Raw genomic sequence first — 72,089 nt, 5'->3', positions numbered from 1 at the left:
CGACGCGCGAGATGGCGGTGCTCAGAGTGATCTCTAGATTGACGCACGAATGGATGCATGGACGGACAGACAGACAGACTGGCAGACAGACGGACAGGTAGACGAACGCGTAAAAGAGGGTATGTGCCACAGGGTATGCGAGATGCGAGATGGCGGGACATTAAGTGTTCTCTAGATGGACGCACGGACGGACAGACAGACAGACTGGCAGACAGATGGACAGGTAGACGGACGTGTAAAGAGGCTATGTGCCACAGGGTATGCGAGATGGGGGTACTTTGAGTGTTTTCTAGATGGACGCACGGATGGATGCATGGACGAACAGACAGACAGACTGGAAGGCAGACGGACAGTAGACGAACGTGTAAAGCGGCTATGTGCCACAGGGTATGCGACGCGCGAGATGGCGGTGCTCAGAGTGATCTCTAGATTGACGCACGAATGGATGCATGGACGGACAGACAGACAGACTGGCAGACAGACGGACAGGTAGACGAACGCGTAAAAGAGGGTATGTGCCACAGGGTATGCGAGATGCGAGATGGCGGGACATTAAGTGTTCTCTAGATGGACGCACGGACGGACAGACAGACAGACTGGCAGACAGATGGACAGGTAGACGGACGTGTAAAGAGGCTATGTGCCACAGGGTATGCGAGATGGGGGTACTTTGAGTGTTTTCTAGATGGACGCACGGATGGATGCATGGACGAACAGACAGACAGACTGGAAGGCAGACGGACAGTAGACGAACGTGTAAAGCGGCTATGTGCCACAGGGTATGCGACGCGCGAGATGGCGGTGCTCAGAGTGATCTCTAGATTGACGCACGAATGGATGCACGGACGGACAGACAGACAGACTGGCAGACAGATGGACAGGTAGACGGACGTGTAAAGAGGCTATGTGCCACAGGGTATGCGAGATGGGGGTACTTTGAGTGTTTTCTAGATGAACGCACGGATGGATGCATGGACGAACAGACGCACATACAGACTGACTAGCAGACGGATAGACAGGTAGATGGACGCGTAAAGCGGTATTTGCCACAGGGTATACGAGGTGCGAGATGGCGGTACTCTAAGTGTTTTCTAGACGGACGCACGGACGGACGCTCGGACGCGCAGACAGACAGACTGGAAGGCAGACGGACAGTAGACGAACGTGTAAAGCGGCTATGTGCCACAGGGTATGCGAGATGGCGGTACTTTGAGTGTTCTCTAGATTGACGCACGAACAGACGGACAGACACACTGGCAGACAGATGGACAGGTAGACGGACGCGTAAAGCGGGTATGCGCCACAAGGTATGCGAGATGGCGGTACTATGAGTGTTCTCTAGATGGACGCACGGACGGACGCATGGACAGACAGACGACAGACTGGCAGACAGACGGACAGGTAGATGCACGTGTAAAGCGGCTATGTGCCACAGGGTATGCGAGATGGCGGTACTTTCAGGGTTCGCTGGATGGACGCACGGACGGACGCACGGACGGACAGACAGACAGACTGGCAGACAGGCAAACAGTTAGACGGACGTGTAAAGCGGCTATGTGCCAAAGGGTATGCGAGATGCCGGTACTTTGAGTTTTCTCTAGATTGACGCACGGACGGACGCACGGACGGACAGGCAGACAGACTAGCAGACAGACGGACAGTTAGACGGACGCGTAAAGATGGTATGAACCACAGGTTATACGACGCGCGAGATGGCGGTGCTCAGAGTGTTCTCTAGATTGACGCACAAATGGACGCATGGACGGATAGACAGACAGACTGGCAGAGAGACGGACAGGTAGACGGACCTGTAAAGAGGGTATGTGCCACAGGGTATGCGAGATGGCGGTACTTTGAGTGTTCTCTAGATGGACGCACGGACGGACAGATAGACTGGCAGACAGACGGACAAGTAGGCGGACGTGTAAAGCTGCTATGTGCCACAGGGTGTGCGAGATGGCGGTACTTTGAGTGGTCTCTAAATGGACGCACGGACGGACGCATGGACGGACAGACAGACAGACTGGCAGATAGACAGACAGGTAGACGGACGCGCAAAGCGGGTATGTGCCACAGCGTATACGACGCACGAGATGGCGGTACTCAGATTGTTCTCTAGATTGATGCACGAATGGACGCATGGACGAACAGACATACAGACTGGCAGACAGACGGCCATTAGACGTGCGCGTAAAGCGGGTAGGTGCCACAGGGTATGCGAGATGGCGGTACTTTGGGTGTTCTCTAGATGGACACACGGATAGACGCATGGACAAACAGACACACATACAGACTGACTAGCAGACGGATAGACAGGTAGATGGACGCTTAAAGCGGTATTTGCCACAGGGTATACGACGCGCGAGCTGGCGGTACTCAGAGTGTTCTCTAGATTGACGCACGAATGGACGCATGGACGGACAGACAGACTGGCAGACAGACGGACAGGTAGACGGACGCGTAAAGAGGGTATGTGCCACAGGGTATGCGAAAAGGCGGTACTTTGAGTGTTCTCTAGATGGACACAGGGACGGATGCACGGACGGACAGACAGACAGATTAGCAGACGGACGGACAGGTAGACGGACGCGTAAAGCGGTATTTGCCACAGGGTATACAAGTTGCGAGATGGCGGTGCATTAATTGTTTCCTAGATAGACGCACGGATGGACACATGGACGGACAGACAGACAGACTGGCAGACAGACGGACAAGTAGGCTGATGTGTAAAGCTGCTATGTGCCACAGGGTGTGCGAGATGGCGGTACTTTGAGTGGTCTCTAAATGAACGCACGGACGGACGCATGGACGGACAGACAGACAGACTGGAAGACAGGCGGACAGGTAGACGGACGCGCAAAGCGGGTATGTGCCACAGGGTATACGACGCGCGAGATGGCGGTACTCAGAGTGTTCTCTAGATTGATGCACGAATGGACGCATGGACGGACAGACAGACAGGCTGGCAGACAGACGGACAGATAGACGGACGTGTACAGCGGCTATGTGCCACAGGGTATGCGAGATGGCGGTATTTTGAGTGTGCTGTAGATTGACACGCGGACGGATGCACGGACGGACAGACAGACAGACTAGCAGACGGACGGACAGGTAGACAAACGCGTAAAGCGGTGTAGTGCCCGCGACTCAAAGGTTTCGTCTGCGTCGCAGCGTGTGGTACCCTCCGGCCCGAAAGTCTTCACTGACCGGGACCTAACTTCCCCGACTACGTCTCCTACAACATCTCGTCCGGCCGCTATCAACGCGAGTCCCGCGTACGAATGCCCATCCGACGAGGTTCAGAACATTCGTGCTGCACGCGAGCAGTCAGCCACGAAATCCGACGAGCTTCTTCAATACGTTCCTGTAGCCAACGACCGGGTCGCCACGAGGGACATTTTTCGAAGTCCTCGGCCGATTGTCCCTCGGGCACTCTCGCCACCCGCATGTCTTCTCCGGCCTACACAGACCACGATTTCTCAGACATGTCAGACTCCACGACGGCTTCATCGCCGCATGCCCCGGAGTCTGCCAAGACTACGGATATCCTCACGCTCACTATTCGCCCCTTGGTCGCGGAGACTTCAGCGTCGACGATGTCCGAAGGCGCCTCCTCACCCACCTCGACGCTTTCTGCCTCCTGCCTGCAGCGACCATCTTCAGCCCCGCAGTCTCCCGCAGCCGAAGTTAAAGTCATAAGCCGTCAACCACAGCCAAACTTCCGAGAGGCTGCGACTATGACTGACACAGCTGAGGACGACGTACCTGGCGCGCCTATGGCACTGCAGACTACTTATGCCACACATGCTGTAGAGGTTGTCATCGATCATGCAGACCTGCACACCAACCCTCATGCGCGGAGAACCGATGGTCTCTCAGGTGTGCCACCTGATCCTCCATCAAAGCTCACGTCTTCTGAGCTTCACAACTATTCCCCAGAGCATTTGGCGCCGGATGCAGTCCGCCACACAGGCTCGTTGGTAACAACAGCGACGACGTGCGGTCCAACTGCATATCTGCCGCCCTTGATAGTATGCCAACGAAATCATCACGTTCGGCATAATACAGAGAGGCCCTTTTCCAAGCCTCTTGCTAAACAGTCATGTGTTGCAGCCTTGGCCTTCAAGACGGCGCAAACACCTACGAGGTTTTCCCGACGCAAGGGCCAACCACTTGCCGTGCACATGACTAGCCTCAATGCACGGCGTTTCCGCATCCGTCGACTCGGCCACACGCCCCGGCATGCCGGTCGCAGTGCTACATGGAGGCCGGTGTTTCATCGGCAGAGACGTCCGCACCAGCACGACCACGACGCTGCTCCTTGTCGACAGCATGCTCGGCACCCTGTGCGCTGTCCGAGACCCCGCTGTGGCCGTGAAACTTCAGTGCTCGGTCATCATGGGTGCGTTCCGATCCTTCACACTATTTCGCCCACATTGCCGGCGCGAGCTCTTCAGCACCTGTCCACAGTTCCAGCTGTGGGCACGTTTGTCAGCCGCGTCTTCTCGAAACGGCGGGTGCACATTCGAATGGTCCCGCCGCGTAATTGTGGGATGGACGTGTCTATGAATACAGCGACCCGGCACTTCCTTCTTCGTCCCTTGCGGTTCTCCCAGAGTCGCCCACCGGAGACACACCGCCTACTGATGGCCCATAAACGTTGACAACCTCGACTTGCCAAATGAACACTTTATGGATTGCCGTTCATGTATATAGCATTTGTCGCTCTCTTTCTTTTTCATAAGCCTTCAAATCGCGCAAAGCGCTAGGGGGGAGCCCTGTAGTGCCATCATCACCATCATCATTTCTCAATCACCGCGCCACGCATCTCGCGCAGCTGATGCTAGCTCGAGCTGCGCGAGGATTAGAACGAGCTCACGCACCTGGCACGTCGGACGTGGAGAGCCACCGCGGCTCCGCTTCAGGCGTGGAATAAAGTGGCGAGATCAGCCCGGCCCCATCTGCCGCCTTCGACACCGTCTCACGTCTCTCTTCTCATCGCCGCTACAGCGGTATTTGCCACAGGGTATACGAGATGCGAGATGGCGGTACATTAAGTGTTCTCTAGATAGACGCATGGACGGACGCATGAAGGAACAGACAGACAGACTGGCAAACAGACAGACAGTAAACAGACGCGTAAAGCGAGTATGTGCCACAAGGTATACGACGCGGGAGATGGCGGGGCTTAGAGTGTTCTCTAGATGGACGCACGAACGGACGCATGGAAGGACAGACAGACAGACTGGCAAACAGGCGGACAAATAGACGGACGTGTAAAGCGGCTATGTGCCACAGGGTGTGCGAGATGGCGGTACTTTGAGTGTTCTCTAGATGGCCGCACGGACGGACGCATGGACGGACAGACAGACAGACTGGAAGACAGACAAACAGGTAGACGGACGTGTAAAGCGGCTATGTGCCACCGAAATGCGAGATGTCGGTACTTTGAGTATTCTCTAGATTGAAGCACGGACGGACGCATGGACGGACAGACAGACAGACTGGCAGACAGACTAACAGGTAGACGGACGTGTAAAGTGGCTATGTGCCACAGGGTATGCGAGATGCCGATACTTTGAGTTTTCTCTGGATTGACGCACGGACGGACAGGCAGACAGACTGGCAGACAGACGGACGCGTAAAGCGGTATTTGCCACAGGGTATACGAGATGCGAGATGGCGGTACTTTAAGTTTTCTGTATATAGACGCACGGACGGACGCACGGGTGGACAGACAGACAGACTGGCAAACAGATGGACAGGTAGACGGACGTGTAAAGCGGCTATGTGCCGCAGGTTATGCGAGTAGGCAGTACTTTAGGTGTTCTCTAGATGGACGCACGGACGGACGCACGGACGGACAGACAGGCAGACTGGAAGACAGACGGACAGGTAGACGAAAGTGTAAAGCAGGTATGTCCCACAGGGTATGCGAGATGGCGGTACTTTGAGTGTGCTGTAGATGGACACCGGGACGGGTGCACGGACGGACAGACAGACAGAATAACAGACGGACGGACAGGTAGACGGACGCGTAAAGCGGTATTTGCCACAGGGTATACGAGTTGCGAGATGGCGGTGCAATAGGTGTTTCCTGGATAGACGCACGGATGGACACATGGACAGACAGACAGACAGACTGGCAGACAGACAGACAGGTAGACGGACGCGTATAGCGGGTATGTGCCACTGGGTATACGACGCGCGAGATGGCGGTGCTCAGTGTTCTCTAGATTGACGCACGAATGGATGCATGGACGGAAAGACAGACAGACAGACTGGCAGACAGACGGACAGGTAGACGAACGCATAAAGAGGGTATGTGCCACAGGGTATGCGAGATGGCGGTACTTTGAGTGTTCTCTAGATGGACGCACGGACGGACGCACCGACGGACAGATGACACACTGGCAGACAGACGGACAGGTAGACGGACGCGTAAAGCGGTATTGCCACAGGGTATACGAGATGCGAGATGGCGGGACAATAGGTGTTCTCTAGATGGACGCACGGACGGACAGACAGACAGACTGGCAGACAGATGGACAGGTAGACAGGCGTATAAAGCGGCTATGTGCTACAGAGTATGCGTGATGACGGTACTTTGGGGGTTCTCTAGATGGACGCACGGATGGACGCATTGACGAACAGACATACAGACTGGCAGACAGACGGACATTAGACGTGCGCGTAAAGCGGGTAGGTGCCACAGGGTATGCGAGATGGGGGTACTTCGAGTGTTCTCTAGATGGACGCATGGACGAACAGACACACATACAGACTGACTAGCAGACGGATAGACAGGTAGATGGACGCGTGAAGCGGTATTTGCCACAGGGTATACGAGATGCGAGATGGTGGTACTTTAAGTGTTCCCTAGATGGACACACGCACGGACGCTCGGACGGACAGACAGACTGGCAGACAGATGGACAGGTAGACGGACGCGTAAAGCGGGTATGTGCCACAGGGTATACGACGCGCGAGATGGCGGTACTCAGATTGTTCTCTAGATTGACGCACGAACGGACGCATGGACGCACATACAGACAGACGGGGAGGCAGACGGACAGTAGACGAACGTGTAAAGCAGCTATGTGCCACAGGGTATGCGAGATGGCGGTACTTTGAGTGTTCTCTAGATGGACGCACGAACAGACAGACAGACACACTGGCAGAAAGATGGACAGGTAGACGGACGCGTAAAGCGGGTATGCGCCACAGGGTATGCGAGATGGCGGTACTTTGAGTGTTCTTTAGATGGACGCACGGACGGATGCATGGACGGACAGACGACAGACTGGCAGACAGACGGACAGGTAGATGCACGTGTAAAGCGGCTATGTGCCACAGGGTATGCGAGATGGCAGTACTTTAAGGGTTCGCTGGATGGACGCACGGACGGACGCATGGATGAACGGACAAACAGACTGGGAGACAGACGGACAGGCAGACGGACGCGTAAAGTGAGTAGTTGCCACATGGTATACGACGCGGGAGAAGGTGGTACACAGAGTGTTCTCTAGATTGACGCACGATTGGACGCATGGGTGGACGGACAGACAGACAGACTGGCAGACAGATGGACAGGTAGACGGACGTGTAAAGGGGCTATGTGCCACAGGGTATGCGAGATGGCGGTACTTTGAGTGTTCTCTAGATGGACGCACTGACGGACGCACGGACGGACAGATGACACACTGGCAGACGGACGGACAGGTAGACGGACGCATAAAGCGGCATTGCCACAGGATATACGAGATGCGAGAAGGCGGGACATTAAGTGTTCTCTAGATGGACGCACGGACGGACAGACAGACAGAATGGCAGACAGACGGACAGGTAGACAGACGTATAAAGCGGCTATGGGCCACAGGGTATGCGAGACGACGGTACTTTGGGGGTTCTCTAGATGGACGCACGGATGGACGCATGGACGACCAGACACACATACAGACTGACTTGCAGACGGATGGACAGGTAGATGGACGCGTAAAGCGGTATTTGCCACAGGGTATACGAGATTCGAGATGGCGGTACTAAAAGTGTTCTCTATATAGACGCACGGACGGATGCACGGATGGACAGACAACCAGACTGGCACACAGACGGACAGTTGACGGACGTGTAAGGCGGCTATGTGCCACAGGGTGTGCGAGATGGCGGTACTTTTAGTGTTCTCTAGATGAACGCACAGACGGACACATCGACGGACAGACAAACAGACTGGCAGACAAACAGGTAGACGGACGTGTAAAGCGGCTATGTGTCACAGGGTATGCGAGATGTTGTACTTTGAGTGTTCTCTAGATTGACGCACGGACGGACGCACGGACGGACAGGCACACAGACTGGCAGACAGACGGACGGGTAGACGGACGCGCAAAGCGGGTATGTGCCACAGGGTATACGACGCGCGAGATGGCGGTACTCAGAGTGTTCTCTAGATTGACGCACGAATGGACGCATGGACGGACAGACAGACAGACTGGCAGACAGACGGACAGGTAGACGGACGCGTGAAGCGGCTGTGCCACAAGGTATACGACGCGCAAGATGGCAGTACTCAGAGTGTTCTCTAGATTGATGCACGAACAGACGCATGGACGGACAGACAGACAGGCTGGCAGACAGACGGACAGGTAGACGGACGCGTAAAGCGGGTATGCGCCACAGGGTATGCGAGATGGCGGTACTTTAGTGTTCTCTAGATGGACGCACGGACGGACGCATGGACGGACAGACGACAGACTGGCAGACAGACAGACAGGTAGACGGACGTGCAAAGCGGCTATGTGCCACAGGGTATGCCAGATGGCGGTACTTTGAGGGTTCGCTAGATGGACGCACGGACGGACGCATGGACGAACCGACAAACAGACTGGCAGACAGACGGACTGGCAGACGGACGCGTAAAGCGAGTAGTTGCCACATGGTATACGACGCGCGAGATGGCGGTACTTTTAGTGTTCTCTAGATGAACGCACTGACGGACGCATGGACGGACAGACAGACAGACTGGCAGACAGACAATCAGGTAGAAGGACGTGTAAAGCGGCTATGTACCCTAGGGTATGCGAGATACCGGTACTTTGAGTTTTCTCTGGATTGACGCACGGATGGATGCACGGACGGACAGGCAGACAGACTGGCAGACAGATGGACGGGTAGACGGACGCGCAAAGCGGGTATGTGCCACAGGGTATACGACGCGCGAGATGGCGGTACTCAGAGTGTTCTCTAGATTGACGCACGATTAGACGCATGGGCGGACTGACAGACAGACAGACTGGCAGACAGACGGACAGGTAGACGGACGCGTAAAGCGGCTGTGCCACAAGGTATACGACGCGCGAGATGGCGGTACTTTTAGTGTTCTCTAGATGAACGCGCGGACGGACGCATGGACGGACAGACAGACAGACTGGCAGAAAATCGGTAGACGGACGTGTAAAGCGGCTATGTGCCTCAGGGTATGCGAGATGTCAGTACTTTGAGTGTTCTCTAGATTGACGCACGGACGGACGCACGGACGGACAGACAGAGAGACAGGCAGACAGACGGACAGGTAGACGGACGCATAAAGCGAGTATAAGCCACAGGGTATACGACGCGTGAGATGGCGGTGCTCAGAGTGTTCTCTAGATTGACGCACGAATGAACGCATGGATGGAGCAGACAGACACACAGGCAGACAGACGGACAGTTAGACGGACGCGTAAAGCGGCTGTGCCACAGGGTATACGACGCGCGAGTCGGCAGTACTCGGAGTGTTCTCTATATTGACGCACGAACGGACACATGGACAGACAGACAGACAGACAGACAGACTGGCAGACAGACAGACAGGTAGACGGACGCGTAAAGCGGGTATGTGCCACAAGGTATACGACGCGCGAGATGGCGGTGCTCAGAGTGATCTCTAGATTGACGCACGAATGGATGCATGGACGGACAGACAGACAGACTGGCAGACAGACGGACAGGTAGACGAACGCGTAAAAGAGGGTATGTGCCACAGGGTATGCGAGATGCGAGATGGCGGGACATTAAGTGTTCTCTAGATGGACGCACGGACGGACAGACAGACAGACTGGCAGACAGATGGACAGGTAGACGGACGTGTAAAGAGGCTATGTGCCACAGGGTATGCGAGATGGGGGTACTTTGAGTGTTTTCTAGATGGACGCACGGATGGATGCATGGACGAACAGACAGACAGACTGGAAGGCAGACGGACAGTAGACGAACGTGTAAAGCGGCTATGTGCCACAGGGTATGCGACGCGCGAGATGGCGGTGCTCAGAGTGATCTCTAGATTGACGCACGAATGGATGCACGGACGGACAGACAGACAGACTGGCAGACAGATGGACAGGTAGACGGACGTGTAAAGAGGCTATGTGCCACAGGGTATGCGAGATGGGGGTACTTTGAGTGTTTTCTAGATGAACGCACGGATGGATGCATGGACGAACAGACGCACATACAGACTGACTAGCAGACGGATAGACAGGTAGATGGACGCGTAAAGCGGTATTTGCCACAGGGTATACGAGGTGCGAGATGGCGGTACTCTAAGTGTTTTCTAGACGGACGCACGGACGGACGCTCGGACGCGCAGACAGACAGACTGGAAGGCAGACGGACAGTAGACGAACGTGTAAAGCGGCTATGTGCCACAGGGTATGCGAGATGGCGGTACTTTGAGTGTTCTCTAGATTGACGCACGAACAGACGGACAGACACACTGGCAGACAGATGGACAGGTAGACGGACGCGTAAAGCGGGTATGCGCCACAAGGTATGCGAGATGGCGGTACTATGAGTGTTCTCTAGATGGACGCACGGACGGACGCATGGACAGACAGACGACAGACTGGCAGACAGACGGACAGGTAGATGCACGTGTAAAGCGGCTATGTGCCACAGGGTATGCGAGATGGCGGTACTTTCAGGGTTCGCTGGATGGACGCACGGACGGACGCACGGACGGACAGACAGACAGACTGGCAGACAGGCAAACAGTTAGACGGACGTGTAAAGCGGCTATGTGCCAAAGGGTATGCGAGATGCCGGTACTTTGAGTTTTCTCTAGATTGACGCACGGACGGACGCACGGACGGACAGGCAGACAGACTAGCAGACAGACGGACAGGTAGACGGATGCGTAAAGATGGTATGAACCACAGGTTATACGACGCGCGAGATGGCGGTGCTCAGAGTGTTCTCTAGATTGACGCACAAATGGACGCATGGACGGATACACAGACAGACTGGCAGAGAGACGGACAGGTAGACGGACCTGTAAAGAGGGTATGTGCCACAGGGTATGCGAGATGGCGGTACTTTGAGTGTTCTCTAGATGGACGCACGGACGGACAGATAGACTGGCAGACAGACGGACAAGTAGGCGGACGTGTAAAGCTGCTATGTGCCACAGGGTGTGCGAGATGGCGGTACTTTGAGTGGTCTCTAAATGGACGCACGGACGGACGCATGGACGGACAGACAGACAGACTGGCAGATAGACAGACAGGTAGACGGACGCGCAAAGCGGGTATGTGCCACAGCGTATACGACGCACGAGATGGCGGTACTCAGATTGTTCTCTAGATTGATGCACGAATGGACGCATGGACGAACAGACATACAGACTGGCAGACAGACGGCCATTAGACGTGCGCGTAAAGCGGGTAGGTGCCACAGGGTATGCGAGATGGCGGTACTTTGGGTGTTCTCTAGATGGACACACGGATAGACGCATGGACAAACAGACACACATACAGACTGACTAGCAGACGGATAGACAGGTAGATGGACGCTTAAAGCGGTATTTGCCACAGGGTATACGACGCGCGAGCTGGCGGTACTCAGAGTGTTCTCTAGATTGACGCACGAATGGACGCATGGACGGACAGACAGACTGGCAGACAGACGGACAGGTAGACGGACGCGTAAAGAGGGTATGTGCCACAGGGTATGCGAAAAGGCGGTACTTTGAGTGTTCTCTAGATGGACACAGGGACGGATGCACGGACGGACAGACAGACAGATTAGCAGACGGACGGACAGGTAGACGGACGCGTAAAGCGGTATTTGCCACAGGGTATACAAGTTGCGAGATGGCGGTGCATTAATTGTTTCCTAGATAGACGCACGGATGGACACATGGACGGACAGACAGACAGACTGGCAGACAGACGGACAAGTAGGCTGATGTGTAAAGCTGCTATGTGCCACAGGGTGTGCGAGATGGCGGTACTTTGAGTGGTCTCTAAATGAACGCACGGACGGACGCATGGACGGACAGACAGACAGACTGGAAGACAGGCGGACAGGTAGACGGACGCGCAAAGCGGGTATGTGCCACAGGGTATACGACGCGCGAGATGGCGGTACTCAGAGTGTTCTCTAGATTGATGCACGAATGGACGCATGGACGGACAGACAGACAGGCTGGCAGACAGACGGACAGATAGACGGACGTGTACAGCGGCTATGTGCCACAGGGTATGCGAGATGGCGGTATTTTGAGTGTGCTGTAGATTGACACGCGGACGGATGCACGGACGGACAGACAGACAGACTAGCAGACGGACGGACAGGTAGACAAACGCGTAAAGCGGTGTAGTGCCCGCGACTCAAAGGTTTCGTCTGCGTCGCAGCGTGTGGTACCCTCCGGCCCGAAAGTCTTCACTGACCGGGACCTAACTTCCCCGACTACGTCTCCTACAACATCTCGTCCGGCCGCTATCAACGCGAGTCCCGCGTACGAATGCCCATCCGACGAGGTTCAGAACATTCGTGCTGCACGCGAGCAGTCAGCCACGAAATCCGACGAGCTTCTTCAATACGTTCCTGTAGCCAACGACCGGGTCGCCACGAGGGACATTTTTCGAAGTCCTCGGCCGATTGTCCCTCGGGCACTCTCGCCACCCGCATGTCTTCTCCGGCCTACACAGACCACGATTTCTCAGACATGTCAGACTCCACGACGGCTTCATCGCCGCATGCCCCGGAGTCTGCCAAGACTACGGATATCCTCACGCTCACTATTCGCCCCTTGGTCGCGGAGACTTCAGCGTCGACGATGTCCGAAGGCGCCTCCTCACCCACCTCGACGCTTTCTGCCTCCTGCCTGCAGCGACCATCTTCAGCCCCGCAGTCTCCCGCAGCCGAAGTTAAAGTCATAAGCCGTCAACCACAGCCAAACTTCCGAGAGGCTGCGACTATGACTGACACAGCTGAGGACGACGTACCTGGCGCGCCTATGGCACTGCAGACTACTTATGCCACACATGCTGTAGAGGTTGTCATCGATCATGCAGACCTGCACACCAACCCTCATGCGCGGAGAACCGATGGTCTCTCAGGTGTGCCACCTGATCCTCCATCAAAGCTCACGTCTTCTGAGCTTCACAACTATTCCCCAGAGCATTTGGCGCCGGATGCAGTCCGCCACACAGGCTCGTTGGTAACAACAGCGACGACGTGCGGTCCAACTGCATATCTGCCGCCCTTGATAGTATGCCAACGAAATCATCACGTTCGGCATAATACAGAGAGGCCCTTTTCCAAGCCTCTTGCTAAACAGTCATGTGTTGCAGCCTTGGCCTTCAAGACGGCGCAAACACCTACGAGGTTTTCCCGACGCAAGGGCCAACCACTTGCCGTGCACATGACTAGCCTCAATGCACGGCGTTTCCGCATCCGTCGACTCGGCCACACGCCCCGGCATGCCGGTCGCAGTGCTACATGGAGGCCGGTGTTTCATCGGCAGAGACGTCCGCACCAGCACGACCACGACGCTGCTCCTTGTCGACAGCATGCTCGGCACCCTGTGCGCTGTCCGAGACCCCGCTGTGGCCGTGAAACTTCAGTGCTCGGTCATCATGGGTGCGTTCCGATCCTTCACACTATTTCGCCCACATTGCCGGCGCGAGCTCTTCAGCACCTGTCCACAGTTCCAGCTGTGGGCACGTTTGTCAGCCGCGTCTTCTCGAAACGGCGGGTGCACATTCGAATGGTCCCGCCGCGTAATTGTGGGATGGACGTGTCTATGAATACAGCGACCCGGCACTTCCTTCTTCGTCCCTTGCGGTTCTCCCAGAGTCGCCCACCGGAGACACACCGCCTACTGATGGCCCATAAACGTTGACAACCTCGACTTGCCAAATGAACACTTTATGGATTGCCGTTCATGTATATAGCATTTGTCGCTCTCTTTCTTTTTCATAAGCCTTCAAATCGCGCAAAGCGCTAGGGGGGAGCCCTGTAGTGCCATCATCACCATCATCATTTCTCAATCACCGCGCCACGCATCTCGCGCAGCTGATGCTAGCTCGAGCTGCGCGAGGATTAGAACGAGCTCACGCACCTGGCACGTCGGACGTGGAGAGCCACCGCGGCTCCGCTTCAGGCGTGGAATAAAGTGGCGAGATCAGCCCGGCCCCATCTGCCGCCTTCGACACCGTCTCACGTCTCTCTTCTCATCGCCGCTACAGCGGTATTTGCCACAGGGTATACGAGATGCGAGATGGCGGTACATTAAGTGTTCTCTAGATAGACGCATGGACGGACGCATGAAGGAACAGACAGACAGACTGGCAAACAGACAGACAGTAAACAGACGCGTAAAGCGAGTATGTGCCACAAGGTATACGACGCGGGAGATGGCGGGGCTTAGAGTGTTCTCTAGATGGACGCACGAACGGACGCATGGAAGGACAGACAGACAGACTGGCAAACAGGCGGACAAATAGACGGACGTGTAAAGCGGCTATGTGCCACAGGGTGTGCGAGATGGCGGTACTTTGAGTGTTCTCTAGATGGCCGCACGGACGGACGCATGGACGGACAGACAGACAGACTGGAAGACAGACAAACAGGTAGACGGACGTGTAAAGCGGCTATGTGCCACCGAAATGCGAGATGTCGGTACTTTGAGTATTCTCTAGATTGAAGCACGGACGGACGCATGGACGGACAGACAGACAGACTGGCAGACAGACTAACAGGTAGACGGACGTGTAAAGTGGCTATGTGCCACAGGGTATGCGAGATGCCGATACTTTGAGTTTTCTCTGGATTGACGCACGGACGGACAGGCAGACAGACTGGCAGACAGACGGACGCGTAAAGCGGTATTTGCCACAGGGTATACGAGATGCGAGATGGCGGTACTTTAAGTTTTCTGTATATAGACGCACGGACGGACGCACGGGTGGACAGACAGACAGACTGGCAAACAGATGGACAGGTAGACGGACGTGTAAAGCGGCTATGTGCCGCAGGTTATGCGAGTAGGCAGTACTTTAGGTGTTCTCTAGATGGACGCACGGACGGACGCACGGACGGACAGACAGGCAGACTGGAAGACAGACGGACAGGTAGACGAAAGTGTAAAGCAGGTATGTCCCACAGGGTATGCGAGATGGCGGTACTTTGAGTGTGCTGTAGATGGACACCGGGACGGGTGCACGGACGGACAGACAGACAGAATAACAGACGGACGGACAGGTAGACGGACGCGTAAAGCGGTATTTGCCACAGGGTATACGAGTTGCGAGATGGCGGTGCATTAGGTGTTTCCTGGATAGACGCACGGATGGACACATGGACAGACAGACAGACAGACTGGCAGACAGACAGACAGGTAGACGGACGCGTATAGCGGGTATGTGCCACTGGGTATACGACGCGCGAGATGGCGGTGCTCAGTGTTCTCTAGATTGACGCACGAATGGATGCATGGACGGAAAGACAGACAGACAGACTGGCAGACAGACGGACAGGTAGACGAACGCATAAAGAGGGTATGTGCCACAGGGTATGCGAGATGGCGGTACTTTGAGTGTTCTCTAGATGGACGCACGGACGGACGCACCGACGGACAGATGACACACTGGCAGACAGACGGACAGGTAGACGGACGCGTAAAGCGGTATTGCCACAGGGTATACGAGATGCGAGATGGCGGGACAATAGGTGTTCTCTAGATGGACGCACGGACGGACAGACAGACAGACTGGCAGACAGATGGACAGGTAGACAGGCGTATAAAGCGGCTATGTGCTACAGAGTATGCGTGATGACGGTACTTTGGGGGTTCTCTAGATGGACGCACGGATGGACGCATTGACGAACAGACATACAGACTGGCAGACAGACGGACATTAGACGTGCGCGTAAAGCGGGTAGGTGCCACAGGGTATGCGAGATGGGGGTACTTCGAGTGTTCTCTAGATGGACGCACGGATGGACGCATGGACGAACAGACACACATACAGACTGACTAGCAGACGGATAGACAGGTAGATGGACGCGTGAAGCGGTATTTGCCACAGGGTATACGAGATGCGAGATGGTGGTACTTTAAGTGTTCCCTAGATGGACACACGCACGGACGCTCGGACGGACAGACAGACTGGCAGACAGATGGACAGGTAGACGGACGCGTAAAGCGGGTATGTGCCACAGGGTATACGACGCGCGAGATGGCGGTACTCAGATTGTTCTCTAGATTGACGCACGAACGGACGCATGGACGCACATACAGACAGACGGGGAGGCAGACGGACAGTAGACGAACGTGTAAAGCAGCTATGTGCCACAGGGTATGCGAGATGGCGGTACTTTGAGTGTTCTCTAGATGGACGCACGAACAGACAGACAGACACACTGGCAGAAAGATGGACAGGTAGACGGACGCGTAAAGCGGGTATGCGCCACAGGGTATGCGAGATGGCGGTACTTTGAGTGTTCTTTAGATGGACGCACGGACGGATGCATGGACGGACAGACGACAGACTGGCAGACAGACGGACAGGTAGATGCACGTGTAAAGCGGCTATGTGCCACAGGGTATGCGAGATGGCAGTACTTTAAGGGTTCGCTGGATGGACGCACAGACGGACGCATGGATGAACGGACAAACAGACTGGGAGACAGACGGACAGGCAGACGGACGCGTAAAGTGAGTAGTTGCCACATGGTATACGACGCGGGAGAAGGTGGTACACAGAGTGTTCTCTAGATTGACGCACGATTGGACGCATGGGTGGACGGACAGACAGACAGACTGGCAGACAGATGGACAGGTAGACGGACGTGTAAAGGGGCTATGTGCCACAGGGTATGCGAGATGGCGGTACTTTGAGTGTTCTCTAGATGGACGCACGGATGGACGCATGGACGAACAGACACACATACAGACTGACTAGCATACGGGTGGACAGGTAGACGGACGTGTAAAGCGGCTATGTGCCACAGGGTATGCGAGATGGCGGTACTTTGAGTGTTCTCTAGATTGACGCACGGACGGACGCACGGACGGACAGACAGACCGACTGGCAGACAGGCAAACAGTTAGACGGACGTGTAAAGCGCCTATGTGCAAAAGGGTATGCGAGATGCCGGTACTTTGAGTTTTCTCTAGATTGACGCACGGACGGACGCACAGACGGACAGGCAGACAGACTGGCAGACAGACGGACAGGTAGACGGACGCGTAAAGATGGTATGTACCACAGGTTATATTGCCACGACATAGTGCCCGCATTCAAACAACGCGCCCATCACCACGCGCACAGAGACATACATGGGCGCCGTCTAGTGTTGCGCAGAGACGATGATGATAGCACGAGAACCCAGCTGGCCCCTGCTAATGTGTGCCACGCGCTTGGGACTCTTCTTGAAGAAGTAGAAGAAGAAGACATCTTGCCAATCTGCCGTAACGTGCTACGACCATAGTCCCTTGAGTTGTGGGCACAGGTTCACCCTTTAATAAATACGTTTTGTTATACCCCGAGTCCTTCAACATCGTTACATTACTGGTGGAGGTTCTGGGTAATGAATCAAAGCCCTACGAACGCAAGACAGCGTAGCCCCGACCACCAGCCAGTTGATACTGTGGAGCCGACACCTGTGCATCAGAGGACCAGTCGCCGTCTTCGAGGTGATTCACCAGAATTCAGCCCACTCCAATTTACGCCAAGGGGAACTCAGTCAATGGACGCCGCCACCATGACAAGTCATGTAACACCAGCCCAAGTGGTGATAAATCAGCCTCACCAGCCACCAGTATTTCATGGCGACTCGTATGAAGACGTAGAAGATTGGCTGAACCTCTTTGAGAGAGTGGCACGTTTGAACGGTTGGGACGAGAGAGAGAAGCTCCGCCGCGTATACTTTGCTTTGGAGGACTTCGCAAAGACGTGGTATGAAAACCATGAAACCTCCTTTACGACCTGGGATGAATTTCGGCGACAAGCTCTGGCGATTTATGCCAGCGCGGATCGCAAAGAAAAGGCGCAGGCTGCGCTCGAATCCAGGAACCAACTCACCAACGAAAGTGTCGCAATGTATATCGAGGACATGATCCGCCTGTTCAAGCGCGCAGATACCCATATGCCCGAAGACAAGAAGCTACGCCACCTCATGCGTGGGGTGAAGCAAGAGCTATTCGCTGTTCTCGTCCGCAACCCACCACGAACAGTTGCGGAGTTTCATACGGAAGCGACCGCCATAGAGAAAACGCTAGAACAGCGGGCTCGACAGTACAATCGAGACATAAACTATGCACCTGCCAATGTCTTCTCTGGACGCCAGCGAAGTGACATGGACGCTCTGCGAGAACTCATCAGGTCGGTGATCAGGGAAGAGCTCAGCAAGTTGCAAGCACCTCACACTACAGCAACACTGTCTGTAGTCGACGTAGTACGAGATGAACTGAGGCAGATGATACGTGAGCCGGAGCGTGTGCCACAGCCGATCCAACGCATACCAACGTACTCTGAAGTACTCAGACAACCCGCGGCGCACACCAATGCAGCAGTTACGATGGACTCTCCTTGCCCACAAACGGTACGCAGCGCACCTCGTTCACTGGAACCGACGGCTACCTACCTGCCACGAGCCCGTGGTGTAGCTCGCTACGTGGATCAAAGGCCCCGGAAAAGTGACATCTGGCGTGACCATGAGCGCAGGCCTTTGTGTTTCCATTGTGGGGAAGCAGGTCTCCTGTATAGGTTCTGCCCTTAGCGACAGGCAGGATTAAGGGGCTTTCCGTTGTACGCACCATGCCCTCGAAACGGTGAACGGCCAACCGAGATCGAAGAGTACTTGTCCGCGCGCCAGAGCCCACTCACTCCACGCCAACATCAGCCAAGATCGCCGTCGCCCAGGCGTTACCGATCACCCAGCCCACGACGTGCTTCTTCCGCACGGTCTGGGCACCGTTCTACAAGCCCACACCAGGAAAACTGAAGCAAGCGACCTGTGGAGGTGAGGCCGCTGATAACGACAGTTGCGAAGATCCTCCATTGCGGTTTCAAGGTGACGATGCTATGTTTACAGAGGATAAGCGCAGCAGTGCGAATATTACTTCAGATTTGCGGTTGAAAATAGACGGATACGAGCTGAATGCTTTAGTTGACACCGGCGCTGATTATTCGGTAATGAGTCACAAATTGGCAAAGAAACTGAAAAAGCTTGTAACAAAATGGAGTGGGGCACAGATACGCACGGCAGGTGGCCACACTATTACACCACTCGGCAGATGAACCTCAAGGCTCGAAATAAGAGGCTTTACTTACGTTGCTGACTTCATCATGCTGCCGGACTGTTCAAGGGAGCCTATACTAGGAATAGATTTTCTGCAAGCCAATGGAGCCATAATTAATCTGCGCAGATCCAGTGTAACGTTTTCGACAGAACAAGCTATGTCGGTGGAGGAATCGGAAAAGCGACGTCTTACTGCTCAGCGCGTTGTTGATGATGACGTCACAGTGCCACCTCGCTGTAGTGTAATGGTGCTTGTTGAAAATAAGGCATTTTGTGACCACGAAGGAATAGCGGATGGAAACGTAGAGCTATTTTTAAACAAAGGAATTTGCGTGGCAAGGGGTGTTGTTCACTTAACGAATGGCCGCTCAGTTGTCCGCCTTACGAATTTTGGGAATGAATGTCAGCACATCGCGCAAGGTATGGCTATCGCCTATTTCCACGAGTTCTGCATGGCGACTGAACTATGCAGTTTAGCGACAACGCCAACCACTCCACAAGAGACCTGCAACGTCGACGCATCAGTTAACGTCAACCATAGGCTCCCAGATTATCAAAAGAAACGATCGTTTGCCCTTATAAAAGAGTTTACGGACTGCTTTTCAACGTCCTCTAAGGTGCGACGAACGGCTATTGCAAAACACAGGATTATAACAGAAGAAGCCACGAGACCGATTTACCAACACCCATATCGAGTATCGCAAAAGGAAAGAGACGTCATCAAGAAACAAGTGGAGGAGATGCTTTCAGATGACGTGATCCAGCCTTCCAGCAGTCCATGGGCGTCTCCCGTAGTGCTTGTTAAAAAGAAAGATAACAGCCTTCGATTCTGCGTCGACTATCGCAAACTGAACAGCGTAACGAAACGGGATGTATACCCTCTGCCGCGTATCGATGATACACTCGATCGACTACGGAGTGCGAAATACTTCTCCTCCCTTGATCTCAAGAGCGGATATTGGCAAATTGAGGTGGATGAGCGCGACCGTGAAAAGACGGCATTCATAACCCCAGTGTCACAGAACGAGCGCTAAACAAGAGCGCGCCGCCAAATCCTTGCGACAACGGGCGGCAGAAACGCCGCGGGGTAAAAAGAAAAAAAAAAAGAAAGCAAACATCCAGGGCTCCCGGGCGCGCGCTCTCCCCGCAGAAGCACGGCTTCGCAGACGATCCTCCTCACCCCACATCGGCGGCCCAGCAAGACCGCGATTTTTCTCGAACGAACGGGGCGGGGTCAGACCGAGCTGAGTCATCCGACGCGGAGGGCAGACAAACCGTCTCGCCTCTCCCCAGCCTTCGCTGCGTATCGCGCCGACGAAATGACGAGAAAGATCTGGAAAGTCGCGCGCAAGGTATTTAACCGAGCAGCCGAGACGAGAAATCAGGAGGTGACGGAAGTTAACGCCAGAGCGCGTAGGAATTCCGCCGTGTAGTCGGCGAAGGTTCTGCCCGTAGTGACAGAACAGGAGGAGACGGAAGTGAGCGCCAGAGTGCGTAGAGAGTCCGCCGTGTAGTCGGCGAGGTTTGTGGTCCGTAGGGACGGCTCGAGCTACAGGCAAGAGCGTGGGTTTTCCGCTATCGAGCGAAGACGCGGGCAACAGCTGCGTGTGTGAAGCCGACGGATTTTCGGCGAAGAAGTTTGAAGTCTGAAGAGTGGCCTATTGAAGACGGGAGTTTTCCTGGAAGAGAAACTCCGGCGAGGTTTCCTGAAAGAGAACTTCGAGAGCTGCGGAACGACAACAACGCTGGACTTTGAGTGAGTGATTCTCGGAAGAGTATCATTCAGACTTTTGTTCCAAGGACTTTGGACTGAATAGGTCTTATATCTCTTTAGTCTTTAAGTGTCTTGGTTGTTCAATGCATGTGACTGCATTGTAGTGCGTATTGTTGTCTGTGTCCGTTGTTTCAAGTGTGGTTGATTGTACTGTGTAGTACGTTGTCTGATTGGTGACGTATTGTATGTAACTATTGTGGAGTGTGCATTTTTGTGTATTGTTTTCGATCTGCCATTTTTGAGAATATAATATTTGTTTTGTTTATCGACTCTCGACTCTGTCTTGTCTTTGGGCCACAGCCGGCGTCCGCTGGCGCACCAATAAGGACCACTTCTAAATTGTCCACGCTTTCGTGGTGCGGTTCGGGGGGCCGATACTTCGGCTCTTGGAATTAGCCCGGCGATCGCCTCCCTAATAAACGGGACAGGTGTGACAATTAATCTGGCGTCCGCGAGACAGGACTTTTTGGTGCACAGTGTGTCCAAAGTAGTGAGAAAGAGCCTCGAGTTGTTGATAGTGCTATCGGAACGATTTTGTGTGTTGTTCAGTGTTCTCGTTAACGAGTGCAGGGGAGTGTTCCGATAGACTGATTTAGGCAGATACTTTTTGCACGCGGCAAGGTTTTATTTGCGAGTTACGAGACACAATGGATCTCGAAAAGTTAGTTGCTCTTGGTGAGAAGATGGGTCTTTCTGGCGTCGAACTACGGAAGTGGGTCACCCAGAAGGAAAAAGAAGAAAAAGAGAGGGCCAAGGAAGAAAAGGCAGCTGAGTTGGAGAGAGAAAGGCTGGCCGCTGAAAGGGCGAGAGAAGAAAGAGAAGCAAAGGAGCGACAGCTGAAAGAAGAAAGAGAGGCAAAAGAGCGACAGCTGAAGGAAGAAAGAGAGCAGCAATTGAAGTTGGAGCTGGAGAGAGAGAAGTTGGCAGCCGAAAGGGCGAGAGAAGAAAGAGAAGCGAGGGAGCGCCAGCTGAAAGAAGAAAGAGAAGCGGAGATGGCTGAAAGGGAACGGCAGCGGCAGCACGAAATTGAACTCGAGCGGCTCCGTTTGCAACAGCGAAACGAAACTCCCGTCCAAGCTAGAGTTGAAAGCAGCGAACGGGAAGATCACGGCTTCCGCTTGAACCCAAGCAAGCTGCTCGTAGCGTTTGATGAAAGGAAGGACGACCTAGACGCGTACCTCCACAGATTTGAGACGATTGCGAGGAGCCAGAATTGGCCGGAACAGCAATGGGCAACTGCTTTGAGTACTTGCTTGAGTGGTGAAGCGCTCAGTGTGTACGGTAGGCTGACGCCGACCGATGCAGCCAACTACGCAAAGGTGAAAGCTGCTTTGTTGAAGCGATTTAGATTCACTGTGGAAGGATTCCGGGACAGGTTTCGGACAGGAAAGCCAGCTGATGGTGAAACGGCTACGCAGTATGCCGCCCGACTTTGCCATTATTTCGACAGATGGATTGAACTTTCAGGGACAGCACAGGAGTACGAGGAGCTTAGAGAGCTCCTAATTAGAGAACAATTTCTTACTAGTTGCCACCCAAGCCTGTCGCTGTATTTGAAAGAGAGGAAGGCGGAGTCATTTGAAGGAATGCTTGAATTGGCTGATCAATTCTTAGAAGCGCAAGGAGGAACTAATTTGGCCAAGGTCAAGAAGGATTGTCCCGAGGATTCGAAGAAATTGGCTACTGAAGAAAAGAAGCGTGCACCAGAGAGCATGCAGCGATGTTTTCTGTGTAACCGAGTGGGTCATCGCGCGAAAAACTGTCGAACGATCTTTACGAGCCCTACGGTAGTGAAATGTTTTAAGTGTGGTCAGACTGGGCACAAAGCAGATGCTTGTCGGAACGGAGTGAGTCAAACTCACCAGGTATCCTGTGTGCAAGTGGCACCGAAATCCGAGAATAATGCCGTCACCGACGGATTCGTAGAATTGAAAAATGGGGAGAAAATTCCTATTGTTGGTGCTGTAATGTCAAAACAGCCAACCGGTGTTACGAGAGGAATGCCAGCGCTGCCTGGAAAAGTTGCAGACAAAAAGATTACGGTGTTAAGAGATACCGGCAGCTCCACTGTTATCGTGCGGAGAGATTTGGTACGGGAAAGGGAGTTAACAGGCAAAACGAAACCGGTTTGCTTAATTGACCGTACAGTCCGGATGCTTCCCGAAGCAGAAATTGAGGTTGAAACCCCGTACTTCAGCGGGAAGGTTACTGCGTTATGCATGACGACCCCCCTTTACGACCTTGTCATCGGAAACATCGACGGGGCGCGAGGGCCGAATGATCCAGAATGTTTGGGAGAAGACCCGAAGATAGAGCCCTCGCCAACACAGCGGCCGCGAGATACAATGGAGGAGCATCCCGTGACGGGTCTCACTAGAGCCCAAGGTGAAGCTGCGGCGCAAGAGACAGCGAAGGAGAAGACGATCGTGTCGAATAAGTTCACGGGCCGAGCAACCGGACTTACGTCGGCACGACCTCAACCGACCGACAGTGTAAAGGAGACGGGGTTGGCCAGCCGGGCAAAATGTAGAGGCATTATCAAGCGGGTAAATAAACAGACAGGACCCGTCGAATGTAATGACGCGTTAACGGTGTCGGAAGAGACAACGATGGCTGAGACGACGCCCCAGATATCGTCGTTGGAAAGGGCTCGCCGAAAAAGAACGTGGAAACACAAGAAGAGATCGAGCGAGCACCGCAAAAAGGGGCGCAAGCGCTGCTCGAAGTACTCAGGATAAGTGCTGAGGTCAAAGAAGAATGGGTTTGGCAGTGCTGAGTGACATATGTTGTGTTAATGTTCTTGTTATCCTGTGTCTCAAGTGTATGTCGAGTGAGTCAGTGTTCTGTGCGATGGTGTGATGTATGGTGTTGTATAATTGTTGGTTAGACAGAACTTTGTACGGTTGTATTGTTTAGAATGTGTGATGAAGTGTTGTAGGCATGTAACTGTGGCTATATTTCATGTGTTGTGGAATTGAACTACAATGTACGATTGTATTGAGTGATATATTGTGAATGTGAAGTGTCATGAGCGACGGATTGTGTTACAGTCTGTGAGAATTTGTGGTGACTGTTCGCGCTCGTCTGTGTGGTTTTTGAATATTATGAGATAATATTCTTAAAGTGGGGGGCAGTGTCACAGAACGAGCGCTAAACAAGAGCGCGCCGCCAAATCCTTGCGACAACGGGCGGCAGAAACGCCGCGGGGTAAAAAGAAAAAAAAAGAAAGCAAACATCCAGGGCTCCCGGGCGCGCGCTCTCCCCGCAGAAGCACGGCTTCGCAGACGATCCTCCTCACCCCACATCGGCGGCCCAGCAAGACCGCGATTTTTCTCGAACGAACGGGGCGGGGTCAGACCGAGCTGAGTCATCCGACGCGGAGGGCAGACAAACCGTCTCGCCTCTCCCCAGCCTTCGCTGCGTATCGCGCCGACGAAATGACGAGAAAGATCTGGAAAGTCGCGCGCAAGGTATTTAACCGAGCAGCCGAGACGAGAAATCAGGAGGTGACGGAAGTTAACGCCAGAGCGCGTAGGAATTCCGCCGTGTAGTCGGCGAAGGTTCTGCCCGTAGTGACAGAACAGGAGGAGACGGAAGTGAGCGCCAGAGTGCGTAGAGAGTCCGCCGTGTAGTCGGCGAGGTTTGTGGTCCGTAGGGACGGCTCGAGCTACAGGCAAGAGCGTGGGTTTTCCGCTATCGAGCGAAGACGCGGGCAACAGCTGCGTGTGTGAAGCCGACGGATTTTCGGCGAAGAAGTTTGAAGTCTGAAGAGTGGCCTATTGAAGACGGGAGTTTTCCTGGAAGAGAAACTCCGGCGAGGTTTCCTGAAAGAGAACTTCGAGAGCTGCGGAACGACAACAACGCTGGACTTTGAGTGAGTGATTCTCGGAAGAGTATCATTCAGACTTTTGTTCCAAGGACTTTGGACTGAATAGGTCTTATATCTCTTTAGTCTTTAAGTGTCTTGGTTGTTCAATGCATGTGACTGCATTGTAGTGCGTATTGTTGTCTGTGTCCGTTGTTTCAAGTGTGGTTGATTGTACTGTGTAGTACGTTGTCTGATTGGTGACGTATTGTATGTAACTATTGTGGAGTGTGCATTTTTGTGTATTGTTTTCGATCTGCCATTTTTGAGAATATAATATTTGTTTTGTTTATCGACTCTCGACTCTGTCTTGTCTTTGGGCCACAGCCGGCGTCCGCTGGCGCACCAATAAGGACCACTTCTAAATTGTCCACGCTTTCGTGGTGCGGTTCGGGGGGCCGATACTTCGGCTCTTGGAATTAGCCCGGCGATCGCCTCCCTAATAAACGGGACAGGTGTGACACCCAGACGGACTCTACGAATTTAAAGCGCTTCCATTCGGCCTGTGCACAGCGCCAGCTACGTTTCAGAGAATGATGGACGCTGTCCTCGCGGGACTGAAATGGCAGTCCTGCTTGGTGTACTTGGATGACGTTGTCGTATTTTCCGCTACATTCGACCAACATCTACAGCGACTCCGCACAGTATTAGAAGCCATTCGTTCAGCAGACTTGACCATCAAGCCAGAAAAATGCCACTTCGCTTTTGAAGAGCTTCGATTCCTCGGACACGTCGTCAGCTCCGACGGCGTTCGGCCAGATCCCGAAAAGACAGCTGCCATAGCGAAGTTCCCGACACCCAAAGACAAGAAGTCAGTACGTCGCTTCCTGGGTTTATGCGCGTACTATCGGCGATTTGTGGAAACTTTTTCGAACATTGCTGAACCACTTACTAATCTGACAAAAGACGAGGTGCCCTTTAGGTGGGAAAGTGAACAACAGGAAGCATTTGATGAGTTAAGAACACGCCTGCAAGCCTCTCCAATCCTCGCCCACTTCGATGATACTGCCGAAACTGAAGTTCACACTGATGCGAGTAGCGTCGGCCTCGGAGCCATTCTAGTCCAGCGGCAAAACGGCCAAGAAAAAGTGCTAGCGTATGCCAGCCGCAAGCTTTCGAAAGCTGAGACAAATTACTCTGCAACCGAAAAAGAGTGTCTCGTGGTCATTTGGGCCATAAGTAAATTTCGGCCGTACCTCTACGGTAGACCATTCCGAGCAGTAAGTGACCACCATTGCCTGTGTTGGCTGGCGAATCTTAAGGATCCCTCTGGCCGACAAGCAAGATGGAGCCTTAGGCTACAAGAGTACGATGTTACTGTCGTATACAAATCTGGGAAAAAGCACAGCGATGCCGACTGCCTGTCACGCGCACCAGTGGAGACGAGTGAGCCGGAGGAAGAAGACTTCCCGTTTCTAGGCGTCGTCTAGGCATCAGAAATCGCTGAACAACAACAAAATGACCCCGATTTGCTGCCGCTTATACAGCGTCTCCAAGGACTCAACGTTAAATTCCCGCGCACTTTATCCAGAGGGCTCCCTTCGTTCTGTCTTCGGGAAGGGGTCCTTTACAAGAGGAACTTCAAGCCTCATGGTGACAAGTTTTTACTCGTTGTACCTGCACCTTTACGAAACGAGATTTTGCACGCATGTCATGATGAGCCAACATCTGGGCACATGGGTGTCAGCCGTACATTCGCCAGAATTCACCTAAAATACTACTGGCCAAAACTGTTATCATCAGTTCAGCGCTATGTGAAAACTTGCCGTGAGTGTCAAAGACGCAAAACTCCATCCGTGAAACCTGCAGGCCTCCTCCAGCCAATAGAACCACCGCATGCCCCATTCCAACAAGTTGGTATAGATCTCCTAGGCCCGTTTCCGACATCGACTGCACACAAGAAGCGGATAGTCGTAGCCACAGACTATCTCACTCGCTATGCTGAGACTGACTCGCTGTACACTGCAACATCTCTTGAAGTTGCCAAGTTCTTCATCAACAACATAGTCCTCAGACATGGTGCACCCAGCGTGGTAATTACAGATCGTGGCCCAGCTTTTACTGCAGACCTAATGAAATGTCTGATGCGAATGACCTACACAGACCAGAGAAGAACTACAGCATACCATCCTCAAACAAACGGCCTAACGGAGCGCTTGAACAGAACTCTGACTGATATGCTTTCAATGTATATCGACGTCGAACATAAACTGTGGGATGAAATATTGCCCTGCATCACGTTCGCATATAATACAGCCGTTCAAGAAACAACGCGAGTGACACCATTTGAACTTGTATTCGGCCGAAGAGACACCACTCCACTGGATGCCATGTTACCACTGAATGATGAAAGCAGCAATCCACCTGGCCTAGACGACTTCCTGCAAAGAGCCGAGGAAGCACGACAAATGGCGAGATACACAATACGCCGCCAACAACGTATCGACTCCTATCGGTACAATCAGCGTCGTACCGAAGCGCATTTTCAACCAGGTGACAAAGTATGGATATGGACCCCAGTGCGTCGCCGTGGACTTTCTGAAAAACTTTTTAGCCACTACTTCGAGCCTTACGAAGTACTCCATCGTGTAAGCGATGTAACTTACCAAGTCAGATCCGCTATACACGGGAGCTCAAAACGCCGCAACCCTACAGAGGTTGTACATGTAGTCCGGATGAAGCCGTACTATGAAAGATCACCGGAAGACCAGTGACGCCTACGCCTACCACGAATCTATTCATTGCCTGACGCATCGGGACGATGCGTGTGAGGAGGGGGATTATGCCACGACATAGTGCCCGCATTCAAACAACGCGCCCATCACGCGCACAGAGACATACATGGGCGCCGTCTAGTGTTGCGCAGAGACGATGATGATAGCACGAGAACGCAGCTGGCCCCTGCTGATGTGTGCCACGCGCTTGGGACTCTTCTTGAAGAAGTAGAAGAAGAAGACATCTTGCCATTCTGCCGTAACGTGCTACGACCATAGTCCCTTGAGTTGTGGGCACAGGTTCGCCCTTTATTAAATACGTTTTGTTATACCCCGAGTCCTTCAACATCGTTACAATATGACGCGCGAGGTGACAGTACACATAGTGTTCTCTAGATTGACGCACGAATGGACGCATGGATAGACAGACAGACTGGCAGACAGACGGACAGGTAGACGAACGCGTAAAGGGGCTGTGCCACAAGGTATACGACGCGCGAGATGGCAGTACTCAGAGTGTTCTCTAGATTGACGCACGAATGGACGCATGGACGGACAGACAGACAGACTGGCAGAAAGACGGAAAGTAGACGGACGCGTAAAGCTGGTGTGCCACAAGGTATAGGACGCGCGAGATGGCAGCACTCAGAGTGTTCTCTAGATTGACGCACGAACAAACGCATGGAGGAACAGACAGACTGGCAGAAAGACGGACAGGTAGACGGACGCGTAAAGAGGGTATGTGCCACAGGGTATGCGAGATGGCGGTACTTTGAGTGTTCTCTAGATGGACACAGGGACGGATGCACGGACGGACAGACAGACAGATTAGCAGACGGACGGACAGGTAGACGGACGCGTAAAGCGGTATTTGCCACAGGGTATACAAGTAGCGAGATGGCGGTGTATTAGGTGTTTCCTAGATAGACGCACGGATAGACATATGGACGGACAGACAGACAGACTGGCAGATAGACAGACAGGTAGACGAACGCGTAAAGCGGGTATGTGCCACAGGGTATAAGACGCGCGAGATGGCGGTGCTCAGAGTGTTCTCTAGATTGACGCACAAATGGACGCATGGACGGACAGACAGACAGACTGGCAGAGAGACGGACAGGTAGACGGACGTGTAAAGAGGGTATGTGCCACAGGGTATGCGAGATGGCGGTACTTTGGGTGTTCTCTAGATGGACGCACGGACGGAGAGACAGACAGACTGGCAGACAGACGGACAAGCAGACGGACGTGTAAAGCTGCTATGTGCCACAGGGTGTGCGAGATGGCGGTACTTTGGGGGTTCTCTAGATGGACGCACGGATGGACGCATGGACGAACAGACATACAGACTGCCAGACAGACGGACATTAGACGTGCGCGTAAAGCGGCTATGTGCCACAGGGTATGCGAGATGGTGGTACTTTGAGTGTTCTCTAGATGGACGCACGAACAGACAGACACACTGGCAGACAGATGGACAGGTAGACGGACGCGTAAAGCGGGTGTGCGCCACAGGGTATGCGAGATGGCGGTACTTTGAGTGTTCCCTAGATGGACGCACGGACGGACGCATGGACGGACAGACGACAGACTGGCAGACAGACGGACAGGTACATGCACGTGTAAAGCGTGCCACAGGGTATGCGAGATGGCGGTACTTTGAGGGTTCGCTGGATGGACGCACGGACGGACGCACGGACGGACAGACAGACAGACTGGCAGACAGGCAAACAGTTAGACGGACGTGTAAAGCGGCTATGTGCCAAAGGGTATGCGAGATGCCGGTACTTTGAGTTTTCTCTAGATTGACGCACGGACGGATGCACCGACGGACAGGCACACAGACTGGCAGACAGACGGACAGGTAGACGGACGCGTAAAGATGGTATGTACCACAGGTTATACGACGCGCGAGGTGGCAGTACACAGAGTGTTCTCTAGATGGACGCATGGACGGACGCATGAAGGAACAGACAGACTGGCAGACAGACGGACAGGTAGACGGACGAGTAAAGTGGGTATGTGCCACAGGGTATACGACGCGCGAGCTGGCGGTACTCAGAGTGTTCTCTAGATTGACGCACGAATGGACGCATGGACGGACAGACAGACTGGCAGACAGACGGACAGGTAGACGGACGCGTAAAGAGGGTATGTGCACAGGGTATGCGAGATGGCGGTACTTTGAGTGTTCTCTAGATGGACACAGGGACGGATGCACGGACGGACAGACAGATTAGCAGACGGACGGACAGGTAGACGGACGCGTAAAGCGGTATTTGCCACAGAGTATACAAGTTGCGAGATGGCGGTGCATTAAGTGTTTCCTAGATAGACGCACGGATGGACACATGAACGGACAGACAGACAGACAGACTGGCAGATAGACAGACAGGTAGACGGACGCGTAAAGCGGGTATGTGCCACAGGGTATGCGAGATGGCGGTATTTTGAGTGTGCTGTAGATTGACACGCAGACGGATGCACGGACGGAGAGACAGACAGACTAGCAGACGGACGGACAGGTAGACAAACGCGTAAAGCGGTGTAGTGCCCGCGACTCAAAGGTTTCGTCTGCGTCGCAGCGTGTGGTACCCTCCGGCCCGAAAGTCTTCACTGACCGGGACCTAACTTCCCCGACTACGTCTGCTACAACATCTCGTCCGGCCGCTATCAACGCGAGTCCCGCGTACGAATGCCCATCCGACGAGGTTCAGAACATTCGTGCTGCACGCGAGCAGTCAGCCACGAAATCCGACGAGCTTCTTCAATACGTTCCTGTAGCCAACGACCGGGTCGCCACGAGGGACATTTTTCGAAGTCCTCTGCCGTTTGTCCCTCGGGCACTCTCGCCACCCGCATGTCTTCTCCGGCCTACACAGACCACGATTTCTCAGACATGTCAGACTCCACGACGGCTTCATCGCCGCATGCCCCGGAGTCTGCCAAGACTACGGATATCCTCACGTTCACTATTCGCCCCTCGGTCGCGGAGACTTCAGCGTCGACGATGTCCGAAGGCGCCTCCTCACCCACCTCGACGCTCTCTGCGTCCTGCCAGCAGCGACCATCTTCAGCCCCGCAGTCTCCCGCAGCCGAAGTTAAAGTCATAAGCCGTCAACCACAGCCAAACTTCCGAGAGGCTGCGACTATGACTGACACAGCTGAGGACGACGTACCTGGCGCACCTATGGCGCTGCAGACTATGTATGCCACACATGCTGTAGAGGTTGTCATCGATCATGCAGACCTGCACAACAACCCTCATGCGCGGAGAACCGATGGTCTTTCAGGTGTGCCACCTGATCCTCCATCAAAGCTCACGTCTTTTGAGCTTCACAACTATTCCCCAGAGCATTTGGCGCCGGATGCAGTCCGCCACACAGGCTCGTTGGTAACAACAGAGACGACGTGCGGTCCAACTGCATATCTGCCGCCCTTGATAGTATGCCAACGAAATCATCACGTTCGGCATAATACAGAGAGGCCCTTTTTCAAGCCTCTTGCTAAACAGTCTTGTGTTGCAGCCTTGGCCTTCAAGACGGCGCAAACACCTACGAGGTTTTCCCGACGCAAGGGCCAACCACTTGCCGTGCACATGACTAGCCACAATGCACGGCGTTTCCGCATCCGTCGACTCGGCCACACGCCCCGGCATGCTGGTCGCAGTGCTACACGGAGACCGGTGTTTCATCGACAGAGACGTCCGCACCAGCACGACCGCGACGCTGCTCCTTGTCGACAGCATGCTCGGCACCCTGTGCGCTGTCCGAGACCCCGCTGTGGCCGTGAAACTTCAGTGCTCGGTCATCATGGGTGCGTTCCGATCCTTCACACTATTTCGCCCACATTGCCGGCGCGAGCTCTTCAGCACCTGTCCACAGTTCCAGCTGTGGGCACGTTTGTCAGCCGCGTCTACTCGAAACGGCGGGTGCACATTCGAATGGTCCCGCCGCGTAATTGTGGGATGGACGTGTCTATGAACACAGCGACCCGGCACTTCCTTCTTCGTCCCTTGCGGTTCTCCCAGAGTCGCCCACCGGAGACACACCGCCTACTGATGGCCCATAAACGTTGACAACCTCGACTTGCCAAATGAACACTTTATGGATTGCCGTTCATGTATATAGCATTTGTCGGTCTCTCTCTTTTTCATAAGCCTTCAAATCGCGCAAAGCGCTAGTGGTGAGCCCTGTAGTGCCATCATCACCATCATCATTTCTCAATCACTGCGCCACGCCTCTCGCGCAGCTGATGCTAGCTCGAACTGCGCGAGGATTAGAACGAGCTCACGCACCTGGCGCAACGGACGTGGAGAGCCACCGCGGCTCCGCTTCAGGCGTGGAATAAAGTGGCGAGATCAGCACGGCCCCATCTGCCGCCTTCGACGCCGTCTCACGTCTCTCTTCTCATCGCCGCTACAGCGGTATTTGCCACACGGTATACGAGATGCGAGATGGCGGTACATTAAGTGTTCTCTAGATAAATGCATGGACGGATGCATGAAGGAACAGACAGACAGATTGGCAAACAGACAGACAGTAAACAGACGCGTAAAACAAGTATGTGCCACAGGGTATACGACGCGCGAGATGGCGGGGCTTAGAGTGTTCTCTAGATGGACGCAAGAACGGACAATTGGACGGACAGACAGACAGACTGGCAGAGAGACGGAAAGGTAAACGGACGTGTAAAGAGGGTATGTGCCACAGGGTATGCGAGATGGTGGTACTTTGAGTGTTCTCTAGATGGACGCACAGACGGACAGACAGACAGACTGGCAGACAGTTGGACAAGTAGATGGACGTGTAAAGCTGCTATGTGCCACAGGGTGTGCGAAATGGCGGTACTTTGAGTGTTCTCTAGATGGACGCACGGACGGACGCATGGACGGGCAGAAAGACAGACTGGAAGACAGACGGACAGGTAGACGGACGTGTAAAGCGGCTATGTGCCACAGGGTATGCGAGATGGCGGTACTTTGAGTTTTCTCTATATTGACGCACGGATGGACGCACGGACGGACAGACAGACAGACTGGCAGACAAACAGGTAAACGGACGTGTAAAGCGGCTATGTGCCACAGGGTATGCGAGATGCCGGTACTTTGCGTTTTCTCTAGATTGACGCACGGACGAACGCACGGACGGACCGGCAGACAGACTGGAACAGACGGACAGGTAGGCGGACGCGCAAAGCGGGTATGTGCCACAGGGTATACGACGCGCGAGATGGCGGTACTCAGAGTGTTCTCTAGATTGACGCACGAATGGACGCATGGAGGGACAGACAGACAGACTGGCAGACAGACGGACAGGTAGACGGACGTGTAAAGCGGCTGTGCCACAAGGTACACGATGCGCGAGAAGGCAGTACTCAGAGTGTTCTCTAGATTGATGCACAAACGGGCGCATGGACGGACAGACAGACAGGCAGACAGACGGACAGGTAGACGGACGTGTAAAGCGGCTATGTGCCACAGGGTATGCGAGATGGCGGTACTTTGAGAGTGCCTTAGATTGACATGTGGACGGATGCATGGACGGACAGACAGACAGACTAGCAGACGGACGGACAGGTAGACAAACGCGTAAATCGGTATTATCCACAGGGTGTACGAGATGCGAGATGGCGGTACATTAGGTGTTCTCTAGATAGACGCACGGATGGACACTTGGACGGACAGACAGACAGACTGGCAGACAGACTGACAGGTAGACGGACGCGTAAAGCGAGTATGTCCCACTGGGTATACGACGCGTGAGATGGCGGTGCTCAGAGTGTTCTCTAGATGGACGCACGGACGAACGCACGGACGGACAGACAGACGGACTTGCAGACAGACGGACAGGTAGACGGACGTGTAAAGAAGGTATGTGCCACAGGGTATGCGAGATGGCGGTATTTTGAGTGTTCTCTAGATGGACGCACGGACAGACAGACAGACAGACAGACTGGCAGACAGACGGACAGGTAGACGGACGCGTAAAGAGGGTATGTGCCACAGGGTATTCGAAATAGCGGTACTTTGAGTGTTCTCTAGATGAACGCACGGATGGACGCATGGACGAACAAACATACAGACTGGCAGACAGACGAAAAGGTAGACGGACGTGTAAAGGGGCTATGTGCCACAGGGTATGCGAGATGGTGGTACTTTGAGTATCTCTAGATGAACGCACGGAAGGACGCATGGACGGACAGACAGACAGACTGGAAGAGAGACAAATAGGTAGACGGACGTGTAAAGCGGCTATGTGCCACAGAATATGCGAGATGTCGGTACTTTGAGTGTTCTCTAGATTGACGCACGGATGGACGCACGGACGGACAGAGAGACAGACTGGCAGACAGGCAAACAGTTAGACGGACGTGTAAAGCGGCTATGTGCCCCAGGGTCTGCGAGATGCCGGTACTTTGAGTTTTCTCTAGATTGACGCATGGACGGACGCACGGACGGACAGGCAGACAGACTGGCAGACAGACGGACAGGTAGCCAGACGCGTAAAGATGGTATGTACCAAAGGGTATACGACGCGCGAGGTGGCAGTACACTGAGTGTACTCTAGATGGACGCATGGATGGACGCATGAAGGAACAGACAGACAGACTGGCAGACAGACGGACCGGTAGACGGACGCGTAAAGAGGGTATGTGCCACAGGGTATGCGAGATGGCGGTACTTTGAGTGTTCTCTAGATGGACACAGCGACGGATGCACGGACGGACATACAGACAGACTAGCAGACGGACGAACAGGTAGACGGACGCGTAAAGCGGTATTTGCCACAGGGTATACGAGTAGCGAGATGGCGGTGCATTAGGTGTTTCCTAGATAGACGCACGGATGGACACATGGACGGACAGACAGACAGACTGGCAGACAGACAGACAGGTAGACGGACGCGTAAAGCGGGTAGGTGCCACAGGGTATACGACGCGCGAGAGTGCGGTGCTCAGAGTGTTCTCTAGATTGACGCACGAATAGACGGATGGACGGACAGATAGACAGACTGGCAGACAGACGGACAGGTAGACTGACGCGTAAGAGGGTATGTGCCACAGGGTGTACGAGAGGCGAGATGGCGGGGCATTAAGTGTTCTCTAGATGGACGCATGGACGGACAGACAGACAGACTGGCAGACAGACGGACAGGTGGACAGACGTATAAAGTGGCTATGTGCCACAGGGTATGCGAGACGACGGTACTTTGGGGGTTCTCAAGAGGGACGCACGGATGGACGCATGGACGAACTGACAAACAGACTGGCAGACAGACAGACAGGTAGACGTACGCGTAAAGCGGGTAGGTGCCACAGGGTACGCGAGATGGCGGTACTATGAGTGTGCTTTAGATAGACGCACGGATAGACGCACGGACGAACAGACACACATACAGACTGACTAGCAGACGGATAGACAGGTAGATGGACGCGTAAAGCGGTATTTGCCACAGGGTATACGAGATGCGAGATGGCGGTACTTTAAGTGTTCTCTAGATGGACGCACGGACGGACGCAAAGACGGACAGACAGGCTGGCAGACAGATGGACAGGTAGACGCACGCGTAAAGCGGGTATGTGCCACAGGGTATACGACGCGCGAGATGGCGGTACTCAGAGTGTTCTCTAGATTGACGCACGAATGGACGCATGGATGCACAGACAGACCGACTGGCAGACAGATGGACAGGTGAACGGACGCGTAAAGCGGGTATGCGCCACAGGGTATGCGAGATGGCGGTAGTTTGAGTGTTCTCTAGATGGACGCACGAATGGACGCACGGACGGACAGATGACACACTGGCAGACGGACGGACAGGTAGAGGGACGCGTAAAGCGGTATTGCTACAGGGTATACGAGATGCGAGAAGGCGGGACATTAAGTGTTCTCTAGATTGACGCACGGACGGACAGACAGACTGGCAGACAGACGGACAGGTAGAGAGACGTATAAAGCGGCTATATGCCACAGGATATGCGAGACGACGGTACTTTGGGGGTTCTCTAGATGGACGCACGGACGGACGCGTAAAACGGGTATGCGCCACAGTGTATGCGAGATGGCGGTACTTTGAGTGTTCTCTAGATGGACGAACGGACGGACGCATGGACGGACAGACGACACACTGGCAGACAGACGGACAGGTAGACGGACGTGTAAAGCGGCTGTGCCACAAGGTATATGACGCGCGAGATGGCAGTACTCAGAGTGTTCTCTAGATTGGTGCACAAACGGGCGCATGGACGGACAGACAGACAGGCTGGCAGACAGACGGACAGGTAGACGGACGTGTAAAGCGGCTATGTGCCACAGGGTATGCGAGATGGCGGTACTTTGAGAGTGCCTTAGATTGACATGCGGACGGATGCATGGACGGACAGACAGACAGACTAGCAGACGGACGGACAGGTAGACAAACGCGTAAAGCGGTATTTGCCACAGGGTATACGAGATGCGAGACGGCGGTACATTAGGTGTTCTCTAGGTAGACGCACGGATGGACACTTGGACGGACAGACAGACAGACTGGCAGACAGACAGACAGGTAGACGGACGCGTAAAGCCAGTATGTGCCACAGGGTATACGACGCGCGAGATGGCGGTGCTCAGAGTCTTCTCTAGAAGGACGCACGGACGAACGCACGGACGGACCGACAGACAGACTGGCAGACAGACGGACAGGTAGACGGACGTGTAAAGAGGGTTTGTTCCACAGGGTATGCGAGATGGCGGTACTTTGAGTGTACTCTAGATGGACGCACGGACAGACAGACAAACAGACTGGCAGACAGACGGACAGGTAGACGGACGCGTAAAGAGGGTATGTGCCACAGGGTATGCGAAATGGCGGTACTTGGAGTGTTCTCTAGATAGAAGCACGGACGGACGCACGGACGGACAGATGACACACTGGCAGACAGACAGACAGGTAGACGGACACGTAAAGCGGTATTGCCACAGGGTATACGAGATGCGAGTTGGCGGGGCTTTAAGTGTTCTCTAGATGGACGCACGGACGGACAGACAGACAGACTGGCAGACAGACGGACAGGTAGACAGACGTATAAAGTGGCTATGTGCCACAGGGTATGCGAGACGACGGTACTTTGGGGGTTCTCAAGATGGACGCACGGATGGACGCATGGACGAACAGACAAACAGACGGGCAGACAGACGGACATTAGACGTGCCCGTAAAGTGGGTAGGTGCCACAGGGTATGCGAGATGGCGGTACTTTGAGTGTTCTCTAGATGGACACACGGATGGACGCATGGACAGACACACATACAGACTCACTAGCAGACGGATAGACAGGCAGATGGACGCGTAAAGCGGTATTTGCCACAGGGTATACGAGATGCGAGATGGCGGTACTTTAAGTGTTCTCTCGACTGACGCACGAACGGACGCATGGACGCACAGACAGACAGACTGGAAGGCAGACGGACAGATAGACGAACGTGTAAAGCGGCTATGTGCCACAGGGTATGCGAGATGGCGGTACTTTGAGTGTTCTCAAGATGGACGCACGAACAGGCAGACAGACACACTGGCAGACAGATGGACAGGTAGACGGGCGCGTAAAGCGGGTATGCGCCACAGGGTATGCGAGATGGCGGTACTTTGAGTGTTCTCTAAATGGACGCACGGACGGACGCATGGACAGACAGACGACAGACTGGCAGACAGACGGACAGGTAGAAAGACGCGTAAAGTGGTATTGCCACAGGGTATACGAGATGCGATATGGCGGGGCATTAGGTGTTCTCTAGATGGACGCACGGACGAACAGACAAACAGACTGGCAGACAGACGGACAGGTAGACGTACGCGTAAAGCGGCTATGTGCCACAGGGTATGCGAGACGACGGTACTTTGGGGGTTCTCTAGATAGACGCAAGGATGGACGCATGGACGAACAGACACATATACAGACTGACTAGCAGACGGATAGACAGGTAGATGGACGCGTAAAGCGGTATTTGCCACAGGGTATACGAGATGCGAGATGGCGGTACTTTAGGTGTTCTCTAGATGAACGCACGGACGGACGCACAGACGGACAGACAGACTGGCAGACAGATGGACAGGTAGACGGACGCGTAAAGCGGGTATGTGCCACAGGGTATGCGAGATGGCGGTACTTTGAGTGTTCTCTAGATGGACGCACGGATGGACGCACGGACGGACAGATGACACACTGGCAGACGGACGGACAGGTAGCCGGACGCGTAAAGCGGTATTGCCACAGGGTATACGAGATGCGAGAAGGCGGGACATTAAGTGTTCTAGAGATTGACGCACGGACGGACAGACAGACAGACTGGCAGACAGACGGACAGGTAGAGAGATGTATAAAGCGGCTATGTGCCACAGGGTATGCGAGACGACGGTACTTTGGGGGTTCTCTAGATGGACGCACAGACGGACGCGTAAAGCGGGTATGCGCCACAGTGTATGCGAGATGGTGGTACTCAGAGTGTTCTCTAGATTGACGCACGAATGGACGCATGGATGCACAGACAGACAGACTGGCAGACAGATGGACAGGTAGACGGACGTGTAAAGCGGCTATGCGCCACAGAGTATGCGAGATGGCGGTACTTTGAGTGTTCTCTAGAAGGACGAGCGGATGGACGCACGGACGGACAGATGACACGCTGGCAGAGGGACGGACAGGTAGACGGACGCGTAAAGCGGTATTGCCACAGGGTATACGAGATGCGAGAAGGCGGGACGTTAAGTGTTCTCTAGATTGACGCATGGACGGACAGACAGACAGACTGGCAGACAGACGGACAGGTAGAGAGACGTATAAAGCGGCTATGTGCCACAGGGTATGCGAGACGACGGTACTTTCGGGGTTCTCTAGATGGACGCACGGATGGACGCGTAAAGCGGGTATGCGCCACAGTGTATGCGAGATGGCGGTACTTTTAGTGTTCTCTAGATGGACGCACGGATGGACGCATGGACGGACAGACGAAAGACTGGCAGACAGACGGACAGGTAGACGGACGTGTAAAGCGGCTATGTGCCACAGGGTATGCGAGATGGCGGTACTTTGAGGGTTCGCTAGATGGACGCACGGACGGACGCATGGACGAACCGACAAACAGACTAGCAGACAGACGGACAGGAAGACGGACGCGTAAAGCGAGTAGTTGCCATAAGGTATACGACGCGCGAGAAGGCGGTACTCAGAGTGTTCTCTAGATTGACACACGAGTGGACGCACGGGCGGACGGACAGACAGACAGACCGGAAGACAGACGGACAGGTAGACGGACGTGTAAAGGGACTATGTGCCATAGTGTATGCGAAATGGCGGTACTTTGAGTGTTCTCTAGATGGACGCACGGACGGACAGATGACACACTGGCAGACAGACGGACAGGTAGACGGACGCGTAAAGTGGTATTGCCACAGGGTATACGAGATGCGAGATGGCGGGGCATTAAGTGTTCTCTAGATGGACACACGGACGGACAGACAGACAGACTGGCAGACAGACGGACAGGTAGACAGACGTATAAAGTGGCTATGTGCCACAGGGTATGCGAGACGACGGTACTTTGGGGGTTCTCAAGATGGACGCACGGATGGACGCATGGATGAACAGACACACATACAGACTGACTAGCAGACGGGTAGACAGGTAGATGGACGCGTAAAGCGGTATTTGCCACAGAGTATACGAGATGCGAGATGGCGGTACTTTAAGTGTTTTCTAGATGGATGCACGGACGGACGCACGGACGGACAGACAGACTGGCAGAGAGATGGACAGGTAGTTGGACGCGTAAAGCGGGTATGTGCCACAGGGTATACGACGCGCGAGATGGCAGTACTCAGACTGTTCTCTCGACTGACGCACGAACGGACGCATGGACGCACAGACAGACAGGCTGGGAGGCAGACGGACAGTTAGACGAACGTGTAAAGCGGTTATGTGCCACAGGGTATGCGAGATAGCGGTACTTTGAGTGTTCTCTAGATGGACGCACGAACAGACAGACAGACACACTGGCAGAAAGATGGACAGGTAGACGGGCGCGTAAAGCGGGTATGCATCCACAGGGTATGCGAGATGGCGGTACTTTGAGTGTTCTCTAGATGGACGCACGGACGGACGCATGAACGGACAGACGACAGACTGGCAGACAGACGGACAGGTAGATGCACGTGTAAAGCGGCTATGTGCCTGTGATGCGGGTTCTTGTTGCTGATTTGTTTTTCTCCCGGGCTGAGCCTCAGAGAGTTTTGTTAATAAGGACAAAGCCGTTCGGTTTCCAAGAAACACACAAAAAGTTTAATTGAAAAGTAAAAAGGCAAAGATTCCTCACAAAACAAAACACTTAATAAACAGTTGACTGGACATGACGAAACACATCTGTAAACACCCAACAAGAACGTTCAAAGTCAGTAACTAAACCTAACGTTCGAGAGGGGCTGAGTGATGGGAGTAGCGCAAGAGTATCGGTGCAGTCTCACCCACAAGTTGGTTTTCGGCGGTGATGAGAAACCGGAACGCCGTGACTCCTGCGTCAGTGCGTGGGCTGGACGAGGACGAGGGAACGCTGGCTGCTGGCGACACGTCGAAAAGCCCTACCAAATCGTGATGGTTTCGGCTTGAGGAGCGTGGACACGTCGGAGACGGGAGAACGCAGGCTGGTGGCGACGCGTCCGGGAACTAGGGTCGACCTAGTCAAGCAGCTGGGCGCACAGCTCGGGCCCGGAGCCCGACGGCTGTAGCTCGCCTGCCGGAACCAAAGTCCGCAGGCCCTGGAAAGGAGTTCAGGACCGGATGGCCACGGTCCTTTGGAGCGGGAACCCGACAGCAGGAGGCCCCGGCCGGTGGAAGTCCTGTAGGCTCGGGTCCGGAACCCAACGGCCCATCTTCAGCGCCCGGTCCGGTGACGACCTTCCGCTTGCACTGCCTGCCTCGAATTCCCCTTGCTCTGGTCCCCCCAGGCTCCTGCTTCAGCTCTGGCCCACTTGTCTCGTTCTCATTGGAGATACTGCTGTTTCGTGGTGTCAAGCCATTGGGCCTTGAAATCTCCGTGTTCGCTGCCCATTGGATGTTTTACCTTTTGTTTACTTCACGTCCTGCCACGCATCCTCGTGCTTGACGCTCTTTAACGTCGTCATTCTTGTTTAAGCAGCACCGCACGTGCACTCTGGTATTTCTCCTTTTGTTTTTTTTTTTCCGTGACGCGCACTTTTCGAAGGCGCGCACTTTGAACGCGCACCACACATCACATACGCCCCCCTTTTATTCAAGTTTTTTTTTTTTTTAGAAGAAAAAAAAAAAAACTGCCGATGAGTGCGCGTTCTGCACTACGTCACAATTAAACCACATATTTGCACCACGCAGTTCAACACATCACCGGGCTACAGTTCGCTACATCGTCCAAATGTCCACACTTAAACTTTAGATTCACCCAATTGCATTTAAAAGTTCTGAAACCCGGAATAAACCTTTTTACTACAAAATCGACTATGGACAAAGCTACTTGTGTCCGCATCTAAAAGTCGAAGTCCAGAAGGGGCTACCGGTTTTCTAACCCTACACTCAGGTTATCGCGTCCCAAACCAGACGCACTGCCCTTCTCGCACGTTTCGAAAGTAACTGTGGCAAACATGCTTTTATGCACTTTCGCTGAAACGCGTGTCTGCGCCCCCGCCGGCCACATGAACGCTTACCGGTCACAGAGGAACAGGGCGCGGTCTCGAGCCGTCGGCGTCGACACGAAACGCACTGAGACACGAATGTCCAAATGCCACAATCTCTCACACAAATGCTTTCTTTTAGTTCACCATCTAATGAACACAAGCTCGGGGTGCCCTCAGCAAGCCCAAACGCTCCGACAAGCGTGTGAGGTTCCTGGATTCTTGAGAAGGGATGCCGTTGTGCTCGGTCATTATACAGCTCATCTTGAGTGGACTTAATTATAGGTTCAAAACCAATCACGTTCTCAGGTTCAAGACCCTGTCTGGCATTCTCCATACCTACTATCGAGCCCACCTCCGATTCGATACTGTTTATTTTGAAGAGTGCTTCAGCACTCCCATCGTGTTTTCTCGGACAAATAGCAGTTACGCTATCCTGTGAACTAGAATCCCCTCTCTCTCTGAGTGAGATATACGTATGGTCTAGGACCATTGACGTGGTGCCTGCTGCTACCTCTGTCGGTACAAAACAATCAGTGGCCACTATATCAGAGCCTTCATGGCATTCGCTGCCATCTTCCCAATGACGTTCTAGCGCTCCTTCCATGGAGCTATTGAGAGGTAGCCCTACCCCTTCCCGAAATGTGCTCGGCCTTTGAGACGTTCTGATACACACCTCATTCTGAATGGAACTTCTTTGTTCCCTGCTATCGAAGCTTTGCTCCACAACATTTTCCACAGCTTCTAGGTCGCCCATATCCAGGCGCTCTTCTTCATAGGTGCTTGGCCTCTCAGAGGTCCCCAAGCAGCTAACGGAAGTAATATGTTCCCAGCCAGAGAAGCTTTCCGTCGCTTCAACAAACTCCTCATGACTCCTGCCTTCTTGGCTGTCCACCTCTCTGCCTTCCTCTATCTGAGCTTCTCGCTCCGAAGTAAGGCTGTCGCGAGGTTCGAGGCCAACCTTGCAGGAATCGACTTCCCTCCAGCAAACGCTGCTATCGGAGCAAACATTCACCGCTTGCTCGACCTTCTGCATCGCCAGCTGCCCCCTTTTCGCCATCGCAAGCTCGAGTCGCCGCTCGAAGTCCACCCTCTCTAATTGGAGCTGCTGCTTCAGTATGCGTGTCTGACGCTCTAGCAACACTTTATTTTCACGCGTTACGCGCTCTAGCTCCTCCTTCTTAGCTCTAAGCACCAATTCAAGCTTTTCCTTCGCCGCCTTTCGTTCTGCAGCCCGTTGCTCACGCTCCCTCTCCATCCGCTCCTCGTACCATACTCTAAACTCCGCTCCCGTCAGTCCCATTTTATCCGCCAACTCAATTAACTCCCACGTGTTCGTCATCGTGTTAACCGCGTCAAAAAATCTACTGGAAAAACAAACGACTTTGTCCTGTCGCGGACGCCAATTTGTGATGCGGGTTCTTGTTGCTGATTTGTTTTTCTCCCGGGCTGAGCCTCAGAGAGTTTTGTTAATAAGGACAAAGCCGTTCGGTTTCCAAGAAACACACAAAAAGTTTAATTGAAAAGTAAAAAGGCAAAGATTCCTCACAAAACAAAACACTTAATAAACAGTTGACTGGACATGACGAAACACATCTGTAAACACCCAACAAGAACGTTCAAAGTCAGTAACTAAACCTAACGTTCGAGAGGGGCTGAGTGATGGGAGTAGCGCAAGAGTATCGGTGCAGTCTCACCCACAAGTTGGTTTTCGGCGGTGATGAGAAACCGGAACGCCGTGACTCCTGCGTCAGTGCGTGGGCTGGACGAGGACGAGGGAACGCTGGCTGCTGGCGACACGTCGAAAAGCCCTACCAAATCGTGATGGTTTCGGCTTGAGGAGCGTGGACACGTCGGAGACGGGAGAACGCAGGCTGGTGGCGACGCGTCCGGGAACTAGGGTCGACCTAGTCAAGCAGCTGGGCGCACAGCTCGGGCCCGGAGCCCGACGGCTGTAGCTCGCCTGCCGGAACCAAAGTCCGCAGGCCCTGGAAAGGAGTTCAGGACCGGATGGCCACGGTCCTTTGGAGCGGGAACCCGACAGCAGGAGGCCCCGGCCGGTGGAAGTCCTGTAGGCTCGGGTCCGGAACCCAACGGCCCATCTTCAGCGCCCGGTCCGGTGACGACCTTCCGCTTGCACTGCCTGCCTCGAATTCCCCTTGCTCTGGTCCCCCCAGGCTCCTGCTTCAGCTCTGGCCCACTTGTCTCGTTCTCATTGGAGATACTGCTGTTTCGTGGTGTCAAGCCATTGGGCCTTGAAATCTCCGTGTTCGCTGCCCATTGGATGTTTTACCTTTTGTTTACTTCACGTCCTGCCACGCATCCTCGTGCTTGACGCTCTTTAACGTCGTCATTCTTGTTTAAGCAGCACCGCACGTGCACTCTGGTATTTCTCCTTTTGTTTTTTTTTTTCCGTGACGCGCACTTTTCGAAGGCGCGCACTTTGAACGCGCACCACACATCACAGTGCCACAGGGTATGCGACATGGCGGTAATTTGAGGGTTTTCTGGATGGACGCACGGACGGACGCACGGACGAACCGACAGACTGGGAGACAGACGGACAGGCAGACGGACGCGTAAAGCGAGTAGTTGCCACCTGGTATACGACGCGGGAGAAGGTGGTACACAGAGTGTTCTCTAGATTGACGCACGATTGGACGCATGGGCGGACGGACAGACAGACAGACTGGCAGACAGACGGACAGGTAGACGGACGTGTAAAGGGGCTATGTGCCACAGGGTGTGCGACTTGGTGGTACTCTGAGTGTTCTCTAGATGGACGCACGGATGGACGCATGGACGAACAGACACACATACAGACTGACTAGCATACGGGTGGACAGGTAGACGGACGTGTAAAGTGGCTATGTGCCACAGAATATGCGAGATGTCGGTACTTTGAGTTTTCTCTAGATTGACGCACGGACGGACGCACGGACGGACAGGCAGACAGACTGGCAGACAGACGGACAGGTAGACGGACGCGTAAAGATGGTATGTACGAAAGGGTATACGACGCGCGAAGTGGCAGTACACAGAGTGTTCTCTAGATGGACGCATGGACGGACGCATGAAGGAACAGACAGACAGACTGGCAGACAGACGGACCGGTAGACGGACGAGTAAAGTGGGTATGTGCCACAGGGTATACGACGCGCGAGATTTTAGTACTCAGAGTGTTCTCTAGATTGACGCACGAATGGACGCATGGACGCACAGACAGACTGGCAAACAGACGGACAGGTAGACGGACGCGTAATGCGGCTGTGCCACAAGGTATACGACGCGCGAGATGGCAGTACTCAGAGTGTTCTCTAGATCGACGCACGAACGGACGCATGGACGGACGGACAGACAGACTGGCAGACAGACGGACAGGTAGACGGACGTGTAAAGCGGCTATGTGCCACAGGGTATACGACGCGTGAGATGGCGGTACTCAGAGTGTTCTCTAGATTGACGCACGAACAAACGCATGGAGGAACAGACAGACAGACTGGCAGACAGATGGACAGGTGAACGGACGTGTAAAGCGGGTATGCGCCACAGGGTATGCGAGATGGCGGTACTTTGAGTGTTCTCTAGATGGACGCACGGATGGACGCACGGACGGACAGATGACACACTGGCAGACGGACGGACAGGTAGACGGACGCGTAAAGCGGTATTGCCACAGGGTATACGAGATGCGAGAAGGCGGGACATTAAGTGTTCTCTAGATTGACGCACGGATGGACAGACAGACAGACTGGCAGACAGACGGACAGGTAGAGAGATGTATAAAGCGGCTATGTGCCACACGGTATGCGAGACGACGGTACTTTGGGGGTTCTCTAGATGGACGCACGGACGGACGTGTAAAGCGGGTATGCGCCACAGTGTATGCGAGATGGCGGTACTTTGAGTGTTCTCTAGATGGACGCACAGACGGACGCATGGACGGACAGACGACAGACTGGCAGACAGACGGACAGGTAGACGGACGTGTAAAGCGGCTATGTGCCACAGGGTATGCGAGATGGCGGTACTTTGAGGGTTCGCTAGATGGACGCACGGACGGACGCATGGACGAACCGACAAACAGACTGGCAGACAGACGGACCGGAAGACGGACGCGTAAAGCGAGTAGTCGCCACAAGATATACGACGCGCGAGCAGGCGGTACTCAGAGTGTTCTCTAGATTGACACACGAATGGACGCATGGGCGGACGGACAGACAGACAGACTGGCAGACAGACGGACAGGTAGACGGACGTGTAAAGAGGCTATGTGCCACAGGGTATGCGAGATGGCGGTACTTTGAGTGTTCTCTAGATTGACGCACGGACGGACAGACAGAGAGACTGGCAGACAGACGGACAGGTAGACGGACGCATAAGAGGGTATGTGCCACAGGGTATGCGAAATGGCGGTACTTTGAGTGTTCTCTAGATGGACGCACGGACGGACGCACGGACGGACAGATGACACACTGGCAGACAGACGGACAGGTAGACGGACGCGTAAAGTGGTATTGCCACAGGGTATACGAGATGCGAGATGGCGGGGCCTTAAGTGTTCTCTAGATGGACGCACGGACGGACAGACAGACAGACTGGCAGACAGACGGAAAGGTAGACAGACGTGTAAAGCGGCTATGTGCCACAGGGTATGCGAGACGACGGTACTTTGGGGGTTCTCTAGATAGACGCACGGATGGACGCATGGACGAACAGACACACATACAGACCGACCAGCAGACGGATAGACAGGTAGATGGACGCGTAAAGCTGTATTTGCCACAGGGTATACGAGATGCGAGATGGCGGTACTCTAAGTGTTCTCTAGATGGACGCACGGACGGACGCACAGACTGGCAGACAGACTAGCAGACGGACGGACAGGTAGACGGACGCGTAAAGCGGTATTTGCCACAGGGTATACGAGTTGCGAGATGGCGGTGCATTAAGTGTTTCCTTGATAGACGCACGGATGGACACATGGATGGACAGACAGGCAGACTGGCAGACAGACAGACAGGTAGACGGACGCGTAAAGCGGGTAGGTGCCACAGGGTATACGACCCGCGAGATGGCAGTGCTCAGAGTGTTCTCTAGATTGACGCACGAATAGACGGATGGACGGACAGACAGACAGGCTGGCAGACAGACGGACAGGTAGACAGACGTGTAAAGAGGGTATGTGCAGGGTATGCGAGATGGCGGTATTTTGAGTGTTCTCTAGATGGACGCACGGACGGACAGACAGACAGACTGGCAGACAGACTGACAGGTACACTGACGCGTAAGAGGGTATGCGCCACAGGGTATGCGAGATGGCGGTACTTTGAGTGTTCTCTAGATGGACGCACGGATGGACGCACGGACGGACAGATGACACACTGGCGGACGGACGGACAGGTAGACGGAAGCGTAAAGCGGTATTGCCACAGGGTATACGAGATGCGAGAAGGCGGGACATTAAGTGTTCTCTACATTGACGCACGGACGGACAGACAGACAGACTGGCAGACAGACGGACAGGTAGAGAGACGTATAAAGCCGCTATGTGCCACTGGGTATGCGAGACGACGGTACTTTGGGGGTTCTATAGATGGACGCACGGACGGACGTGTAAAGCGGGTATGCACCACAGTGTATGCGAGATGGCGGTACTTTGAGTGTTCTCTAGATGGATGCACGGACGGACGCATGGACGGACAGACGACAGACTGGCAGACAGACGGACAGGTAGACAGACGTGTAAAGCGGCTATGTGCCACAGGGTATGCGAGATGGCGGTACTTTGAGGGTTCGCTAGATGGACGCACGGACGGACGCATGGACGAACCGACAAACAGACTGGCAGACAGACGGACAGGAAGACGGTCGCGTAAAGCGAGTAGTTGCCATAAGGTATACGACGCGCGAGAAGGCGGTACCCAGAGTGTTCTCTAGATTGACATACGAATGGACGCATGGGCGGACGGACAGACAGACAGACTGGCAAACAGACGGACAGGTAGACGGACGTGTAAAGGGGCTATGTGCCACAGGGTATGCGAGATGGCGGTATTTTGAGTGTTCTCTAGATGGACGCACGCACGGATAGACAGACAGACTGGCAGACAGACGGACAGGTAGACGGATGCGTAAGAGGGTATGTGCCACAGGGTATGCGAAATGGCGGTACTTTGAGTGTTCTCTATATGGACGCACGGACGGACGGACGGACGGACAGATGACACACTGGCAGACAGACGGACAGGTAGACGGACGCGTAAAGTGGTATTGCCACAGGGTATACGAGATGCGAGATGGCGGGGCATTAAGTGTTCTCTAGATGGACGCACGGACGGACAGACAGACAGACTGGCAGACAGACGGACAGGTAGACAGACGTATAAAGTGGCTATGTGCCACAGGGTATGCGAGACGACGGTACTCTTGGGGTTCTCAAGATGGACGCACGGATGGACGCATAGACGAACAGACAAACAGACTGGCAGACAGACGGACAGGTAGACGTACGCGTAAAGTGGGTAGGTGCCACAGGGTACGCGGGATGGCGGTACTTTGAGTGTTCTCTAGATAGACGCACGGATGGACGCATGGATGAATAGACACACATACAGACTGACAAGCAGACGGATAGACAGGTAGATGGACGCGTAAAGCGGTATTTGCCACAGGGTATACGAGATGCGAGATGGCAGTACTTTAAGTGTTTTCTAGATGGATGCACGGACGGACGCACGGACGGACAGACAGACTGGCAGAGAGATGGACAGGTAGTTGGACGCGTAAAGCGGGTATGTGCCACAGGGTATACGACGCGCGAGATGGCAGTACTCAGACTGTTCTCTCGACTGACGCACGAACGGACGCATGGACGCACAGACAGACAGACTGGGAGGCAGACGGACAGATAGACGAACGTGTAAAGCGGTTATGTGCCACAGGGTATGCGAGATGGCGGTACTTTGAGTGTCTCTAGATGGACGCACGAACAGACAGACAGACACACTGGCAGACAGATGGACAGGTAGACGGGCGCGTAAAGTGGGTATGCGCCACAGGGTATGCGAGATGGCGGTACTTTGAGTGTTCTCTAGATAGACGCACGGACGGACGCATGAACGGACAAACGACAGACTGGCAGACAGACGGACAGGCAGACGGACGCGTAAAGCGAGTTGTTGCCACAGGGTATTCGACGCGTGAGATGGCGGTGTTCAGAGTGTTCTCTAGATGGACGCACGGAGGAACGCACAAACGGACAGACAGACAGACTGGCAGACAGACGGACAGGCAGACGGACGTGTAAAGAGGGTAAGTGCCACAGGGTATGCGAGATGGCAGTACTTTGAGTGTTCTCTAGATGAACGCACGGACAGACAGACAGACAGACTGGCAGACAGACGGACAGGTAGACGGACGCGTAAAGAGGGTATGTGCCACAAGGTATGCGAAATGGCGGTACTTTGAGTGTACTCTAGATAGACGCATGGACGGACGCACGGACGGACAGATGACACACTGGCAGACAGACGGACAGGTAGACGGACGCGTAAAGCGGTAGTGCCACAGGGTATACGAGATGCGAGATGGCGGGACATTAGGTGTCCTCTAGATGGACGCACGGACGGACAGACAGACAGACTGGCAGACAAATGGACAGGTAGACAGACGTATAAAGCGGCTATGTGTTACAGGGTATGCGAGATTACGGTACTTTGGGCGTTCTCTAGATGAACGCATGGACGAACAGACATACAGACTGGCAGACAGACGGACATTAGACGTGCGCGTAAAGCGGGTAGGTGCCACAGGGTATGCGAGATGGCGGTACTTTGAGTGTTCTCTAGATGGACACACGGACAGACGCACGGACGGACAGACAGACTGGCAGACAGATGGACAGGTAGACGGACGCGTAAAGCGGGTATGTGCCACAGGCAATACGACGCGCGAGATGGCGGTACTCAGACTGTTCTCTCGACTGACGCACGAACGGACGCATGGACGCACAGACAGACTGGGAGGCAGACGGACAGATAGACGAACGTGTAAAGCGGCTATGAGCCACAGGGTATGCGTGATGGCGGTACTTTGAGTGTTCTCAAGATGGACGCACAAACAGGCAGACAGACACACTGGCAGACAGATGGACAGGTAGATGTGCGCGTAAAGCGGGTATGCGCCACAGGGTATGCGAGATGGCGGTACTTTGAGTGTTCTCTAAATGAACGCACGGACGGACGCATGGACGGACAGACGACAGACTGGCAGACAGACGGACAGGTAGAAAGACGCGTAAAGTGGTATTGCCACAGGGTATACGAGATGCGAGATGGCGGGGCATTAGGTGTTCTCTAGATGGACGCACGGACGGACAGACAGACAGACTGGCAGACAGACGGACAGGTAGACGTACGCGTAAAGCGGCTATGTGCCACAGGGTATGCGAGACGACGGTACTTTGGGGGTTCTCTAGATAGACGCACGGATGGACGCATGGACGAACAGACACATATACAGACTGACTAGCAGACGGATAGACAGGTAGATGGACGCGTAAAGCGGTATTTGCCACAGGGTATACGAGATGCGAGATGGCGGTACTTTAGGTGTTCTCTAGATGAACGCACGGACGGACGCACAGACGGACAGACAGACTGGCAGACAGATGGACAGGTAGACGGACGCGTAAAGCGGGTATGTGCCACAGGGTATGCGAGATGGCGGTACTTTGAGTGTTCTCTAGATGGACGCACGGATGGACGCACGGACGGACAGATGACACACTGGCAGACGGACGGACAGGTAGCCGGACGCGTAAAGCGGTATTGCCACAGGGTATACGAGATGCGAGAAGGCGGGACATTAAGTGTTCTAGAGATTGACGCACGGACGGACAGACAGACAGACTGGCAGACAGACGGACAGGTAGAGAGATGTATAAAGCGGCTATGTGCCACAGGGTATGCGAGACGACGGTACTTTGGGGGTTCTCTAGATGGACGCACAGACGGACGCGTAAAGCGGGTATGCGCCACAGTGTATGCGAGATGGTGGTACTCAGAGTGTTCTCTAGATTGACGCACGAATGGACGCATGGATGCACAGACAGACAGACTGGCAGACAGATGGACAGGTAGACGGACGTGTAAAGCGGCTATGCGCCACAGAGTATGCGAGATGGCGGTACTTTGAGTGTTCTCTAGAAGGACGAGCGGATGGACGCACGGACGGACAGATGACACGCTGGCAGAGGGACGGACAGGTAGACGGACGCGTAAAGCGGTATTGCCACAGGGTATACGAGATGCGAGAAGGCGGGACGTTAAGTGTTCTCTAGATTGACGCATGGACGGACAGACAGACAGACTGGCAGACAGACGGACAGGTAGAGAGACGTATAAAGCGGCTATGTGCCACAGGGTATGCGAGACGACGGTACTTTCGGGGTTCTCTAGATGGACGCACGGATGGACGCGTAAAGCGGGTATGCGCCACAGTGTATGCGAGATGGCGGTACTTTTAGTGTTCTCTAGATGGACGCACGGATGGACGCATGGACGGACAGACGAAAGACTGGCAGACAGACGGACAGGTAGACGGACGTGTAAAGCGGCTATGTGCCACAGGGTATGCGAGATGGCGGTACTTTGAGGGTTCGCTAGATGGACGCACGGACGGACGCATGGACGAACCGACAAACAGACTAGCAGACAGACGGACAGGAAGACGGACGCGTAAAGCGAGTAGTTGCCATAAGGTATACGACGCGCGAGAAGGCGGTACTCAGAGTGTTCTCTAGATTGACACACGAGTGGACGCACGGGCGGACGGACAGACAGACAGACCGGAAGACAGACGGACAGGTAGACGGACGTGTAAAGGGACTATGTGCCATAGTGTATGCGAAATGGCGGTACTTTGAGTGTTCTCTAGATGGACGCACGGACGGACAGATGACACACTGGCAGACAGACGGACAGGTAGACGGACGCGTAAAGTGGTATTGCCACAGGGTATACGAGATGCGAGATGGCGGGGCATTAAGTGTTCTCTAGATGGACACACGGACGGACAGACAGACAGACTGGCAGACAGACGGACAGGTAGACAGACGTATAAAGTGGCTATGTGCCACAGGGTATGCGAGACGACGGTACTTTGGGGGTTCTCAAGATGGACGCACGGATGGACGCATGGATGAACAGACACACATACAGACTGACTAGCAGACGGGTAGACAGGTAGATGGACGCGTAAAGCGGTATTTGCCACAGAGTATACGAGATGCGAGATGGCGGTACTTTAAGTGTTTTCTAGATGGATGCACGGACGGACGCACGGACGGACAGACAGACTGGCAGAGAGATGGACAGGTAGTTGGACGCGTAAAGCGGGTATGTGCCACAGGGTATACGACGCGCGAGATGGCAGTACTCAGACTGTTCTCTCGACTGACGCACGAACGGACGCATGGACGCACAGACAGACAGGCTGGGAGGCAGACGGACAGTTAGACGAACGTGTAAAGCGGTTATGTGCCACAGGGTATGCGAGATAGCGGTACTTTGAGTGTTCTCTAGATGGACGCACGAACAGACAGACAGACACACTGGCAGAAAGATGGACAGGTAGACGGGCGCGTAAAGCGGGTATGCATCCACAGGGTATGCGAGATGGCGGTACTTTGAGTGTTCTCTAGATGGACGCACGGACGGACGCATGAACGGACAGACGACAGACTGGCAGACAGACGGACAGGTAGATGCACGTGTAAAGCGGCTATGTGCCTGTGATGCGGGTTCTTGTTGCTGATTTGTTTTTCTCCCGGGCTGAGCCTCAGAGAGTTTTGTTAATAAGGACAAAGCCGTTCGGTTTCCAAGAAACACACAAAAAGTTTAATTGAAAAGTAAAAAGGCAAAGATTCCTCACAAAACAAAACACTTAATAAACAGTTGACTGGACATGACGAAACACATCTGTAAACACCCAACAAGAACGTTCAAAGTCAGTAACTAAACCTAACGTTCGAGAGGGGCTGAGTGATGGGAGTAGCGCAAGAGTATCGGTGCAGTCTCACCCACAAGTTGGTTTTCGGCGGTGATGAGAAACCGGAACGCCGTGACTCCTGCGTCAGTGCGTGGGCTGGACGAGGACGAGGGAACGCTGGCTGCTGGCGACACGTCGAAAAGCCCTACCAAATCGTGATGGTTTCGGCTTGAGGAGCGTGGACACGTCGGAGACGGGAGAACGCAGGCTGGTGGCGACGCGTCCGGGAACTAGGGTCGACCTAGTCAAGCAGCTGGGCGCACAGCTCGGGCCCGGAGCCCGACGGCTGTAGCTCGCCTGCCGGAACCAAAGTCCGCAGGCCCTGGAAAGGAGTTCAGGACCGGATGGCCACGGTCCTTTGGAGCGGGAACCCGACAGCAGGAGGCCCCGGCCGGTGGAAGTCCTGTAGGCTCGGGTCCGGAACCCAACGGCCCATCTTCAGCGCCCGGTCCGGTGACGACCTTCCGCTTGCACTGCCTGCCTCGAATTCCCCTTGCTCTGGTCCCCCCAGGCTCCTGCTTCAGCTCTGGCCCACTTGTCTCGTTCTCATTGGAGATACTGCTGTTTCGTGGTGTCAAGCCATTGGGCCTTGAAATCTCCGTGTTCGCTGCCCATTGGATGTTTTACCTTTTGTTTACTTCACGTCCTGCCACGCATCCTCGTGCTTGACGCTCTTTAACGTCGTCATTCTTGTTTAAGCAGCACCGCACGTGCACTCTGGTATTTCTCCTTTTGTTTTTTTTTTTCCGTGACGCGCACTTTTCGAAGGCGCGCACTTTGAACGCGCACCACACATCACATACGCCCCCCTTTTATTCAAGTTTTTTTTTTTTTTTAGAAGAAAAAAAAAAAACTGCCGATGAGTGCGCGTTCTGCACTACGTCACAATTAAACCACATATTTGCACCACGCAGTTCAACACATCACCGGGCTACAGTTCGCTACATCGTCCAAATGTCCACACTTAAACTTTAGATTCACCCAATTGCATTTAAAAGTTCTGAAACCCGGAATAAACCTTTTTACTACAAAATCGACTATGGACAAAGCTACTTGTGTCCGCATCTAAAAGTCGAAGTCCAGAAGGGGCTACCGGTTTTCTAACCCTACACTCAGGTTATCGCGTCCCAAACCAGACGCACTGCCCTTCTCGCACGTTTCGAAAGTAACTGTGGCAAACATGCTTTTATGCACTTTCGCTGAAACGCGTGTCTGCGCCCCCGCCGGCCACATGAACGCTTACCGGTCACAGAGGAACAGGGCGCGGTCTCGAGCCGTCGGCGTCGACACGAAACGCACTGAGACACGAATGTCCAAATGCCACAATCTCTCACACAAATGCTTTCTTTTAGTTCACCATCTAATGAACACAAGCTCGGGGTGCCCTCAGCAAGCCCAAACGCTCCGACAAGCGTGTGAGGTTCCTGGATTCTTGAGAAGGGATGCCGTTGTGCTCGGTCATTATACAGCTCATCTTGAGTGGACTTAATTATAGGTTCAAAACCAATCACGTTCTCAGGTTCAAGACCCTGTCTGGCATTCTCCATACCTACTATCGAGCCCACCTCCGATTCGATACTGTTTATTTTGAAGAGTGCTTCAGCACTCCCATCGTGTTTTCTCGGACAAATAGCAGTTACGCTATCCTGTGAACTAGAATCCCCTCTCTCTCTGAGTGAGATATACGTATGGTCTAGGACCATTGACGTGGTGCCTGCTGCTACCTCTGTCGGTACAAAACAATCAGTGGCCACTATATCAGAGCCTTCATGGCATTCGCTGCCATCTTCCCAATGACGTTCTAGCGCTCCTTCCATGGAGCTATTGAGAGGTAGCCCTACCCCTTCCCGAAATGTGCTCGGCCTTTGAGACGTTCTGATACACACCTCATTCTGAATGGAACTTCTTTGTTCCCTGCTATCGAAGCTTTGCTCCACAACATTTTCCACAGCTTCTAGGTCGCCCATATCCAGGCGCTCTTCTTCATAGGTGCTTGGCCTCTCAGAGGTCCCCAAGCAGCTAACGGAAGTAATATGTTCCCAGCCAGAGAAGCTTTCCGTCGCTTCAACAAACTCCTCATGACTCCTGCCTTCTTGGCTGTCCACCTCTCTGCCTTCCTCTATCTGAGCTTCTCGCTCCGAAGTAAGGCTGTCGCGAGGTTCGAGGCCAACCTTGCAGGAATCGACTTCCCTCCAGCAAACGCTGCTATCGGAGCAAACATTCACCGCTTGCTCGACCTTCTGCATCGCCAGCTGCCCCCTTTTCGCCATCGCAAGCTCGAGTCGCCGCTCGAAGTCCACCCTCTCTAATTGGAGCTGCTGCTTCAGTATGCGTGTCTGACGCTCTAGCAACACTTTATTTTCACGCGTTACGCGCTCTAGCTCCTCCTTCTTAGCTCTAAGCACCAATTCAAGCTTTTCCTTCGCCGCCTTTCGTTCTGCAGCCCGTTGCTCACGCTCCCTCTCCATCCGCTCCTCGTACCATACTCTAAACTCCGCTCCCGTCAGTCCCATTTTATCCGCCAACTCAATTAACTCCCACGTGTTCGTCATCGTGTTAACCGCGTCAAAAAATCTACTGGAAAAACAAACGACTTTGTCCTGTCGCGGACGCCAATTTGTGATGCGGGTTCTTGTTGCTGATTTGTTTTTCTCCCGGGCTGAGCCTCAGAGAGTTTTGTTAATAAGGACAAAGCCGTTCGGTTTCCAAGAAACACACAAAAAGTTTAATTGAAAAGTAAAAAGGCAAAGATTCCTCACAAAACAAAACACTTAATAAACAGTTGACTGGACATGACGAAACACATCTGTAAACACCCAACAAGAACGTTCAAAGTCAGTAACTAAACCTAACGTTCGAGAGGGGCTGAGTGATGGGAGTAGCGCAAGAGTATCGGTGCAGTCTCACCCACAAGTTGGTTTTCGGCGGTGATGAGAAACCGGAACGCCGTGACTCCTGCGTCAGTGCGTGGGCTGGACGAGGACGAGGGAACGCTGGCTGCTGGCGACACGTCGAAAAGCCCTACCAAATCGTGATGGTTTCGGCTTGAGGAGCGTGGACACGTCGGAGACGGGAGAACGCAGGCTGGTGGCGACGCGTCCGGGAACTAGGGTCGACCTAGTCAAGCAGCTGGGCGCACAGCTCGGGCCCGGAGCCCGACGGCTGTAGCTCGCCTGCCGGAACCAAAGTCCGCAGGCCCTGGAAAGGAGTTCAGGACCGGATGGCCACGGTCCTTTGGAGCGGGAACCCGACAGCAGGAGGCCCCGGCCGGTGGAAGTCCTGTAGGCTCGGGTCCGGAACCCAACGGCCCATCTTCAGCGCCCGGTCCGGTGACGACCTTCCGCTTGCACTGCCTGCCTCGAATTCCCCTTGCTCTGGTCCCCCCAGGCTCCTGCTTCAGCTCTGGCCCACTTGTCTCGTTCTCATTGGAGATACTGCTGTTTCGTGGTGTCAAGCCATTGGGCCTTGAAATCTCCGTGTTCGCTGCCCATTGGATGTTTTACCTTTTGTTTACTTCACGTCCTGCCACGCATCCTCGTGCTTGACGCTCTTTAACGTCGTCATTCTTGTTTAAGCAGCACCGCACGTGCACTCTGGTATTTCTCCTTTTGTTTTTTTTTTTCCGTGACGCGCACTTTTCGAAGGCGCGCACTTTGAACGCGCACCACACATCACAGTGCCACAGGGTATGCGACATGGCGGTAATTTGAGGGTTTTCTGGATGGACGCACGGACGGACGCACGGACGAACCGACAGACTGGGAGACAGACGGACAGGCAGACGGACGCGTAAAGCGAGTAGTTGCCACCTGGTATACGACGCGGGAGAAGGTGGTACACAGAGTGTTCTCTAGATTGACGCACGATTGGACGCATGGGCGGACGGACAGACAGACAGACTGGCAGACAGACGGACAGGTAGACGGACGTGTAAAGGGGCTATGTGCCACAGGGTGTGCGACTTGGTGGTACTCTGAGTGTTCTCTAGATGGACGCACGGATGGACGCATGGACGAACAGACACACATACAGACTGACTAGCATACGGGTGGACAGGTAGACGGACGTGTAAAGTGGCTATGTGCCACAGAATATGCGAGATGTCGGTACTTTGAGTTTTCTCTAGATTGACGCACGGACGGACGCACGGACGGACAGGCAGACAGACTGGCAGACAGACGGACAGGTAGACGGACGCGTAAAGATGGTATGTACGAAAGGGTATACGACGCGCGAAGTGGCAGTACACAGAGTGTTCTCTAGATGGACGCATGGACGGACGCATGAAGGAACAGACAGACAGACTGGCAGACAGACGGACCGGTAGACGGACGAGTAAAGTGGGTATGTGCCACAGGGTATACGACGCGCGAGATTTTAGTACTCAGAGTGTTCTCTAGATTGACGCACGAATGGACGCATGGACGCACAGACAGACTGGCAAACAGACGGACAGGTAGACGGACGCGTAATGCGGCTGTGCCACAAGGTATACGACGCGCGAGATGGCAGTACTCAGAGTGTTCTCTAGATCGACGCACGAACGGACGCATGGACGGACGGACAGACAGACTGGCAGACAGACGGACAGGTAGACGGACGTGTAAAGCGGCTATGTGCCACAGGGTATACGACGCGTGAGATGGCGGTACTCAGAGTGTTCTCTAGATTGACGCACGAACAAACGCATGGAGGAACAGACAGACAGACTGGCAGACAGATGGACAGGTGAACGGACGTGTAAAGCGGGTATGCGCCACAGGGTATGCGAGATGGCGGTACTTTGAGTGTTCTCTAGATGGACGCACGGATGGACGCACGGACGGACAGATGACACACTGGCAGACGGACGGACAGGTAGACGGACGCGTAAAGCGGTATTGCCACAGGGTATACGAGATGCGAGAAGGCGGGACATTAAGTGTTCTCTAGATTGACGCACGGATGGACAGACAGACAGACTGGCAGACAGACGGACAGGTAGAGAGATGTATAAAGCGGCTATGTGCCACACGGTATGCGAGACGACGGTACTTTGGGGGTTCTCTAGATGGACGCACGGACGGACGTGTAAAGCGGGTATGCGCCACAGTGTATGCGAGATGGCGGTACTTTGAGTGTTCTCTAGATGGACGCACAGACGGACGCATGGACGGACAGACGACAGACTGGCAGACAGACGGACAGGTAGACGGACGTGTAAAGCGGCTATGTGCCACAGGGTATGCGAGATGGCGGTACTTTGAGGGTTCGCTAGATGGACGCACGGACGGACGCATGGACGAACCGACAAACAGACTGGCAGACAGACGGACCGGAAGACGGACGCGTAAAGCGAGTAGTCGCCACAAGATATACGACGCGCGAGCAGGCGGTACTCAGAGTGTTCTCTAGATTGACACACGAATGGACGCATGGGCGGACGGACAGACAGACAGACTGGCAGACAGACGGACAGGTAGACGGACGTGTAAAGAGGCTATGTGCCACAGGGTATGCGAGATGGCGGTACTTTGAGTGTTCTCTAGATTGACGCACGGACGGACAGACAGAGAGACTGGCAGACAGACGGACAGGTAGACGGACGCATAAGAGGGTATGTGCCACAGGGTATGCGAAATGGCGGTACTTTGAGTGTTCTCTAGATGGACGCACGGACGGACGCACGGACGGACAGATGACACACTGGCAGACAGACGGACAGGTAGACGGACGCGTAAAGTGGTATTGCCACAGGGTATACGAGATGCGAGATGGCGGGGCCTTAAGTGTTCTCTAGATGGACGCACGGACGGACAGACAGACAGACTGGCAGACAGACGGAAAGGTAGACAGACGTGTAAAGCGGCTATGTGCCACAGGGTATGCGAGACGACGGTACTTTGGGGGTTCTCTAGATAGACGCACGGATGGACGCATGGACGAACAGACACACATACAGACCGACCAGCAGACGGATAGACAGGTAGATGGACGCGTAAAGCTGTATTTGCCACAGGGTATACGAGATGCGAGATGGCGGTACTCTAAGTGTTCTCTAGATGGACGCACGGACGGACGCACAGACTGGCAGACAGACTAGCAGACGGACGGACAGGTAGACGGACGCGTAAAGCGGTATTTGCCACAGGGTATACGAGTTGCGAGATGGCGGTGCATTAAGTGTTTCCTTGATAGACGCACGGATGGACACATGGATGGACAGACAGGCAGACTGGCAGACAGACAGACAGGTAGACGGACGCGTAAAGCGGGTAGGTGCCACAGGGTATACGACCCGCGAGATGGCAGTGCTCAGAGTGTTCTCTAGATTGACGCACGAATAGACGGATGGACGGACAGACAGACAGGCTGGCAGACAGACGGACAGGTAGACAGACGTGTAAAGAGGGTATGTGCAGGGTATGCGAGATGGCGGTATTTTGAGTGTTCTCTAGATGGACGCACGGACGGACAGACAGACAGACTGGCAGACAGACTGACAGGTACACTGACGCGTAAGAGGGTATGCGCCACAGGGTATGCGAGATGGCGGTACTTTGAGTGTTCTCTAGATGGACGCACGGATGGACGCACGGACGGACAGATGACACACTGGCGGACGGACGGACAGGTAGACGGAAGCGTAAAGCGGTATTGCCACAGGGTATACGAGATGCGAGAAGGCGGGACATTAAGTGTTCTCTACATTGACGCACGGACGGACAGACAGACAGACTGGCAGACAGACGGACAGGTAGAGAGACGTATAAAGCCGCTATGTGCCACTGGGTATGCGAGACGACGGTACTTTGGGGGTTCTATAGATGGACGCACGGACGGACGTGTAAAGCGGGTATGCACCACAGTGTATGCGAGATGGCGGTACTTTGAGTGTTCTCTAGATGGATGCACGGACGGACGCATGGACGGACAGACGACAGACTGGCAGACAGACGGACAGGTAGACAGACGTGTAAAGCGGCTATGTGCCACAGGGTATGCGAGATGGCGGTACTTTGAGGGTTCGCTAGATGGACGCACGGACGGACGCATGGACGAACCGACAAACAGACTGGCAGACAGACGGACAGGAAGACGGACGCGTAAAGCGAGTAGTTGCCATAAGGTATACGACGCGCGAGAAGGCGGTACCCAGAGTGTTCTCTAGATTGACATACGAATGGACGCATGGGCGGACGGACAGACAGACAGACTGGCAAACAGACGGACAGGTAGACGGACGTGTAAAGGGGCTATGTGCCACAGGGTATGCGAGATGGCGGTATTTTGAGTGTTCTCTAGATGGACGCACGCACGGATAGACAGACAGACTGGCAGACAGACGGACAGGTAGACGGATGCGTAAGAGGGTATGTGCCACAGGGTATGCGAAATGGCGGTACTTTGAGTGTTCTCTATATGGACGCACGGACGGACGGACGGACGGACAGATGACACACTGGCAGACAGACGGACAGGTAGACGGACGCGTAAAGTGGTATTGCCACAGGGTATACGAGATGCGAGATGGCGGGGCATTAAGTGTTCTCTAGATGGACGCACGGACGGACAGACAGACAGACTGGCAGACAGACGGACAGGTAGACAGACGTATAAAGTGGCTATGTGCCACAGGGTATGCGAGACGACGGTACTCTTGGGGTTCTCAAGATGGACGCACGGATGGACGCATAGACGAACAGACAAACAGACTGGCAGACAGACGGACAGGTAGACGTACGCGTAAAGTGGGTAGGTGCCACAGGGTACGCGGGATGGCGGTACTTTGAGTGTTCTCTAGATAGACGCACGGATGGACGCATGGATGAATAGACACACATACAGACTGACAAGCAGACGGATAGACAGGTAGATGGACGCGTAAAGCGGTATTTGCCACAGGGTATACGAGATGCGAGATGGCAGTACTTTAAGTGTTTTCTAGATGGATGCACGGACGGACGCACGGACGGACAGACAGACTGGCAGAGAGATGGACAGGTAGTTGGACGCGTAAAGCGGGTATGTGCCACAGGGTATACGACGCGCGAGATGGCAGTACTCAGACTGTTCTCTCGACTGACGCACGAACGGACGCATGGACGCACAGACAGACAGACTGGGAGGCAGACGGACAGATAGACGAACGTGTAAAGCGGTTATGTGCCACAGGGTATGCGAGATGGCGGTACTTTGAGTGTCTCTAGATGGACGCACGAACAGACAGACAGACACACTGGCAGACAGATGGACAGGTAGACGGGCGCGTAAAGTGGGTATGCGCCACAGGGTATGCGAGATGGCGGTACTTTGAGTGTTCTCTAGATGGACGCACGGACGGACGCATGAACGGACAAACGACAGACTGGCAGACAGACGGACAGGCAGACGGACGCGTAAAGCGAGTTGTTGCCACAGGGTATTCGACGCGTGAGATGGCGGTGTTCAGAGTGTTCTCTAGATGGACGCACGGAGGAACGCACAAACGGACAGACAGACAGACTGGCAGACAGACGGACAGGCAGACGGACGTGTAAAGAGGGTAAGTGCCACAGGGTATGCGAGATGGCAGTACTTTGAGTGTTCTCTAGATGAACGCACGGACAGACAGACAGACAGACTGGCAGACAGACGGACAGGTAGACGGACGCGTAAAGAGGGTATGTGCCACAAGGTATGCGAAATGGCGGTACTTTGAGTGTACTCTAGATAGACGCATGGACGGACGCACGGACGGACAGATGACACACTGGCAGACAGACGGACAGGTAGACGGACGCGTAAAGCGGTAGTGCCACAGGGTATACGAGATGCGAGATGGCGGGACATTAGGTGTCCTCTAGATGGACGCACGGACGGACAGACAGACAGACTGGCAGACAAATGGACAGGTAGACAGACGTATAAAGCGGCTATGTGTTACAGGGTATGCGAGATTACGGTACTTTGGGCGTTCTCTAGATGAACGCATGGACGAACAGACATACAGACTGGCAGACAGACGGACATTAGACGTGCGCGTAAAGCGGGTAGGTGCCACAGGGTATGCGAGATGGCGGTACTTTGAGTGTTCTCTAGATGGACACACGGACAGACGCACGGACGGACAGACAGACTGGCAGACAGATGGACAGGTAGACGGACGCGTAAAGCGGGTATGTGCCACAGGCAATACGACGCGCGAGATGGCGGTACTCAGACTGTTCTCTCGACTGACGCACGAACGGACGCATGGACGCACAGACAGACTGGGAGGCAGACGGACAGATAGACGAACGTGTAAAGCGGCTATGAGCCACAGGGTATGCGTGATGGCGGTACTTTGAGTGTTCTCAAGATGGACGCACAAACAGGCAGACAGACACACTGGCAGACAGATGGACAGGTAGATGTGCGCGTAAAGCGGGTATGCGCCACAGGGTATGCGAGATGGCGGTACTTTGAGTGTTCTCTAAATGAACGCACGGACGGACGCATGGACGGACAGACGACAGACTGGCAGACAGACGGACAGGTAGAAAGACGCGTAAAGTGGTATTGCCACAGGGTATACGAGATGCGAGATGGCGGGGCATTAGGTGTTCTCTAGATGGACGCACGGACGGACAGACAGACAGACTGGCAGACAGACGGACAGGTAGACGTACGCGTAAAGCGGCTATGTGCCACAGGGTATGCGAGACGACGGTACTTTGGGGGTTCTCTAGATAGACGCACGGATGGACGCATGGACGAACAGACACACATACAGACTGACTAGCAGACGGACAGACAGGTAGATGGACGCGTAAAGCGGTATTTGCCACAGGGTATACGAGATGCGAGATGGCGGTACTTTAAGTGTTCTCTAGATGGACGCACGGACGGACGCACAGACGGACAGACAGACTGGCAGACAGATGGACAGGTAGACGGACGCGTAAAGCGGGTATGTGCCACAGGGTATACGACGCGAGAGATGGCGGTACTCAGAGTGTTCTCTAGTTTGACGCACGAATGGACGCATGGATGCACAGACAGACAGACTGGCAGACAGATGGACAGGTGAACAGACGCGTAAAGCGGGTATGCGCCTCAGTGTATGCGAGATGGCGGTACTTTGAATGTTCTCTAGATGGACGCACGGATGGACGCACGGACAGACAGATGACACACTGGCAGACGGACGGACAGGTAGACGGACGCGTAAAGTGGTATTGCCACAGGGTATACGAGATGCGAGAAGGCGGGACAGTAAGTGTTCTCTAGATTGAAGCACGGACAGACAGAGAGACAGACTGGCAGACAGACGGACAGGTAGAAAGATGTATAAAGTGGCTATGTGGCACAGGGTATGCGAGACGACGGTACTTTGGGGGTTCTCTAGATGGACGCACGGACGGACGTGTAAAGCGGGTATGCGCCACAGTGTATGCGAGATGGCGGTACTTTGAGTGTTCGCTAGATGGACGCACGGACGGACGCATGGACGAACCGACAAACAGACTGGCAGACAGACGGACAGGAAGACGGACGCGTAAAGCGAGTAGTCGCCACAAGATATACGACGCGCGAGAAGGCGGTACTCAGAGTGTTCTCTAGATTGACACACGAATGGACGCATGGGCGGACGGACAGACAGACAGACTGGCAGACAGACGGACAGGTAGACGGACGTGTAAAGAGGCTATGAGCCACAGGGTATGCGAGATGGCGGTACTTTGAGTGTTCTCTAGATGGACGCACGGACGGACAGACAGACAGACTGGCAGACAGACGGACAGGTAGACGGACGCGTAAGAGGGTATGTGCCACAGGGTATGCGAAATGGCGGTACTTTGAGTGTTCTCTAGATGGACGCACGGACGGACGCATGGACGGACAGATGACACACTGGCAGACAGACGGACAGGTAGACGGACGCGTAAAGTGGTATTGCCACAGGGTATACGAGATGCGAGATGGCGGGGCATTAAGTGTTCTCTAGATGGACGCACGGACGGACAGACAGACAGACCGGCAGACAGACGGACAGGTAGAGAGACGTATAAAGTGGCTATGTGCCACAGGGTATGCGAGACGACGGTACTCTTGGGGTTCTCAAGATGGACGCACGGATGGACGCATAGACGAACAGACAAACAGACTGGCAGACAGACGGACAGGTAGACGTACGCGTAAAGTGGGTAGGTGCCACAGGGTACGCGGGATGGCGGTACTTTGAGTGTTCTCTAGATAGACGCACGGATGGACGCATGGACGAATAGACACACATACAGACTGACAAGCAGACGGATAGACAGGTAGATGGACGCGTAAAGCGGTATTTGCCACAGGGTATACGAGATGCGAGATGGCGGTACTCTAAGTGTTCTCTAGATGGACGCATGAACAGACGCACGGACGGACAGACAGACTGTCAGACAGATGGACAGGTAGACGGACGCGTAAAGCGGGTATGTGCCACAGGGTATACGACGCGCGAGATGGCGGTACTCAGAGTGTTCTCTAGATTGACGCACGAATGGACGCATGGATGCACAGACAGACAGACTGGCAGACAGATGGACAGGTGAACGGACGCGTAAAGCGGGTATGCGCCACAGGGTATGCGAGATGGCGGTACTTTGAGTGTTCTCTAGATGGACGCACGGATGGACGCACGGACGGACAGATGACACACTGGCAGACGGACGGACAGGTAGACGGACGCGTAAAGCGGTATTGCCACGGGGTATACGAGATGCGAGAAGGCGGGACATAAAGTGTTCTCTAGATTGACGCACAGATTGATAGACAGACAGACTGGCAGACAGACGGACAGGTAGACGGACGTAAAAAGGGGCTATGTGCCACAGGGTATGCGAGACGGTACTTGGAGTGTTCTCTAGATGGACGCACGGACGGACAGACAGACAGACTGGCAGACAGACGGACAGGTAGACGGACGCGTAAGAGGGTATGTGCCACAGGGTATGCGAAATGGCGGTACTTTGAGTGTTCTCTAGATTGACGCACGGATGGATGCACGGACGGACAGACAGACTGGCAGACAGACAAACAGATAGACATACGTGTAGAGTGGCTATGTGCCACAGGGTATGCGAGATGCCGGTACTTTGAGTTTTCTCTAGTTGACGCACGGACGGACAGGCCGACAGACTGGCAGACAGACGGACGCGTAAAGCGGGTATGTGTCACAGGGTATACGAGATGCGAGATGGCGGTACTTTAGGTGTTCTCTATATAGACGCACGGACGGACGCACGGATGGACAGACAACCAGACTGGGAGACAGACGGACAGAAGACGGACGTGTGAAGCGGCTATGTGCCACAGGGTGTGCGAGATGGCGGTACTTTTAGTGTTCTCTAGATGAACGCATGGACGGACGCATGGACGGACAGACAGACTGGCAGACAAACAGGTAGACGGACGTGTAAAGCGACTATGTGCCACAGGGTATGTGAGATGTCGGTACTTTGAGTGTTCTCTAGATTGACGCACGGACGGACGCACGGAAGGACAGACAGACAGACTGACAGACAAACAGGTAGACGGACGTGTAAAGCGGCTATGTGCCACAGGGTATGCGAGATGTCGGTACTTTGAGTTTTCTCTAGATTGACGCACGGATGGACGCACGGACTGACGCACGGACGGACAGGCAGACAGACTGGCAGACAGACGGACAGATAGACGGACGCGCAAAGCGGGTATGTGGCACAGGGTATACGACGCGCGAGATGGCGGTACTCAGAGTGTTCTCTAGACTGATGCACGAACGGGCGCATGGACGGACAGACAAACAGGCTGGCAGACAGACGGACAGGTAGACGGACGTGTAAAGCAGCTATGTGCCATAGAGTATGCGAAATGGCGGTACTTTGGGTGTTCTCTAGATGGATGCATGGACGGACGCACGGACGGACAGACAGACAGACTGGCAGACAGACGGACTGGTAGACGTACGCGTAAAGCGAGTATGTGCCGCAGGATATACGAAGTGCGAGATGGCGGTTCTCAGAGTGTTCTCTAGATTGACGCACGGACGGACGCATGGACGGACAGACGACAGACTGGCAGAAAGACGGACAGGTAGACGGACGTGTAAAGCGGCTATGTGCCACAGCGTATGAGAGATGGCGGTACTTTGAGGGTTCGCTAGATGGACGCACGGACGGACGCACGGACGAACTGACAAACAGACTGGCAGACAGACGGACAGGAAGACGGACGCGTAAAGCGGTTATGTGCCACAGGGTATACGACGCGCGAGATGGTGGTATTCAGAGTGTAAAGTGGCTATGTGCCACAGGGTATGCAAGATGGCAGTATTTTGAGGGTTCTCTAGATTGAAGCACGGACAGACAGACAGACAGACAGGCAGATAGATGGACAGGTAGACGGACGTGTAAAGGGGCTATGTGCCACAGGGTATGCGAGATGGCGGTGCTTTGAGTGTTCTCTAGATGGACGCTCGGATGGATGCATGGACGAACAGACACACATACAAACTGACTAGCATACGGATGGACAGGTAGACGGACGTGTAAAGCGGCTGTGTGCCACAGGGTATGCGAGATGGCAGTACTTTAAGTGTTCTCTAGATGGACGCACGGACGGACAGACAGGCAGACGGGAAGACAGACGGACAGGTAGACGAACGTGTAAAGCGGCTGTGCCACAGGGTATGCGAGATGGCGGTACTTTACGTGTTCTCTAAATGGACGCACGGACGGACGCACGGACGGACAGACGACAGACTGGCAGACAGACGGACAGGTAGACGGACGCGTAAAGCGGCTATGTGCCACCGGGTATACGACGCGCGAGATGGCGGTATTCAGAGTGTAAAGCGGCTATGTGCCACAGGGTATGAAAGATGGCAGTATTTTGAGTGTTCTCTAGATGGACCCACGGACGGAGAGACAGACAGACTGGCAGACAGACAGACAGGTAGACGGACGTCTAAAGCGGCTATGTGCCACAGGGTGTGCGAGATGGCGGTACTTTGAGTGTTCTCTAGATGGACGCACGGACGAACCCATGGACGGACAGACAGACAGACTCGAAGACAGACAAACAGGTAGACGGACGTGTAAAGCGGCTATGTGCCACGGAATATACGAAGTGCGAGATGGCGGTACTCAGAGTGTTCTCTAGATTGACGCACGAATGGACGCATGGACGGACAGACAGACAGACAGACAGACAGACGGACAGTTAGACGGACTCGTAAAGCGGCTGTGCCACAGGGTATACGACGCGCGAGATGGCAGTACTCAGATTGACGCACGAATGGACGCATGGACGGACAGACAGACAGACAGGCAGACAGACGGACAGTTAGACGGACTCGTAAAGCGGCTGTGCCACAGGGTATACGACGCGCGAGATGGCAGTACTCAGAGTGTTCTCTAGATTGACGCACGAACGGACGCATGGACGGACGGACGGACAGATGGCAGACAAACGGACAGGTAGACGGACGTGTAAAACGGCTGTGTGCCACAGGGTATACGACGCGTGAGATGGCGGTACTCAGAGTGTTCTCTAGATTGACGCACGAACAAACGCAAGGAGGAACAGACAGACTGGCAGACGGACAGGTATACGGACGCGTAAAGCGGCTATGTGCCACAGGGTATGCGAGATGGCGGTACTTTGAGTGTGCTGTAGATGGACACAGGGACGGGTGCACGGACGGACAGACAGACAGACTAGCAGACGGACGGACAGGTAGACGGACGCGTAAAGCGGTATTTGCTACAGGGTATACGAGTTGCGAGATGGCGGTGCATTGAGTGTTTCCTAGATAGACGCACGGATGGACACATGGACAGACAGACAGACTGGCAGACAGACAGGTAGACGGAGGCGTAAAGCGGGTATGTGCCTCAGGGTATACGACGCGCGAGATGGCAATGCTCAGAGTGTTCTCTAGATTGACGCACGAATGAACGCATGGACGGGCAGACAGACGGACAGGTAGACGGACGCGTACAGAGGGTATGTGCCACAGCGTATGCAAGATGGCGGTACTTTGAGTGTTCTCTAGATGCACGCACGGACGGACGCACGGACGGACAGATGACACACTGGCTGACAGACAGACAGGTAGAAGGACGCGTAAAGTGGTATTGCCACAGGGTATACGAGATGCGAGAAGTTGGGACATTAAGTGTTCTCTAGATGGACGCACGGACGGACAGACCGACAGACTGGCAGACAGATGGACAGGTAGACAGACGTATAAAGCGGCTATGTGCCACAGGGTATGCGAGATGACGGTACTTTGGGGGTTCTCTAGATGGACACACGGATGGACGCATGGACGAACAGACATACAGAATGGCAGACAGACGGACATTAGACGTGCGCGTAAAGCGGGTGGGTGCCACAGGGTATGCGAGATGGCGGTACTTTGAGTGTTCTCTAGATGGACGCACGGATGGACGCTTGGACGAAAAGACACACATAAAGACTGACTAGCAGACGAATAGACAGGTAGATGGACGCGTAAAGCGGTATTTGCCACAGGGTATACGAGATGCGAGATGGCGGTACTTTAGGTGTTCTCTAGATGGACGCACGGACGGACAGACAGACTGGCAGACAGATGGACAGGTAGACGGACGCGTAAAGCGGGTATGTGCCACAGGGTATACGACGTGCGAGATGGCGGTACATTGAGTGTTCTCTAGATAGACGCACGGACGGACGCATGGACGGACAGACGACAGACTGGCAGACAGGCGGACAGGTAGATGCACGTGTAAAGCGGCTATGTGCCACAGGGTATGCGAGATGGCGGTAATTTGAGTTTTCTCTAGATTGACTCACGGACGCACGCATGGACGAACCGACAAAGAGACGGGGAGACAGACGGACAGGCAGACGGACGCGTAAAGCAAGTAGTTGCCACCTGGTATACGACGCGCGAGAAGGTGGTACACAGAGTGTTCTCTAGATTGACGCACGATTGGATGCATTGGCGGACGGACAGAAGACAGACTGGCAGACAGACGGACAGGTAGACGGAGGTGTAAAGGGGCTATGTGCGACAGGGTATGCGACATGGCGGTACTTTGAGTATTCTCTAGATGGACGCACGGATGGACGCATGGACGAACAGACACACATACAGACTGACTAGTATACGGGTGGACAGGTAGACGGACGTGTAAAGCGGCTATGTGCCACAGGGTATGCGAGATGGCGGTACTTTGAGTGTTCTCTAGATGGACGCCCGGACGGACGCATGGACGGACAGACAGACTGGAAGAGAGACAAACAGGTACACGGACGTGTAAAGCGGCTATGTGCCACAGAATATGCGAGATGTCGGTATTTGAGTGTTCTCTAGATTGACGCATGGACGGACGCACGGGCGGACAGACAGACACACTGGCAGACAGGCAAACAGTTAGACGGACGTAGTAAGCGGCGATGTGCCACAGGGTATGCGAGATGCCGGTACTTTGAGTTTTCTCTAGATTGACGCACGGACGGACGCACAGACGGACAGGCAGACAGACTGGCAGACAGACGGACAGGTAGACGGACGCGTAAAGATCGTATGTACCGCAGGGTATACGACGCGCGAGGTGGCAGTACAAAGAGTGTTCTCTAGATGGACGCATGGACGGACGCATGAAGGAACAGACAGACAGACTGGCAGACAGACGGACAGGTAGACGGATGAGTATAGTGGGTATGTGCCATAGGGTATACGACGCGCGAGATGGCGGTACTCAGAGTGTTATCTAGATTGACGCACGAATGGACGCATGGACGGACAGACAGACTGGCAGACAGACGGACAGGTAGACGGACGTGTAAAGGGGCTATGTGCCACAGGGTATGCGAGATGGCGGTACTTTGAGTGTTCTCTAGATGGACGCACGGATGGACGCATGGACGAACAAACACACATACAGACTGACTAGCATATGGATGGACAGGTAGACGGACGTGTAAAGCGGCTATGTGCCACAGGGTATGCGAGATGGCAGTACTTTAAGTGTTCTCTAGATGAACGCACGGACGGATACACGGACGGACAGACAGGCAGACGGGAAGACAGACGGACAGGTAGACGAACGTGTAAAGCGGCTGTGCCACAGGGTATGCGAGATGGCGGTACTTTAAGTGTTCTCTAAATGGACGCATGGATGGATACACGGACGGACAGACGACAGACTGGCAGACAGATGGACAGGTAGACGGACGCGTAAAGCGGTATTTGCCACAGGCTATACGAGTTGCGAGATGGCGGTGCATTAAGTGTTTCCTAGATAGACGCACGGATGGACACATGGACGGACAGACAGACAGACTGGCAGACAGACAGACAGGTAGACGGACGCGTAAAGCGGGAAGGTGCCACAGGGTATACGACGCGCGACATGACGGTGCTCAGAGTCTTCTCTAGATTGACGCACGAATAGACGGATGGACGGACAGACAGACAGACTGGCAGACAGATGGACAGGTAGACGGACGTGTAAAGAGGGTATGTGCCACAGGGTATGCGAGATGGCGGTACTTTGAGTGTTCTCTAGATGGACGCACGGACGGACAGACAGACAGACTGGCAGACAGACGGACAGGTAGACTGACGCGTAAGAGGGTATGTGCCACAGGGTAAGCGAAATGGCGGTACTTTGAGTGTTCTCTAGATGGACGCACGGACGGACACACGGACGGACAGATGACACACTGGCAGACAGACGGACAGGTAGACGGACGCATAAAGTGGTATTGCCACAGGGTGTACGAGATGCGAGATGGCGAGGCATTAAGTGTTCTCTAGATGGACGCACGGACGGACAGACAGACAGACTGGCAGACAGACGGACAGGTAGACAGACGTGTAAAGCGGCTATGTGCCACAGGGTATGCGAGACGACGGTACTTTGGGGGTTCTCAAGATGGACGCACGGATGGACGCATGGACGAACAGACAAACAGACTGGCAGACAGACGGACAGGTAGACGTACGCGAATTGTGGGTAGGTGCCACAGGGTACGCGAGATGGCGGTACTTTGAGTGTTCTCTAGATAGACGCACGGATGGACGCATGGACGAACATACACACATACAGACTGACTAGCAGACGGATAGACAGGTAGATGGACGCGTAAAGCGGTATTTGCCACAGGGTATAGAGATGCGAGATGGCGGTACTCTAAGTGTTCTCTAGATGGACGAACGGATGGACTCACGGACGGACAGACAGACTGTCAGACAGATGGACAGGTAGACGGACGCGTAAAGCGGGTATGTGCCACAGGGTATACCACGCGCGAGATGGCGGTACTCAGACTGTTCTCTCGACTGACGCACGAACAGACGCATGGACGCACAGACAGACAGACTGGGAGGCAGATGGACAGATAGACAAACGTGTAAAGCGGTTATGTGCCACAGGGTATGCGAGATAGCGGTACTTTGAGTGTTCTCTAGATGGACGCACGAACAGACAGACAGACACACTGGCAGACAGATGGACAGGTAGACGGGCGCGTAAAGTGGGTATGCGGCACAGGGTATGCGAGATGGCGGTACTTCAAGTGTTCTCTAGATGGACGCACGGAGGGACGCATGAACGGACAGAAGACAGACTGGCAGACCGACGGACAGGTACATGCACGTGTAAAGCGGCTACGTGCCACAGGGTAGGCGAGATGGCGGTATTTTGAGGGTTTGCTGGATGGACGCACGGATGGACGCATGGACGAACCGACAAACAGACTGGGAGACAGACGGACAGGCAGACGGACGCGTAAAGCGAGTAGTTGCCACCTGGTATACGACGTGCGAGAAGGTGGTACACAGAGTGTTCTCTAGATTGACGCACGATTGGACGCATGGGCGGACAGACAGACAGACAGACTGGCAGACAGACGGACAGGTAGACGGACGTGTAAAGGGGCTATGTGCCACAGAGTATGCGACATGGCGGTACTTTGAGTGTTCTCTAGATGGACGCACGGATGGACGCATGGACGGACAGACAGACAGACTGGAAGACAGACAAACAGGTAGACGGACGTGTAAAGCGGCTATGTGCCCCAGAATATGCGAGATGTCGGTACTTTGAGTTTTCTCTAGATTGACGCACGGACGGACGCACGGACAACCAGGCAGACAGATTGGCAGACAGACGGACAGGTAGACGGACGCGTAAAGATGGTATGTACCAAAGGGTATACGACGCGTGAAGTGGCAGTACACAGAGTGTTCTCTAGATGGACGCATGGACGGACGCATGAAGGAACAGACAGACTGGCAGACAGACGGACCGGTAGACGGACGAGTAAAGTGGGTATGTGCCACAGGGTATACGACGCGCGAGATTTTAGTACTCAGAGTGTTCTCTAGATTGACGCACGAATGGACGCATGGACAGACAGACAGACTAGCAGACGGACGGACAGGTAGACGGACGCGTAAAGCGGTATTTGCCA

The sequence above is a fragment of the Rhipicephalus microplus genome, chromosome 3, assembly GCF_043290135.1.
Source record: "Rhipicephalus microplus isolate Deutch F79 chromosome 3, USDA_Rmic, whole genome shotgun sequence".
Taxonomy (NCBI): Eukaryota; Metazoa; Arthropoda; class Arachnida; order Ixodida; family Ixodidae; genus Rhipicephalus; species Rhipicephalus microplus.
Note: the sequence above shows the minus strand (reverse complement) of the source record.